General features: G+C 43.1%; 1 protein-coding gene across 1 annotated transcript; it reads left to right on the top strand.

The window, feature by feature from the left end:
* Nucleotides 1–15266: 15266 nt before the first annotated feature.
* On the top strand, nt 15267–36721 carry si:ch211-57n23.4 (immunoglobulin superfamily DCC subclass member 3). Its single transcript, XM_038971549.1, has 14 exons — nt 15267–15294; nt 16053–16364; nt 18989–19133; nt 19920–20050; nt 20456–20593; nt 22726–22884; nt 30685–30850; nt 31860–32110; nt 32362–32526; nt 33301–33489; nt 34975–35085; nt 35338–35467; nt 35734–35857; nt 36617–36721. The coding sequence occupies exons 1-14, from the start codon at nt 15267–15269 to the stop codon at nt 36719–36721; spliced, it is 2154 nt and encodes a 717-aa protein (XP_038827477.1).
* The last annotated feature ends 24227 nt before the right edge of the window (nt 36722–60948 follow it).

Here is a 60948-nt window from a genome sequence, read left to right as displayed (position 1 = left end):
CAACCTCCTTTACCCTGTCGTCTCTCTCTTCCCTCATTCAACCTCCTTTACCCTGTCGTCTCTCTCTTCTCTCATTCAACCTCCTTTACCCTGTCGTCTCTCTCTTCTCTCATTCAACCTCCTTTACCCTGTCGTCTCTCTCTTCTCTCATTCAACCTCCTTTACCCTGTCGTCTCTCTCTTCTCTCATTCAACCTCCTTTACCCTGTCGTCTCTCTCTTCTCTCATTCAACCTCCTTTACCCTGTCGTCTCTCTCTTCTCTCATTCAACCTCCTTTACCCTGTCGTCTCTCTCTTCTCTCATTCAACCTCCTTTACCCTGTCGTCTCTCTCTTCTCTCATTCAACCTCCTTTACCCTGTCGTCTCTCTCTTCTCTCATTCAACCTCCTTTACCCTGTCGTCTCTCTCTTCTCTCATTCAACCTCCTTTACCCTGTCGTCTCTCTCTTCTCTCATTCAACCTCCTTTACCCTGTCGTCTCTCTCTTCTCTCATTCAACCTCCTTTACCCTGTCGTCTCTCTCTTCTCTCATTCAACCTCCTTTACCCTGTCGTCTCTCTCTTCCCTCATTCAAGCTCCTTTACCCTGTCGTCTCTCTCTTCTCTCATTCAACCTCCTTTACCCTGTCGTCTCTCTCTTCTCTCATTCAACCTCCTTTACCCTGTCGTCTCTCTCTTCCCTCATTCAACCTCCTTTACCCTGTCGTCTCTCTCTTCTCTCATTCAACCTCCTTTACCCTGTCGTCTCTCTCTTCTCTCATTCAACCTCCTTTACCCTGTCGTCTCTCTCTTCTCTCATTCAACCTCCTTTACCCTGTCGTCTCTCTCTTCCCTCATTCAACCTCCTTTACCCTGTCGTCTCTCTCTTCCCTCATTCAACCTCCTTTACCCTGTCGTCTCTCTCTTCTCTCATTCAACCTCCTTTACCCTGTCGTCTCTCTCTTCTCTCATTCAACCTCCTTTACCCTGTCGTCTCTCTCTTCTCTCATTCAACCTCCTTTACCCTGTCGTCTCTCTCTTCTCTCATTCAACCTCCTTTACCCTGTCGTCTCTCTCTTCTCTCATTCAACCTCCTTTACCCTGTCGTCTCTCTCTTCTCTCATTCAACCTCCTTTACCCTGTCGTCTCTCTCTTCTCTCATTCAACCTCCTTTACCCTGTCGTCTCTCTCTTCTCTCATTCAACCTCCTTTACCCTGTCGTCTCTCTCTTCTCTCATTCAACCTCCTTTACCCTGTCGTCTCTCTCTTCCCTCATTCAACCTCCTTTACCCTGTCGTCTCTCTCTTCCCTCATTCAACCTCCTTTACCCTGTCGTCTCTCTCTTCCCTCATTCAACCTCCTTTACCCTGTCGTCTCTCTCTTCCCTCATTCAACCTCCTTTACCCTGTCGTCTCTCTCTTCCCTCATTCAACCTCCTTTACCCTGTCGTCTCTCTCTTCTCTCATTCAACCTCCTTTACCCTGTCGTCTCTCTCTTCCCTCATTCAACCTCCTTTACCCTGTCGTCTCTCTCTTCTCTCATTCAACCTCCTTTACCCTGTCGTCTCTCTCTTCTCTCATTCAACCTCCTTTACCCTGTCGTCTCTCTCTTCTCTCATTCAACCTCCTTTACCCTGTCGTCTCTCTCTTCTCTCATTCAACCTCCTTTACCCTGTCGTCTCTCTCTTCTCTCATTCAACCTCCTTTACCCTGTCGTCTCTCTCTTCTCTCATTCAACCTCCTTTACCCTGTCGTCTCTCTCTTCTCTCATTCAACCTCCTTTACCCTGTCGTCTCTCTCTTCTCTCATTCAACCTCCTTTACCCTGTCGTCTCTCTCTTCTCTCATTCAACCTCCTTTACCCTGTCGTCTCTCTCTTCTCTCATTCAACCTCCTTTACCCTGTCGTCTCTCTCTTCTCTCATTCAACCTCCTTTACCCTGTCGTCTCTCTCTTCTCTCATTCAACCTCCTTTACCCTGTCGTCTCTTTGCTTCCCCTTTTACAGTTGTGTGCCTCTCTCCCCTCCTGGGCTTTTATGGTGGCCCGGGCTCCCTTCTTCTCTCTTCCTTCCCACAATGCACCTTCTTTCTCTTCTTGCTCACCTACACTCCCTTTTTCCTTCTTTCTCTTCCCCCTCTCTCTTTCTTTTTGCCTGTGTATAATGGAGTCAACAGCTTGTGAAAGTGATAGTGTGAAATGCGCGTGGGGGCCTGAATGCGAGCACAGATTAGAGCGCTGTGATCGTTAAATCAAATCAAATCACATTATATTGGTCGCATACATATATTTACAGATATTATTGTGGGTGTAGCGAAATGCTTGTGTTCCTAGCTCCAACAGTGCAGTAATATCTAACAATTTACAACAATACACACAAATCTAAAAGTAAAAGAATGGAATTAAGAAATATATAAATATTAGGACGAGCAATGTCGGAGGGGCATTGACTAGAATACAGTAGAATACAGTATATACATATGAAATTAGTAAAACAGTATGTAAACATTATTAAAGTGACCAGTGATTCCATGTCTATGTACATAGGGCAGCAGCATCTAAGGTGCCGGATTGAGTAACCTGCTGGTAACCGGCTAGTGACAGTGACTAAGTTCCGGGCAGGGTACCCAGCTAGAAATGGCTATTTAACAGTCTGATGGCCTTGAGATAGAAGCTGTTTTTCAGTCTCTCTGTCCCAGCGTTGATGCACCTGCACTGACCTCGCCTTCTGGATGATAGCGGTGTGAACAGGCCGTTGATGGTTGGTTGATGGTTGATGTCCATGGGTAACCAGACGGCCATTATGGAGCTAATGGGAGAAGGGGAACCGGGGGCTCGTTTGGCGACGGCCATGGCCAAGGGCTTTTAATGCAGCCTCCCCTCACTGCAAGGGAACCTATAAACAGCTCCCTTACCACTAGCTCACAGCCAACTCCAACCCCTATTGAGAGGTCCTCTCTACTGTCCTCAGTGCTTCTGTAGCGGAGGTAGTTTGGAATCACGCTCTTGTGATGAGGTAGCCTTGTTTAAGACCAAATGTCACCCTCAGACATTGAGGATTTACTCTGTCTAATGGTTAACAGGTTGGGTTGGCGTCTTTTCTTTATTACTTTAACAGACTGATGTGGAGAGAGAGAGAGCTGTAACGAGGGCTCGATCCATGGATCCTGCGGTGCAGAGGCAACTCACATACACCATTCTACAGTACTACTCCCTACACACCATCTAAGCCCAGGCCAGGCCTCAGATGGATGCAGTAGTACTCTCACATACACCATGCTGCATTACTTTTTGCTTAGTGCAGGGACTCTGACCTTCGCTGAATCATGTACTGTACTAGTTGAATCTATCAGCATGAAGAATCATAAATGAAAGGTCAAGGCAACCAGTGCCCTGAATCTTTTCCTTGACATTTTCACCAACAGTCTAAGGGATTTTCATGAGGAGATCCCTATCTACTGAGGACAATGGCCTAAATTGATTCCATAAAATGTATCATTATGTTCTGTATATTGATTCTTGATCATCGTTAGCTCTCTGACAAAGTGCCACTCAGATTGACAGGTAGTTTTCACTGTAGTGCCTTGTCACTTGTTTTGGAACAGACATGTTTTGAATAATCAAAAACTTTGTTGCTTTGCATTTTCTATGTAGGCTTAAATGTGTAACCTTCACGCTCAAGTTTAACATAGTGTGCTATAACTTGAGTGGTAAAACCGCCAACCTCAGAAAACACATATTTGTAAGACCAGGGTTCAGTTGGCATTTCTCCTCCCTAACAGAAATACTTCTCAGTTTCATCAGCTGTCCGGGTGGCTGGTCTCAGACAAAGACAGATGTGGAAGATGTGGAGGTCCTGGGCTGGCGTGGTTACACGTGGTCTGCGGTTGTGAGGCCGGTTGGACATACTGCCAAATTCTCAAAATGTATGTTGGAGGCGGCTTATAGTAGAGAAATGAACATTCAATTCTATGGCAACAGTCAGCATACCAATTGCAGGCTCCTTCAAAATGTGAGTCATCTGTGATATTATGCTTTGTGACAAAACTGCACATTTTAGAGTGGCTTTTATTGTCCCCAGCACAAGGTGCACCTGTGTAATGAGCCGCTTTTTGTTATGCCACACCTGTCAGGTGGATGGATTATCTTGGCAAAGGAGAAGTGCTCACTAACAGGGATGTAAACAAATTGGTGCACAAATATGAGAGAAATAAGCTTTTCATACATATGGAACATTTCTGGGATGTTTTATTTCAGCTCATGAAACATGGGACCAACACTTTACACGTTGCGTTTATATTTTTGTTCAGTGTATTAGACTGCACTGTGTTCATCTCACCTTTCATTACATAACACACAGTCATGGGATTTCTTGCCATAGGACATATATCAGGATAAGGATCTGTATAACTATTATGTCACAGGATCTGCTCAGAGAAGGACTTGGTTGAGGTCATATGTTATGATGGCAATGGACAAAATTAAAGGGGTTATGTGAAAGGGCTCAATAAATATGCATCCTGCTGATATTGTTTTTCACAAATTAAAATAAACTTATGAGCTTCACCTTATTACATATTACAATATAGTCATATTATAAGTCTTACAATGCATTATAACCACATCATTAATGCATATTTGCAGGCTGAAAATATTGTCAAAAGACGTGTGCCACCAATATCTCCTGAGGAAAACAGAGCGCATGACACCTCACTGCTCTCCAGGTTGGCCACAGCTGTCGGTGGTGATTCTGTTATGTGACATCAAGACAGAGCAGCGGAGCGGAGAAGTGGCCAGGCCTCCATTCAAATGAATATCAATCATGCAAAACGCCCCTCCCCTCGAACGCCCCGCGGTCTGTGATTGGTTCAGTGGGGACCAACCTGCCAGCGCCGGCGAAAGCTGTTGTATCAATGTCCATTCACTGACTGTAGGTGTCAGCGGGGACAACAATAACGCTACATACCTAATGTCCGCTGTCCCTTCCGTGGCTCCTGAATAGACAAAATACTATTCTGAAAGTAGCTTTGGACGTGACCAGTAGCCAGCTCCGGCCAATATGCTGGACAAGGGATTTTAAAGAACAGTAGAAATGTTTTAATAAAAGTGAATCCAATTTCTTGCAAGCTCTCCAAAGACGATATCTCAGCAAAAGCTTTGAAAGAAGACACATCTCAGCAATTGGAATATATATATTTTTGATTTGGGGGGGCCAGAAGACATTTCAGCAAGACCAAAATACTTGTTTTTTTTATTAAAAAATGAATCAGCCAGGGATGCTGCTCGCCTGTTTGGCGGCTTATATCTGTTTGAGTAAGTATGCTTTTTATTATAATATGTATGCGGTTATATGGGTTTGTTGTTTTTGCACTACAACTTTGATGGAGTTGGGGACTGGGGACCTATTGATAGCCTACAATGGTTCAGCGGTTCATTCTTCTGTCTATGTGTTTAAGAAATTAGGGTGTAACAGTTGGCCTATAATTCATGGAAACGGCATAATTTCGAATCGAAATAATTTTTTGTTCGTTGTTTAGTTTGTGTCATTGAACAACATCTGGTTATGCTGTTTCAAAAGCCGTGTGTATGCATATGCATTTTCTTTATGTCGGCTCTACATTTCGTTAGACACAGTATTTTCTCTCTTGATTTAAAATGCGATGCTGTTACACGTAGATATAAACATGATCTATTCATGTATGGTTAATCCTGTTACAACAATGTTGCTCTTTGCAGGATAAAATGTAAGATGTTCCTTTTCAGAGAACATTGAATACACACGTGTGTGCTCCTTATTTTGGAGCTAAGGTAGGCCTATGTGATAATATGACAACTTTTTCGATACAACCTTTCCCTCTTAGTTATAGGCCTACAAAATAATTTGATCGCTTCCCCTTCCATCCATTGCTGACGTAGAGTTCATCTTCCAACTCAAACTTAAAAAGAAGAGGCTATTTTGTGCTACCTTTTTTCAAGTCAATCGATAAATATCGAGACCAAATCTGGTCATATCAAATGTGTTGAAGAGGCTAAGGGTAGTTTGATTAGGCCCATAAATAATTTGCCTAACACGTACACCACATTGGAATTACAGATAGGAACCCTAAAATGTGATGATCAAATCAAAGTCAAGTTCATTTCAGCTCCTTTTAGAACAGTACCAAAAAATCACCTGTCTCTTAAAAATGTCCCCCCAAGTTTGTAACAAACAAACACATTATAGGCCTAACAACTCATATAAAGACTTTATATAAAGAAACTAAGATATATCATTTCATATGATTTAGAAAGTTAAGGCCTAACTTAAAAAAGGCCCTAGGTCCAGTGTGTTGGGGACCTTTGTATTGTAATCAAATCCGGCAACATATAGTATCCAGTCTAAACAACAACTCAGTGAAGGAGCGGAACAGAAGGTGTGTGGGAGAGTTGGACTAGAGAAAGGGGTTTAGGGAGGGACCTATGACCTTTTAGGGAGAAAGAGGGGGCTGTTGTGACCTAGGGTGGTGGGGTAGGGTGGGGGACTTAACCTTTGGGGTCCCCTTCTGGTCAATGGAGTGGTTGGTAATGGGGGAACAAGAAAAGCCAGGGAGACAATGGCCAGGCGCCTCACCCCACCCCAGTAGTGACCTGACCCTCACACACCCTCATCTCCATAACACTGGCCCCACTCCCTCTCTGTGAGTCTGGCCCAGAGACCTTATTAAAAAGGCTGTGTGTGTGTGTGTGTGTGTGTGTGTGTCCGTCAAGCGTAATACTCCCACAGCTGCCTGTGACCATGTCCACATCACTTCCCCACCACGCACGCACGCATGCATACACACACACACACACACACACACACACACACACACACACACACCCCATCCAGAGGTACCTAGATATAGGGATAGGACCATAGGACCCCTCCAAGTCCAACAAGACACCCCATTGGTATAATCCACACAGGGACAATAGCCCTGTGCTGGGCCACTGCTCAATCCCTCCATCCAGCATTAAAGGAGGGAAACATCTCTATCCTCTTTGGGCTTATGGTAATACATGGCAGATCTCCCCTGCTGAAGATACAATTATGGGGGCCAACGTGACAGGCCTATCGCAGCACGGATCTGACAGAGCTAATCCCACCCCATAACCCATGCATGCAGGGCGACTCGTGGGAAACCTGACACAGAGACACTGATAGCGTGCTGATGACATGGTGTGTGGGTTTTTTACCACTGTGTTGTGTAAAGCAGATGTAGAACCAGTGTCATTCATCTCTTAAAGGGATGTTCCGCTCAAAATACAACCTAGTGTTATTTTTAAGATCAATTCGGAATGGAAGTGGATGATATTAGCATATCGCAATCCCTAAATATGTAGGATCTTAATTTGAGCCATTTTGCTATAGCAGGAAAAGAATCCTGCAGCAACAGGACATGTAGATTATAATCAATGGACATTGTTGTAGGGGTTGATACATTTTTCATTAGGGAAAATCAAGTCTGAAATTTCTAAATGGAAATCACAAACTTCAGAAACCTTTTTAAACCTTCAAATAAACTACAAGTTTTAAATGTCCTGAATTGCAGGAAGGTTTTCCTGCAACAGGGTGATCAAATCAATATCCTACATCTCTAGGTGCTTAAATAGTGTGAGTGTTTAATAGTGTGAGTTCACCTAGGCTACTAGGTCCTCAAACCTCCTCAGACATTCACTCTACTCTTCCTGTGTAGCAGAGCGGCTACCATTCATTGGCTGCTGCATGAGCCTACTATAGTCTTCCCTATCACTGACACTCACTGATGGGATGATGGGGACAGAGGTCCTATGGAGACCCTGTCATGATCTGCTCAAATGTGCACTGCTCTTTCTAATTACACAAGCAGTAAGCACCCTTGGGACATGCACTTCCCATGCCGTTCAATGCTATTGTTATTCTTAAAGTTTTGCCATCCAAACCATCATCTGACGAGAGTTATATGTTGTACCATTTGCTATTGGTGTGCAATTAATGAGACCAAAACAGGCACTCTATACAGAACTACAGCAGATATGAGACAAACAGTCAGTTGAAGTTGGTGACAAACACAGAACACTGTCTGACACACTACAATGTTCCAGTTCAGCTTCCGTGTGTGTCTATCATCAAGGGCACCTGGGACATTAGACATCGCTCTTTGCCTGGGTTTTTATCAATAGACCGCCAGACAATTAGCGGCCTGATCGAGCACCTGGTTAGTTAATTCTCTCTGGTATTAATGCCCAATGTTATTATTATTTTTTGGTACTTTTTACCTCTTTTTTCTCCACAATTTCATGATATCTAATTGGTAGTTACAGTCTTGTCCCATCGCTGCAACTCCCGTACGGACTCGGGAGAGGCGAAGGTCGAGAGCCGTGCGTCCTCCGAAACACACTGCTCGCTTAACCCGGAAACCAGCCACACCAATGTGTCTTAGGAAACACCGTACAGCTGGCGTCCGAAGTCAGCGTGCATGCGCCCGGCCGCCACAAGGAGTCGCTAGACCGCAATGGGACAAGGACATCCCAGCCGGCCAAATCCTCCCCTAACCCGGACGACGCTGGGCCAATTGTGCGCCGCCTCATGGGTCTCCCGGTCAAACCCAGATCTACAGATCAAACCCGAACCTGGATAGCAGTGTGATGCAGTGCCTTAGACCCCTGCGCCACTCGAGAGGCCAATGCTCAATGTTTAACCCGAGCACCATTGTATAGTACACACATCCGTTATTTTAATCAAAACACCCCGAGTGTGAGGTAACCTTTACAGAGGAGCTGGTGTTTTGAATTAAAAGGCTGCATCATTGTAGGTTTTCATTAAGTCCCAACCCTTCGTGTAGGTAAATAAAGCACAGACTTGTCAATGACATTTACAACGGTACCAACATGGTACCTTGCTTGGTGCCATTTTCTGAAGCCATATCCAGTGGCCGTGACTGTGGTATCAAATTAAAAAAGGAAGACTATGTACTCAAAATGACCATAGAGGTTCTAGATACTTTAGCCAGTGTTATATTCAAACAGACATTCAGACATGGAAAAGGTTTATAGAAGCATTAATGACCCTATCAATGAGCAGACAATAGTTTGCTAACTCTGGGCCGAACTTTCAGGGACTATCTGAACTTGTCCAGTAAGAAACGCTTGTTTTTGTTTTCCGTTGCAAAGTGTTTTGCTACAGTGTGCCCTACTGAACACCACCCAGGTACTGCAGATATACCAGTAGATCGATTTATTGAAAGCCCTCAGGCCCAGTGTGGTAGGACATTACAAGATAGCGCCCTCTGTGTAGATTATTATGTTATGTCCTAGGAGGACCCACCATGGCCCACAATGCCTTTCTCTGTTTAATGAGATTTCCTTGATACTAGGAATAAGCTGTGTCCCCTTCTGCTGGCCCACACCCCAGTGATTAAAAACGGGAGGGCAAGCAGTGAGGTCTCCTCCCTATAGCATTGGAGATTATTGTTTATTGATCCAACGAGGGGTCCAGAGTAGGCCGAAATTTGTCCAGGCCCTTTTAAAACCGGTGTGTTTGTCCATCCCCATCAGAAACAATCCAATCTCCAAATGCAGATGGTCATTTCTGCTGTTTGTCCTCTGGGGACCTTCTCTGGTGATATATAATAAGAACTGAGAGGATCAATAGTTTAAAAAAAGAGACAGTTCTGATTTCATGGCTCTTTGAGTTGAGGTGGAGTGGAGATGTTTCAAATTGGGCCTGGATTATGTAGTTGATCCAAACACGCAAATAGCCTGAAATATAAGGCTGTCAATTAAATGTGTTAATGTCTCCAGGCATGAAAACAAACCCACAGCTAAGAAAGCCAAGCTCTAAATTAGCTGATTCATAGTTTTTTTCTCCCAATGAATGGATAATATGTGTCCATTACAATCAAAATCAGTGCAGTAATTTGCATGCAGTGTTAGTTAATTGCCCCCCATTTACATCTGTGAGGGAGGAGTCCAAACATGGGTGGCACATGCTTAGCTTCCTCCTCAACATCGGAAACAGTGGTGTCGTGTTTACTCCACTTTGAACTTGGCATATGCCAGCTAATGACGATCCTCAAACAAAACACTTGGGCAATTTGGGTGCCCCCGCCTCGCAAGCCGGTAGACCGCTACAATAGCATGTTTGCATAACCACTAAAAGGAGATGGGGATACGGAGCGAGAGAGAGAGTTTAACTCCCATTAGCGAGACAAAGGGGCTTGCCGCTGGGTACTGAGTCTCACACCTCCCAGCAATTCCCATTTTCCACACGCCGTTCCTTCAGGATTTCTCCTCCTAGCTCCATAGCTCCCTAGCTCTGCATTCAGGCATTGTTTACGCCGGCTCCCCCACTGCTGTAATGGATCTAATGGGGAGAGAAGAGGGGAGGGGAGGAATTTTTCAAGGTGCATAGAATACATTTGTAATCCCACACAAAAGCCCGGGTTTACTTTTTGGATAGGAAGGAAAGGGGGATAGTTTCAATAGCTTTTCTCCCTTTTTCCCATCCTTTTTTGGCCACAGAAATTGAAATGATAATCAGTTGTGGAGGATGAACAAAGTGGCCAAAGAAAGTGGTCACCATTCAGTCCTCGAAAATATATATACAGTATATTTTGTTATACTTTTCCCCCCATAAGATATACCCGTGTGGCTCAGTTGGTAGAGCATGGCGCTTGCAACGCCAGGGTTGTGGGTTCATTTCCCACGGGGGGACCAGGATGAATATGTATGAACTTTCCAATTTGTAAGTCGCTCTGGATAAGAGCGTCTGCTAAATGACTTAAATGTAAATGTAATATTGCAAGACTTATTATCAGACATTATAAAAGCTCACAACAAGTTATATCAAGTTATAAAGCATTATGCCTGCAGGCCTAAAAATTCTACTTTGAGACATTTTCAGCACAAGTGCAGCCTACATTTCATGCACTACTGATTATAAAACTAAGGCCAATAGTGTCAGTGGATTTTTTAAATCAAATATGCCACCTGATTACGAATGTGAGACCAAATTTTCTCTCCCTGCCTAAAAACTTCATTGCACTGTAACAGACCTATAAAGAGTGAGTTTCTCAGGCAACCCCTCCATCCAAGTCCATTCAATAGAATGTTTATTGCCTTATTAAAGCCTATAGTACTTTGTGTGGAAGGTTGGTCCAGGGCCCAGTTTTAATATACTGGTTCTTCAGTCATAGTCTAGCCATAGCTGGCTGCCACTCAAACAGAGATATAGAGAGAGACAGGGAAGGCAATGCTAGAGGAAGGCATAACACAATCAATGAGGGGATTTGCGTATGTTTGCCTTATCCCGGCGCTCAGGACCCCCTTTCACTCTCTCTCCCTCTCTTTTTTGGGTGTGGGTGGCTGGCTAAGAAGATCACTGGTCCACGTCACAATAGCCTGTAAAGTTCAGGGCCAGCGGCCCAGGAGACATTGGTTACCGAGTGAGGGGGGGGGGGGGGGGGGGTGAATGTGACAGACCTGGTGGCCGGATCCAAGTGTCCCCTCTATCCCTCCATCCCCCCCTCCCCCCTTCCATCAACTCTCTCATGACCCCTGAAGGATTAGGGTCACAGCCTCTAGGGTGAGGACAGGGTGGGGGATCCCTGCTGCTCAGGAAAAAAAAAAAAAAACTATTTTCGGACCCTCCACCTCTGAAATTGAATTAATCCTCTAATTTGAGCACTCCATCACACATCCATATAAGAAAAGACCACATGGTAATAATGGATAATTAGCATAGTTGGGTCAACTTTTGACTGTTTTAGAGAGAGAGAGCACATGTGAGCTAACTTCAAAGGCCTTAATCTAGCACCCAATTTCTTGTCGCTAGCTAGCAATATGTAGCAGCGGTGGCCATAGTGATTGCATTGCTGCATTGAAGGCATCACATCACCCAGATTAGAGCCTTGTGAATACGTTTATCCAGACACAAAAGAAGGGGACCCTTGATCAATCTCTTTGTCGATGCGTCAAGAAGCAATGGCTAATGCAGAAAGGCTATAGAGATGCATATTATTATGGTGGCTATTCAGTGCAAAGTTGGGCTGTGGCCTAGCAATTTGAACTGGGTTTAGAAAGCCATATATCTAAAATATGTTGGTCCATTATACTGACACAGTGCCTTCAGAAAATATTCATTACCCTTCACTTAATCCACATTTCTTTGTGTTACACCCTGAAATAACAATCGATTAGATATTTTTTTTTCACCACCATCTACACACAATATCCCATAATGACATTGTGAAAACATGTTTTTTGAAATGTTTGAAAATGTATTGAAAATGAAATACAGAATTATCAAATTTACATAAGCATTCACACCTCTGAGTAAATACATGTTAGAATCACCTTTGGCAGCAATTACAGCTGTGAGTCTTTCTGGGTAAGTGTCTAAGAGCTTTGTACAATATTTAAACATTATTATTTTTTAAATTCTTCAAGCTTTGTCAAGTTGGTTGTTGATCATTGTTGGACAGCCATTTTCAAGTCTTGCCATAGATTTTCTAGCCGATTTAAGTAAAAACTGTAACTAGGCCACTCAGGTGTTATCTTGGTAAACAACTCCAGTGTATATTTGGTCTTGTGTTATAGGTTATTGTCCTGCTAAATGGTGAATTTGTCTCCCAGTGTGTGGTGGAAAGCTGACTGAACCAGGTTTTCCTCTAGGATTTTGCCTGTGCTTAGCTCTATTCTGTTTCTTTTTGTCCTAAATAAAATCTACCATGCCGATGACAAGTATACCCATAACATGATGCAGCCACCACCATGCTTTAAAATATGAAGAATGGTACTCAGTGATGTGTTGTGTTGGATTTGCCACAAACATAACGCTTTGTATTCAGGACATAAAGGTAATTTCTTGCAGTTTTACTTTAGTGCCTTGTTACAAACATAATGCAGGTTTGGAAATAATTTGGTGGTCCCGTGTGGCTTTTGTGGTCCCGTGTGGCTCAGTTGGTAGAGCATGGCGCTTGCAACGCCAGGGTTGTGGGTTCGATTCCCATGGGGGACCAGTACAAAAAAAGTATGAATGTATGTACTTGTAAGTCGCTCTGGGTAAGAGCGTCTGCTAAATGACTTAAATGTAAAATGTAAATGTAATTTATTATATACAGACTTCCTTCTTTTCACTCAGTAATTTCTGTAGGTTAGTATTGTGGAGTAGCTACAATGTTGTTGATCCATCCTCAGTTTTCTCCTATCACAGCCATTAAACTCTGTAACTGTTGTAAAGTTACTATTGGCCTCATTGTGAAATCCCTGAGCGGGTTCCTTCTTCTTCGGCAACTGAGTTAGGAAGGACGCCTGTATCTTTGTAGTGACTGGGTGTATTGATACACCACCGAAAGTGTAATTAATAACTTCACCATGCTCAAACGGATATTCAATGTCTGCTGTTTTTACATTTACCCATCTACCAATAGGTTCCCTTCTTTGCGAGGCATTGGAAAACCTCCCTGGCCTTTGTGGTTGAATTTGTGTTTGAAATTCTCTACTCGACTGAAGGACCTTACAGATAATTGTATGTGTGGGGTACAGATATGAGGTAGTCATTCAAAAATCATGTTAAACACTATTATTGCACATAGTGAGTCCATGCAACTTATTATGTGACTTGTTAAGCACATTTCTACTCCTGAACTTATTTAGGCTTGCCATAACAAAGGGGTTGAATACTTGTTGACTCAAGACATTTCAGCTTTTAATTTTTAAATCATTTGTAAACATTTCTAAAAACATAATTCCACCTTGATATTATGGGGTATTGTGTGTAGGCCAGTGACACATCTCAATTTAGTCCATTTTAAATTCATGCGGTAGCACAAAAAAAGTGGGGAAAGTGGGAATACCATATATGTTGTATTTATTTTAATTTTATTTAACCTTTAACTACGCAAGTCAGTTAAGAACAAATTCTCATTTACAATGACGGCCTACCCCGGCCACACCCGGACGATGCTGGGCCAATTGTGCGCCGCCCTATGGGACTCCCAATCATGGCCAGATGTGATGCAGCCTGGATGTGATATATTATGTTGTTCTGAGCTGAACTTGGAACCTGACCTTACCACTTTGGGCCTGTAGAAGCTTAAATGGAAAATCCACTCAAAAACTATATTTTGAGGGCCTCCCGTGGTCTAGAGATTCTGGGTTCAAGTCCAGGCTCTGTCGCAGCTGGCCGCGACCGGGAGGCCCATGGGGCGGCGCACAATTGGCCCAGCGTCATCCGGGTTAGGGGAGGGTTTGGCCGGTAGGGATATCCTTGTCTCATCGCGCACTAGCGACTCCTGTGGCGGGCGGGGCACAGTGCACGCTGATACGGTCGCCAGGTGTACGGTGTTTCCTCTGACACATTGGTGTGGCTGGCTTCCGGGTTGGATGGGCATTGTGTCAAGAAGTAGTGCGGCTTGGTTGGGTTGTGTTTTGGAGGACGCATGGACCTTCGCCTCTCCCGAGTCCGTACGGGAGTTGCAGCGATGAGACAAGACTGTAACTACTACCAATTGGATACCATGAAATTGGGGAGAAAAAAGGGGTGAAAATACAACAACAAAAAATAAATATATATTTTGGTATTTGTTTCATTAGTTATCTGTTGATACAGTCCCAAAAGGTTTTGCATGAAGCAACGTGTCACCGGCTACATCTTCATGATGATGCAAAATGAAAAACTTGACAGCTGGCGTAAAAAAAAATTGTTTGGCTCTATCAACAGTGGACTAATGAAAAGTGTTTTTTCTTTAAGGCTTGGCAAGGTACCCTTAGAAAACAGGTGTCCTTCCTGTGCAAAGTAGCGAGGGCTACACTCCTGTTCAACAGTTTGGGGTCACTTATAAATGTCCTTGTTTTTGAAAGAAAAGCCTTTTTTTGTCCTTTAAAATAACACCAAATTGATCAGAAATACAGTGTAGACAGTTTAATGTTGTAAATGACTATTCAGTTCAGATAAACAGATGCAAAAGTTCTCCATTATTTTGATGGTACGTCTTATCATGCAAGTTCAAGAGCAGGGGGCATTGAGGCTTTTCGGGTGTGTCACTCTCTGACTCCCTTTCCCTCCCCCACCTCAACAGCTGGGAGAAAGGGACCGGCCATCTTGAGGGGTCAGGGCGGGACAGCGGTTTTTGGGTGGTTGGTGGGGTCAACTTCAAGAGGCAAATGGGGTGATCCAGTGGCATGGGAAAGTCACCCCGGAGCCTTGGTGAAAGGGAGGCAGGGATGCAGGGGGGGCATAAGAGGGGCAGATGGCCCCCATAGGGGGTGGGTGGGGGTGTAGGTTTATGGTGATGGGACTTTCTAGGGTGTTGTCGGAAGGTAGGGTAAGAACAAGTGTGAGTGTCGTCACTGCGCCATTGTTGCCGGTCTGCGCTTGGTTCAATAGAGGTTCTCCTAACTTGACCCCACTAACCCTCTCTCGTCTTCTGCCTCCATCTCAGCCATTGTTCCTTCCCTCTTTGGCTCAATGACTCCCCGGCATTCAGCCCTATTATTGTGGCCGGTTTCAGTAAAAGTGTTTTGGACGCGGAACTAACACAGCCATCAATCAGTTGGCCGGTGTAGAGTGTCAAGTGCAGTTTTTGGGGTTGGAAGAGTTCGTCCCCGGGCGAACGTGGCTGTCCATCTCTATTCCGGTCCCCTTCTGTGTTGTTGCGTCTCAGACTTTGCTTGTTAACACAGATACATAGGGAATGGGATAGGAATCTTGGTGTATGAATGGATTAGAGACAGGCAAGGCTCCCGCCATGGCATGCTCAATGCCCCAGTACAAAGTTCTGTGAGGTATAGTTTACAAATTCAGTTTGAAGTTTTTCCTTTAATGGATTGTCCCATAGGGTCAGAGTATCAATCTCCCTTACTGGTCCTCTTACCTGATCTTAAAGTGATTGGGTGAACAGGTACTGTATGGGTAAACTACTATATATAGCCAACATTGAGTTCCTTTGTGAATTCACCCATAGTGGGTGATTAGACACATGCAATAGCATCACCCCCACTGTACTGGTCTACAAAATGAACCAACACTGATGTTCTCAACCTTAACAGCCAATGAACTTCTTCACGCCCCTTTCTAGATGTATGTGGTGCCAAGGAGCTGGCGATCCTATTGGAGCCCAGTGACGTCATCGCTGTGCGGGATCGGCCGCTGATGCTGGACTGCCGGGTAGAGGGCGAGGGTCCCATCTCGATCACGTGGCGCAAGAACGGGGTGCCCGTAGTTGTGGGGGAGCGTGTACAGGTGCTGCCCAATGGGACCCTCTTCATCCAGAGCTTCCAGAAACGACTAGACAGAGTCGGAAGTGAGACGGATGTTGGAGATTACGACTGCGCCGCTCAGAACCGCTTTGGCATGCTGGTCAGCCGCAAGGCCCGTGTTCAGCTGGCATGTGAGTTCACCTGCCTTACGTACTGTTTTATGGTTCACTAGTGTTATTTATGTAATGGTGACCTACGTACCAGTCACTTATGTAGAGGGAATATCTAACACTCAATACACATACAGTACAATACACAGAAAACACTTCACCTATCTATCTATACACAACACAAGACACAATAGTATTGAGTATTAAAGGAAATGGTTAATTTACTCTTTCTGCCATGGTTGCTCTCCACCAGCCAATCACTACTTGTGCTAATTTCACTGAGAAATACGGTAGCTAAATAACTCATTTTAAAGACTGTATCAATACAAAGAGTACCTATCTTAAGTCAGACCCTTTGCTATGAGACTCGAAATTGAGCTCAGGTGCATCCTGTTTCCATTGATCATCCTTGAGATGTTTCTACAACTTGATTGGAGTCCACCTGTGGTAAATTCAATTGATTGGACATGATTTGGAAGGCACACACCTGTATATAAAAAGGTCCCACAGTTGACAGTGCATGTCAGAGCAAAAACCAAGCCATGACGTCAAAGGAATTGTCCGTAGAGCTCCGAGACAGGATTGTGGGGAAGGGTACCAAAAAATGTCTGCAGCATTGAAGGTCCCCAAGAACACAGTGACCGCCATCATTCTTCCATTTAAGAATGATGGCGGTCACTGTGTTCTTGGGGACCTTCAATGCTGCAGACTCTTCCTAGAGTTGGCCGCCCGGCCTAACTGAGCAACCGGGGGAGAATGGCCTTTGTCAGGGAAGTGACCAAGAACCCTATGGTCACTCTGACAGAGCTCCAGAATTCCTCTGTGGAGATGGGAGAACCTTCCAGAAGGACAACCATCTCTGCAGCACTCCACCAATCAGGCCTTTATGGTAGAGTGGCCAGACGGAAACCACTCCTCAGTAAAAAGCACATGACAGCCTGCTTGGAGTTTGCCAAAAGGCACCTAAAGCACTCTCAGACCAATGAGAAACAAGATTCTCTGGTCTGATGAAACCAAGATTGAACTCTTTGGCCTGAATGCCAAGTGTCATGTCTGGAAGAAACCTGGCACCATCCCTACAGTGAAACATGGTGGTGGGAGCATCATGCTGTGGTGATGTTTTCAGCGGCAGGGCACGCAGAGACTAGTCAAGGGAAAGATGAACGGAACAAAGTACAGAGATCCTTGATGAAAACCTGCTCCAGAGCACTCAGGACCTCACTGTAGCTAGCGACCTCCACCTAATAATTATAATTAAAAAAAATATAATTACAATCACAATAAACTTAAACGGGAGGCAACAGTCATATAATATAATGGGTAATTGTTTATAAGTTTCGAAGCTATCCCAGAAAGACATCAACGAAAACCAAATATTTTCACCTTCTGCTGTGGTTTGGTAACTTTCTGTTCTTCAACGGACTCTGGCTGGATTGAAGACGAAGCAAAGTTTTGAAAATGTCAAAGTATGCGGCGTCTCTCTCGCAACGGAGCCTTCAAACGCAAGGGGGCGTTTCATTTTCCCTCCGTTGTGGACGTCCCCATTGAAATGCATGACATTCGTAACGGAGTGCTTATGGGTAATGTGAACAAGGCTTTACAATGAGTAATATGTTCAATGTGTAGCCTGGCTACACAAACACACGATTAGTCAATAATATTCCCTTCTGAATGTGATTTAGGAGAGAACAAGCAGTGAATGTTACCAGGTCCTCCCATTCACTGTAATGCTACAGTCATTTCACCAGACATTATTTATATGTCCCTGCTTTACTCAGAAGTCATAAAAACAGTGGAGGCCAAACAATGGCTTTTGTCTTATCTATAGGAGATCACTACTTGTATTCCCCTTTCTGTCAAAACAGGAGAGTCTGTTCTGTTCTCCATACTGCGAACACAATTGTCACATACCTGGCAACCCAAAACCCCATCGGAATCTATAGACTGTTATACATGATGCTCCACGCTGAGAACACCTTAGTTGCATATCTGGCAACCCGAGGCCACCTCAGACTTTTTCATCTCTTCTTTGTGACATTGTGGGTGATGAATGGTACACCCCAGTAAGTGTACTGACACTTGGACACACACAAAACACACACACACACACAAAGCATTGTGTTCAGACAAGATTTAAGATAAACACGTGCATTCTGTATAGACACAAACTGTCCTGCGCATACTGTTCAACACCCAAATCCCGTAGCCCCCCATCTCTCTCGCTCTCTCACTCCCTCTCTCTCTCTCTCCCTTCGCTCTCTCTCACACTCACACACAGACACACAGACACACAGACACACAGACACACAGACACACAGACACACAGACACACAGACACACAGACACAGACACAGACACAGACACACACACACACACACACACACACACACACACACACACACACACACACACACACACACACACACACACACACACACGTGACCGAATGAACAACTTTCATATGTTGTGCATGTGCATATTAAGTATATGTACATCTTATATATATATTTGTATAATATTGTTGGCTCTGCTGCTCATCTTGAACCAGGTCTCCTCTTGCAAAAGAGAGATTTTCTCTCAGTGAGACTATCCCGTGTCAATAAATGTTAAATGGAGATCTAACTTTTGTTGTTTTTCTTCCTCAGCCCTCCCTAAGTTCCACATACACCCAGAGTCCATGTCAGTGGACGATGGCGGTGTGGCTCGCTTCAAGTGCCAGGTCAATAGTGTACCCGAGGCAAACATCACTTGGGAAAGGGACAGAACCCCACTCAGTACTACCGACAACAGGTAACATCATCATAATACACCGAATGTATTAAACATTTGCGAACACCTTTCCATGACATAGACTGACCAGGTGCATCCACGGTAAAGCTATGGCCCGCTAGATGAAGGGGAGGAGACAGGTTAAAGAAGGATTTTTAAGCCTTGAGACAATTGAGACATGGATTGTGTGTGTGCCATTCAGCGGGTGAATGGGCAAGACAAAAGATTTACGTGCCTTTGAGTAGGGTATGGCAGTAGGTGCCAGGTGCACTGGGTTGAGTGTGTCAAGAACTGCAACGCTGCTGGGTTTTTCACGCTCAACAGTTTCCCTTGTGTATCAAGAATGGTCCACCACCCAAAGAACATCCAGCCAACTTGACACAACTGTTGGAAGCTTCGGAGTCAACATGTGCCAGCATTCCTGTGGAATGCTTTCAACACATTGTAGAGTCTAAACCTGACAAATTGATGCTGTTCTGAGAGCAAAAGGGGCTACAACTCAAAATTAGGAAGGGGTTTCTTATGTTTTGGACACTCAGTGTATATAGGCCTATACACTCCTACGCACGCACACACACACGCACACAGACACACACGTTTCATAATGTTATTATTTTGGGATGATTGCTAATGAACTTGGCGCTTGGTGTCACCCTGCAAGATAGTTTGCTACATTAGCGATGTAGCTACCATGCTGCAGACAGAGATTTTGAAAAAGTAGCTAACTTTTAAATTCTCAGCAGAACTATATGTCACATCTATGTGTGCACTCACACCTCTCTAAACCCCTCCGCTTCCCTTGTCCAGGTACACTCTCCTGCCAATGGGTATCCTCCAGGTGACTGGTGTGAGGCGGATTGACGCCGGGGTGTACCGTTGTATGGCCTCCAACATCGCCAACACACGTTTCAGCCATGAGGCTGTGCTCAATGTAACCGGTGAGTGGTACTGACCCCACTCACATTAAGCCTTGTCCTGGACTAAAAAGCATGCTCAATGGCTACTCTCCATTGATAGCGCATCTTATTTCAGGACTAGTCTTAATCTGTTCCTGGGAAACCAGCCCTTACAGTATAGATCATATAATTAGAGGGACCTGTCAATAGTGGACTTTCAATGGGTTTGTTCATGTAGCTTTTCAATCTATAATTTAGTTGTTTTGGACACTATAAAGAATATTAAACTGACCACGTTTATGCTAATCACATAAATGTTGATAAAATCCCTATAGGCTAAAGCCAAAGTCCGAACATGGTCTGGTTCAGCCCGAGGAACCTGTCTAACAGTAGTGTCTTATCTTCTCTCTCTTTGTGTGTGTTCGTGTCCTTTTTCTCTCTCTACAGGTGAGGCTTCCAGGATCTACAAGGAGCCAGTTATCCTCTCTGGGCCCCAGAACCTGACCATCACCGTCCACCAGACAGCCATTTTGGAGTGCATTGCCACAGGGAACCCCCGGCCCATTGTGTCCTGGAGCAGGCTGGGTAACAACTGTTCTCATGCAATCAGAATGGCATACAATAGCCTTAATTTATACCACACTGAGTTAATGATAGTACAGTCGTGGCCACATTTTTTAGAATGACACAAATATTAATTTCCACAAAGTTTGCTGCCTCAGTGTCTTTAGATATTTTTGTCAGATGTGAATATGGAATACTGAAGTATAATTACAAGCATTTCACAAGTGTCAAAGGATTTTATTGACAATTACATGAAGTTGATGCAAAGAGTCAATATTTGCAGTGTTGACCCTTCTTTTTCAAGACCTCTGCAATCCAACCTGGCATGCTGTCAATTAACTTCTGGGCCACATCCTGACTGATGGCAACCCATTCTTGCATAATAAATGCTTGGAGTTTGTCAGAATTTGTGGGTTTTTGTTTGTCCACCCGCCTCTTGAGGATTGACCACAAGTTCTCAATGGGATTAAGGTCTGGGGAGTTTCCTGGCCATGGACCCAAAATATCGATGTTTTGTTCCCCGAGCCACTTAGTTATCACTTTTGCCTTATGGCAAGGTGCTCCATCATGCTGGAAAAGGCATTGTTCGTCACCAAACTGTTCCTGGATGGTTGGGAGAAGATGCTCTCAGAGGATGTGTTGGTACCATTCTATATTCATGGCTGTATTCTTAGGCAAAATTGTGAGTGAGCCCACTCCCTTGGCTGAGAAGCAACCCCACACATGAATGGTCTCAGGATGCCTTACTGTTGGCATGGCACAGGACTGATGGTAGCGCTCACCTTGTCTTCTCCGGACAAGCTTTTTTCCAGATGCCCCAGTCCAATCCCTGTACCTTTTGAAGAATATCAGTCTGTCCCTGATGTTTTTCGTAGAGAGAAGTGGCTTCTTTGCTACCCTTCTTGACACCAGGCCATCCTCCAAAAGTCTTCGCCTCACTGTGCGTGCAGATGCACTCACACCTGCCTGCTGCCATTCCTGAGCAAGCTCTGTACTGGTGGTGCCCCGATCCCACAGCTGAATCAACTTTAGGAGACGGTCCTGGCGCTTGCTGGACTTTCTTGGGCACCCTGAAGCCTTCTTCACAACAATTGAACCGCTCTCCTTGAAATTCTTGATGATCCGATAAATGGTTGATTTAGGTGCAGTCTTACTGGCAGCAATATCCTTGCCTGTGAAGCCCTTTTTGTGCAAAGCAATGATGACGGCATGTGTTTCCTTGCAGGTAACCATGCTTGACAGAGGAAGAACAATGATTCCAAGCACCACCCTCCTTTTGCAGTTATTCGAACTCAATCAGCATGACAGAGTGATCTCCAGCCTTGTCCTTGTCAACACTCACACCTGTGTTAACGAGAGAATCACTGACATGATGTCAGCTGGTCCTTTTGTGGCATGTTTTTTGTGGATTCAGTTCATTTGCATGACAAAGAGGGACTTTGCAATTAATTGTAATTCATCTGATCACTCTTCATAACATTCTGTAGTATATGCAAATTGCCATCATACAAACTGAGGCAGCAGACTTTGTGAAAAATCATATTTGTGTCATTCTCAAAACTTTTGGCCACGACTGTAGCTAAACAATGAGTTGATCTCTGTATCAGCTATTCTGCGTATTATGCACTATGTTGCTCTATAGATGAGTGAGTTGAGAACATCACGAAAATAATGTGCCCCTTCGATGGGGCAGAAGGCTGTTGTTGTTGTGATTGTGGATGGCCAGATAGCTAGCAACAATGACAATAAACTGCCGTGTGGGGAATCGTAAGTGGCTCATTTTAGTTAGTTTTATCTTCTTCTTGATACCATAACTTGTTTTGAGGTGTTTTGACTGATGTCACATCTGTGCTAACATGGCAAGAATGTGCTAGCTAGCTAACCAACAATTGCAATGATGTATTTGAGAGACATCATTGTACAACTTTGTTTTTAATAAACATTGGAGATGAAATATACTGTAGTTTACATGTTGTCAACAATGTAAGCCAAACCTGTTTTGCCCTATAGTTGTGCACGTGTTGATTTTGTTGCTAAACAACCAACCCTCCTATAAGCTTAAGGTTTCAAACTTGATTTTCATTAAACCCTGTGTTTTTTTTGTATTATGTTGGCCTATGTCTTATTCCTTTGTGTGTGTGTGCTCTCTCCAGATGGGCGCTCCATCGGGGTGGAGGGCATCCAGGTGTTGGGCACTGGAAACCTGATGATCTCGGACGTGTCGCTGCAGCACTCGGGGGTGTACGTGTGCGCCGCCAACCGCCCCGGGACCAGGATGAGGCGTACTGCACTGGGAAGACTGGTGGTGCAAGGTGAGCTCCCTCCTAACACTTATACCCTTTTCACACTACTATGCCGAAGTAACCGGAGCCAAGTTGTACTGAGCTGGCCTAGTTTCGCATCCAACAATGTTGCTGGCACTGTGCTGAACATGACAATGTGAAAATTAAATATCAGAGCCAGGAGAGTACAGTTAAGGTCAACACAATAGTCTGCAAACGGTAATACTGTACCTGCCTCACCTCACTAAGAGGCAGAGCCTGAGTCAAAGTAAAGTTTAAATGATTAATTAAGCATTTATACAGTAAGTGATATCCTCCAAGAATAGCTTTACATGTCACAGAGTGAGCCTCAGCCAATGGTTCTATCGTTTCAACCCAGTGCTGCTGATCACATTGATAAAGCTTTATCCTGGGTCAGTAACTGACCATCAACTGATCATGACACTGACAGATACACATGATCACGGGAGCAGGATAGGGGATGGGGGGGGGTCAATGTCCAGAAAGTGTGGTGGTGGTGGTGGTGGGGGTGTGTGGGTGTAGGGTTTGGGCTTTGGGCTATTGGGACTTGCTGATCCCATCACATGAACCTGTATTGGATTTGGCCATGATTTCTGCCAGGGAAGGGAAGGAAAAGGGGTGAGTTTGGGAGAGAGGAGTCGATACCCAAGCTCCACCCTTTCACCCCACCTTTGGCCCCCTTAGAGCTTTGAAGGGAGGGGTTAGGTACCGGGGTGGATGGGGGTTGGTCGTTTTTGGTGATACTATTGGCGGGAGAGAGACCCCGAGTTCCCACTTGTAATTAAGCATTGACACTGGTCTCCAGCTGGACTTGTGTGTGTGTGTGTGTGTGTGTGTGTCCACTGCTACCAATACCTCATCCATCAGGCCCATCCATCACCCAGGAACTGTCCATATGTTCACCCTCCTCATATTTCACCCTCCCCCATTTTAATTGGCTATCCTAAGGGTTGACCAATATACTAAGGACCATCTCTGGGTAATGTGAGTGACCAACAACATAATAGGAAAAAAATTGCCCTACCATAAACAACTATGGATAGGATTACAGAGCATTTGGAAAGTATTCAGACCCCTTGACTTTTTTCACATTTTGTGACATTACAGCCTTATTATAAAATTGATTGAAATGGATTCTCATTAATCTGCACATAATACCCCATAATGACAAGTGGAAAGTTTTTTTGTCATTTTTGCAAATGTATTGAAATAGCTTATTTACATAAGTATTCAGACCCTTTACTATGAGACTCGAAATTGAGCTCAGGTGCATCCTGTATCCATTGATCATCCTTGAGATGTTTCTACAACTTGATAGGAGTCCACCTGTGGTAAATTCAATTGATTGGACATGATTTGGAAAGACACACACCTGTCTATATAAGGTCCCACAGTTGACAGTGCATGTCAGAGCAAAAACCAAGCCATGAAGGAATTGTCCATAGAGCTCAGAGACTGCCAAAAGTGCTTCAACAAAGTACTGAGTAAAGGGTCTGAATACTTACATAAATGTGATATTTCATTTGTTCATTTTTAATACATTTGCAAAGACGTAAAAAAAAAACTGTTTTTGCTTTGTCATTATGGGGTATTGTGTGTAGATTTATCAGAGGAAAAAAACAATTTAATCCATTTTAGAATAAGGCTGTAACGTAACAAAATCTGGAAAAAGTCAAGGGATCTGAATACTTTCCGAATGCACTGTATATCAGCATCATGTGTTTGCTCCCCTGCCTCTCTAGAAGCGATAATTGCCACTGACTATGTAACTGATACTGTATATGCAATATATTGATGTTGATGTAATATATCTAATATTGCATTTGCACTTTCAAAGTCAATCAGTATATTACAATGTCTTTAGCTTTTCCTTAATGATCTAGCCAAATATAGTTGTTTTGAAGGACTTATTACAATACGTAGTTACAATACCTGTGATAGGCTAGCGTCCTGCCCAGGGGGTGTACTTGTACATAAAGCTGCCTCAAGCTACAGGAACAGGAGATAGGCTCCTGCCCTTATGGGCGTTCTGGTTTCGACAAGGCTTGCTTGCTTAGTTACAATAGCAAGTAGTAAGCAAACTGTTACAATCCCTAGCTACCAACACCTTACATAATACCTAACAAAATGTAACCTATAGCTAGCAAAATGTTACCTGATACCAAGCTAGCAAAATGTTACCTAGAAAGTAAAAAACTAAAAGAAGGTAGGCCTACATCTTAGTCATGTAACCTAGATATCCATATATCCCTTCACCCCCGTATTCCATTTAAATCACTCTACTTTGCACCCAGCTGTTAAGGCTCTCCCATATCCATGTTGTGTCAGCCTCTTTGACCTGGTCAATCAATAGTTCTCCCTATCAGTCTTTCACAAGTGGATTGGCCCTGGACGAGGTGGTCTTTAATGTATTAATTAATTGATTTATTTCTCTATTTGTTAAAGAAAAAAGAACAAAGACCTTTTTAGGATGGTGGTCACATGACATGGGTGAAATTATTGGTTCATGGACATTGTCAATGTCAAATGGAGGCCCAAAGTGACCTAAAATCTTAGTCCCTTTCAAAGTGTGATACTCGGGGTATATTAAGCTAGGATGTCCTCTCAATATTTTCTATGATACTTTATACTTTGGCTACAATCCACCACCATAGTATGGACTTAAAATTGCCATGCTGCACCCAATAATAATGATACAAAGGTATTGGTTAGGCACAAATCATATAGAATAGCAATGACCATGAGACTAATTCATTCACCTATTTTTAGCTCTCACATGTTCCCTATTCCTGCCAATAAGGCAAGTCTGATAATATAGAATAATATGAAATACCCTGAGATATCATGCTGTTATTATGATGTCAGACTCCACACAAGTTGAAAGTCCTACTTTAAAGTTGGAGACCCTTAGCCATATGCACTGCGTAAAGGAGGTTATTGGAGGGCATAGAGGTCTGCTCTTTCACACACACTGTCCTCATGACAGACTGTCCAATTCCCTCTCCCTTCTGCTCTTGAACCAGTCATGGTCATGGACAGGACAGGAGGACAGCCAGGATAGGACAGGACAGATGCAAGGCCAGAGATTTGAACAATGGGAGAGAGGAGAGAAAGAACGAGGGAGAAAAAAGAAGGAGCAGAAGGTGAAGATGGTCATTGTGTGTGGGAGGGGAGGGATCACCTCTCATCCCTTACTCCTGTCTCTGTCCTGGAGGGCCTGCTATAGGAAAATCGTCGAAGTCAGGGAGGAGAGAGGACGGGACACCGTACCGGACAGATATGGAAGGAGAGAGAGAAGGGGGTGGGGTTGGAGGTGGAGGAGGGTAAGATAAATGCATCCCCAAAGAGGGAGGAAGGTGACCACTCCCCCAGTCCCCACCCCCTGTCGTTCATTACTACGGTGTTTGGGTGGGGGGGGGGGGGGGGGGGGGGGGGGGGGCGGGGGGCGGCGGCAGTTGTTCTCGTCACAGCTGGTGGTCAGGCGGTGGGGGACAGAGTTCAGGGGGACACACCGAGTGAGGGGGGACACAAAGGGTGCCAGGCCATTGTGTGATGACTGCTTTCTCTGAATGGAGCGCCAGTTATAACCATCCCCTCATCCATAGACTTTTTTGGGGTAGAACATTTTCATATGAAAAATGTGGAGAAGGTTGGAATCGTTGAAATGCTTTAAAATGCATATCCCACAGCTGTCGGCTTACTGAGGGGGACTTGCTCTTGTTAGATATGAGTGTCAGAACCAAACGGCATATATGTCAGAAAGTAGAACATACATATTTGGAAATAGGGTATTATTTCATGAATGTGTCACTTAAGTGACAGAACACACCACATGGATTAGAAAACATAAATATCCGAATGTAGAAACTTAAAAACATCACCGTCATACTTTGTAAGCGGACTATAAAACACATTTTAGAAACATACCAAATTGTGTCTATTATGTAAATATGTAAAACATATTCCAAAACTCGATATACAAAATAAATTGTGTTAGATCTAAATCAGTTACTTTTTGATAAATATACTTCACACAATGTATATGAAGTAACTGAGATGAGGGCCATATTCAAGTCATACTGTATAAGGATCTCTATATAGCTCTGATTCACACTATCTAGGAAATTATAACTAGTAACAACATAATCTACGTGATATATATTTCAAAATATACTCCTACCACAAAAGACAAAAAGCTAAACAAAGGAAGGAAAGTGATGAGGAATGACCCTGGTGATGAAACTCAAGGTCAGGTCTAAGACTCTGCTAAAAGACTAATTGATCAATACGTGCTATGGATTGGCCTGTATGGACACTGAAGCTGACAGATCTCAGCTGGAGAGACACAGTTGACTAGCTGAAGGGATGGACAGCAATTCTCTCCTTGGCTCCACCTCTATTGGGTGTAAAGACCATGTAATAAAACCAGTGAGAAAATGAGTTTTTCTACGTTCCACTTAAACCAAAAAACTTAGCTGAAGTGTGAAGTGTACCTGGAGTCATGGTGAGAGAAGGCTATTTGGGTGTAGATTGATGACACACTTACACACACATGCACACACATGTGACACACACACACACAAAACACCCCCCTTGTGCTTCAGACATCCATTCCAGTCGCCCCTCCCAACAATCTGCCCAATATTTATCCCTCACTAGTCCCCCCCGCCACTGTCATCATCTCTCCTAACCCTAACACAAACGCAACTTATTCACAGAACAGCAGCAGGCTGGGTGTATGAAAGCAGTGCATGCTATCATCACCAATAATTAAATGACACATCATCAGGCTCGTGACATGATATAGTCACTCTCAATTTCAAGTTATTGTACATCATCCATTAGAGCTCTGTGAGAATTCGGTGTGAAATATAATGGAAAAAACATAGTGTAGACATATTTGAAGGCCATTAACCTAAACGCTACAATGCTCAGTGCCACAGCTGGCAATGCCTTAGATTTAATGACATACTCAAACAGGCAGCTACAAGACAGGCTGAAGTGAACTTCAGATTAACTCCACGAGTTCTCTTGCAATTCAATTTATTTTCATGTCTCTCTATGTCCTCACATCTCCCTCAACATTCCTCTTACCGATTAAACAAACAAGCAAAAGACAAAAGACACTTTGACGGCCATTGCTCAACAACAACTCCCTCCAAGCCTTTTATAGATCCTGGGGATCTGTATTGGTGTCCATATGTTTAAAGAAATTGGGGCCCATCAGAGGGAAAGCAGTTTGGGGAATATAAAATCTATGCTTCCATTGATTAATGGTCTTCTATTTTAATGGGTGTCTCTATGACCCTTGACCCCCCCCCCCCCCCCCCCCCCCCACACACACACACACACACACACACACACACACACACACACACATCCTCCAGTACTCACAACCTCATCTCTCCATCCCTCTCCCTTTCTTTCTTTCTCCATCTCTCTCGCTCCCTTTCTCTATATCTCTCTCTGTCTTCTCTCATACTCTCCCTCTCTACCTCCCCCTGGACCCTGTTTCTCTCTCTTCCCAGGCCCAATCTCTCTGGATCTCAGCCAGGGAGGGGTGAGGGCAGGGGCTCAGGGGGTGTCAGTGTCAATAGATCAATTAGATGCTTAGGGGCAAAGGGGCTGGGGGTCTCTACATATATGCATGTCCCATTGTGTGCTATTGAGCCTGGTGTCAGGCGGGACGACGAACCCTACATCTGTCCCGGGGACACCGGAGGGCCAGACAGGGTCAGAGGGGGATAGAGAAGTGGGGACTGGGGTTAGGGTTAGATTAGGCTAGGCTGTCCTCTGGAAGTCTAGGCTCTCCATATGTTAAGTTCAAGCTCCGGGAAGAGGAGAGGAGGGGAAATCATTGGGAATGTTTTTATCGATCTGTTGTGGTACATGTAGGGATGTTTGTATGTATTGATACACATTGAGGTATATGTAATGTGGGTAGTATGCTATAGGCTACTATAACTAAGGACAAAGTGTTTCCTGGTCAGGTCACATGGTCAGGACAAACTCAGGGGCCTACTGTGTATTTAGATAGTTAGACCTGAGAGCTATGTTTCTACCAAGTTAGAGGAAACTGTATAAAACTATAGGGTCTAGAGATATGATCAAATCACATTCACTTCTCAAGGTCCTTACTATAAGGACTGCAATGATCATAACCACCTTCATATGATAGTACAGCTGCCGAAAAACATGATCAGTACTGCCCTCTATAGTTCATTATAAGACTGGCAGCACATAGAACTCAATGCTCTCCCCCAAAAGGCCTTGTCATTCTAATCAATGCCTTCTTCCTATCTTTTCTCCAAACAACCTTTTTATTGCTCCACATCACTAACCTGCTTACTCTCCTTTCTTCTCCTCTCCCCTCTTCTCTTCTCCTATTGGCCTCCTTCCATTTTCCTCATATCCTCCACCTCCCCTCTTGACTTTTTGAAAGTGCTAGTCCTATATTTTACTTTCATGCAAAGTTACATAGTATCACAAGCAAATGCAATTGATACAAAGATGAATCAATACACTTACAACAAATAAACTCAGCAAAAAAAGAAACGTCCCTTTTTCAGGAACCTGTCTTTCAAAGATAATTCGTAAAAATCCAAACAACTTTACAGATCTTCATTGTAAAGGGTTTAACACTGTTTCCCATGCTTGTTCAATGAACCATAAACAATTAATGAACATGGACCTGTGGAACGGTCGTTAAGACACTAACAGCTTACAGATGGTAGGCAATTAAGGTCACAGTTATGAAAACTTAGGACACTAAAGAGGCCTTTCTACTGACTCTGAAAAACACCAAAAGAAAGATGCAGGATGGCAACAACAACTACCCGAGTTACACCAGGAACACACAATCCCTCCATCAATGCTCAGACTGTCCGCAATAGGCTGAGAGAGGCTGGACTGAGGGCTTGTAGGCTTGTTGTAAGGCAGGTCCTCACCAGACATCACCGGCAACAACATCGCCTATGGGCACAAACCCACCGTTGCTGGACTAGACAGGACTGGCAAAAAGTGCTCTTCACTAACGAGTCGCGGTTTTGTCTCACCAGGGGTGATGGTCGGATTCGCGTTTATTGTCGAAGGAATGAGCGTTACACCGAGGCCTGTACTCTGGAGTGGGATCGATTTGGAGGTGGAGGGTCCGTCATGGTCTGGGGCGGTGTGTCACAGCATCATCGGACTGAGCTTGTTGTCATTGCAGGAAATCTCAACGCTATGCGTTACAAAGAAGACATCCTCCTCCCTCCTGCAGGCTCATCCTGACATGACCCTCCAGCATGACAATGCCACCAGCCATACTGCTCGTTCTGTGCGTGATTTCCTGCAAGACAGGAATGTCAGTGTTCTGCCATGGCCAGCGAAGAGCCCAGATCTCAATCCCATTGAGCACGTCTGGAACATGTTGAATCAGAGGGTGAGGGCTAGGGCCATTCGCCCCAGAAATGTCAGGGAACTTGCAGGTGCCTTGGTGGAAGAGTGGGGTAACATCTCACAGCAAGAACTGGCAAATCTGGTGCAGTCCATGAGGAGATGCACTGCAGTGCTTAATTCATCTGGTGGCCACACCAGATACTGACTGTTACTTTTCATTTTGACCCCCTGCCCCTTTGTTCAGGGACACATTATTCCATTTCTGTTAGTCACATGTCTGTGGAACTTGTTCAGTTTATGTCTCAGTTGTTGAATCTTGTTAAGTTCATACAAATATTTACACATGTTAAGTTTGCTGAAAATAAACACAGTTGACAGTGAGAGGACGTTTCTTTTTTTGCTGAATTTACATCATTCTCTTCCCACCAGCTCCCCCTGAGTTCATGCAGTGGCCGCAGTCTGTCTCAAAACCAGCGGGAGGCAGTGCTGTGTTCACCTGTGTGGCCCAGGGCGTCCCCGAGCCTCACCTCATCTGGCTGAAGAATGGCAAGATCCTGATGCCCGGTGACAATGTCAAGCTCACCAACAACAACAGGTACTGTACACCAGAGGTGTATTCATTCCGCCGATTCTGTTGCAAAACATTTCTTAAACGGAAGCAAACTGAATGAAATGGGAAGGGACCTCCCTGAATTTGTCCAATAGAAACTCTTGTTTTGTTGTGTTTGCTTCCGTTTGGTTGTTAAACGGTAAGCAGGTTATATAATGAATACACCCCTGGGTTTACATGTACGTTTTTTTGTCATTTAGTCTTATCTATAGTGAATTAGGCCTACAGTCAGTGCATTCAGCTTAAGTATGTAAAACAAACACATCAAAATCATTGCAAGTAAAACGTTCGTCGACAATAGACGCTAAATCTGTAAAATCAGACCCCCAAATCAACATCCTGATTCTCTGGAACCAAGGTTGTCCACTGAAAGCAGAAACTAACTACTAAAGTTGGGCAGCAATAGAGATTATTTTGTTATTCTCACATACTAGCAGTTGATTTAGGCTAAAGTCCATGAACAGAAATGGTGAAATATGTGTAAAATCTATTTTGAAATTATGCTGATCTTTCCATTATCCTGTGTTTAATGTTTTTGCCTTGACATATCCGAGACATTATTTATGAATGACCAATTTAACTGAATGATGTGTACGCTTTGGGACCATGGTCCCATCCTCTCAAGTGATATAAATCAGTTAGTGCTGGTATGATATCATTCTCATCAAGACTGGTCAGACCTACAGAAGAGCAGTTCATATATTCCACCTCAAGGTAGCACTGTTCGACAGTGGCTGACATCTCTCTCTGTTAAGTAGGCTGAAGTTCTGCATTTGCACTGAACACGAGAGGGTGGGATTCATTAGCTGCCTGATTATGTTTTGAATCACAAATAATTCCATTGTATATCTGAATATTTGCTTGAATGCATATTCATACAACCAACCCATCTGTTAGAAATTAACCCTTGTTGTTTACCCAATATATCAATGTTTTAATATGTCCTAACTCAAATAAATGATTAAAAAAATCATCTTTAATCTACATCCTCCAGCACCCTGGCCGTGACGCGCATCACCTCGGAGGACGAGGCCATCTACCAGTGCATCGCTGAGAACATGGCCGGCACCAACCAGGCTAGCGCCCGTCTGGCCGTGTCCCTGGCTAAGGATCTGCCCGACTCCCCCCAGGGCCTCACGGCCACCGCCCTCTCCCCCAGCGCCCTGCAGCTCGCTTGGATCCAGCCGCCCGTAGAGATCACCGACGGCATCATCGGCTATGTGCTCCACATCCGCAAGATCAGCGGTGAGTGAGAGTCTTTGTGTGATAATCTGTCAGCGTTCAAAGCAGAGCTAGCCTCTTCTCCTCCATTGTGCTGATGTAAAAGAACTGGCCAGGTGAAAGCCAGCCTAATGATATGTTTATTAAGGACAGATTTTTTAAGAAATTGAGATAATCTTTTCTTTTCTTTTAAATACTTTAGCTGCACTTGACTGAGTGTGCCTGCTGCAATGGAACCTAACGCTAATTATAACACTGCTTGTTGTTCCCCCCAGAGCCAGACAGTAGAGAGCTGCAGGAGGCAGTCAGTAAAACTACCTTCCAGCATGACTTCACCAACCTGGAGCCAGCCACCACCTACTCCATCTACCTCAAGGCCTACTCCCCACTGGGCGCCAGCCAGCAGTCCAGCACTGTGGTCGCCACAACACTAGGGGGCGGTAAGTCACCAGGAACATGCTATTGCTACGATCACTTACACTCTATAATTACTTTCAACAATAACCATTTATAAACTGTGTATGATTATACCTATAGTGTACATATACTATTCATAAATGAGTATTTTATTATTTGTAAACATTTAAAAACATGTACTCCCATTTATAAGCATTCCTAAACATAGATACTGTAAATGTAACCAAATAAATGGGTTCTATTATATTATGGGAGAAAATGTCAAACTGTACTTCCCCCTACCCCAAATACAGTAGCTCCATGTATATTGCACAAAGTGGACAGCAGAGTGCTTAGGATGATGTAGCTAGACTAGTATAAGATTTAGAATATGGCTGGTGTAAGATTGAGATTTTTTATTTACAACCTGTGATCGATCAAAGGTGTTTATCGCCTCTTCCCTCTCTTTATGTAATTTCATCAATTTTACATCTCACATCCCACTTTTCTCATCTGTTCTCTCCATGTCTGTGCACTTATTTCATTTCCCATATACTATTCCAACCATCTACTGTCACTGATAAACACTCCCTTGTTTTTCCTCCCTGTCTTACTATCTCTTTGAGTTTTATCATCATTCCATCCTCACCCCTCTCTTTTTCTCTCTCTCCATATGAATTGAATTACTACACAATCTCTCATTCATACTGCTTCTCTAACCATCTATAGTCTTTCTATCTTTCCGCTGACCTTTTCAATCATTGATTCATTTCTATTTTTTACATCCAATGTTCTAATCTTCATCTGTCCTCCTGTAGTGCCCTCTCCCCCTACCTTCTTCACCAAGGTGGTGAACTCCACTGCAGTCCAGGTGCTATGGGAGCTCCCCAGCAAGCCTGGCAAGGCAGAGGGCTTCAGGCTCACCTACCGCAGGGTCCCCCATGCCGACTTCCAGGGGCCAGTTCAGTTCCCTTGCCACGTCAATGCCCACACCATCTCCCGCCTTGGTGAGAGAGAGAGAGAGAGAGAGAGAGAGAGAGAGAGAGAGAGAGAGAGAGAGAGAGAGAGAGAGAGAGAGAGAGAGAGAGAGAGAGAGAGAGAGAGAGAGAGAGAGAGAGAGAGAGAGAGAGAGAGAGAGAGAGAGAGAGAGAGAGAGAGAGAGAGAGAGAGAGAGAGAGAGAGAGAGAGAGAGAGAGAGAGAGAGAGAGAGAGAGAGAGAGCATTATGCAAGGACAGACTCATACCACCTCCAGCAGCAGAGACTGTGTATTATTAGTTTGGTTTTATTTGTCTCTTAGACACTGGAAATAATTAGTCATTGTAACACTAATGATATAAGGCTGGCATAATAAGAGTGTGAGGAAATAACTATAAATAGGCCCAGAAAAAAAAACTTGTAGAAAAAACAGGCATGTAATTAGAGGGTTTGAAAGTCTTTATTACATGAGCATGCCAAGGACTTTAAAATCAACTTGATATTGGTGTTTAAATTTGTTTTTATTTTATCTAAAGTTATTATTATATTCTTATTAAGATTACATTTATTATATTTGATGGTATAAAATAATAATATATTAAATTATAAAAAAGTATTATAATAAAAAATTATTTTTAAAGACTTTGCCATCATTCAAATAAGTTGAATTTACCCCTGGTGAAAGACAGCAGTTTTAATTGCTTTCCCCTCATAGCAGTCTTCTTAACCACCCACCTGGGGTTCAAGCTTTCATGTGTGGACCTTGAATCACTCCTATACTCCTGCACTGCCACCACATGTTTCTTTCCTATAACTGAATGTCAGAAAATTCTGAAGAAGATGTAACGTATGAAATGTGATATTGATTTTCCAACGAGGTTAGCTTCAAGCCAGAGCTGGATTTAAAAGGTTGTAGCGGTGCAGAGAATAACAATTACCCCATATTTGAATGATCATGTGACAGCGAGTTAATTACCATGTGCATGGAAGATAAACGTAATATCCCTCTGGAGCACAGAAATGTGAAAGGGAGATCTTCAAATGTTCCTTTAGTAATCTTTTTCTGACATGTTTTGCTGTATCTGTAAAAAAAAAAATGTTAAATGTAAAGCCACCTAGTGGAAAATTACTGGGTTGGTGTCAGCTACTGATTGGCATCATTGCATTCAGAGCATAAGCTTGCTCATACTGTAGCAATGACTAAATCTATATTGAAAGATTAAAAGAGGGAGACATGGGAGGATGTTGGAGATATCAAGATAGAGATGACAGAGTGAGAGGAACGACAGTTGTAAGTGGGTTAGGGAGGGAGGCATTAGGGGAAAGGAACAGTCCATGGAAGAGTGAAAAATGACATGCTCCCAAAATTTAATCTCTTTCAATCGCCCAATCAATAGCTTGGCTTATATCGCGCAAGCAGTCAATAAAACTTGTTCAATGTCTCCCCATTTAAAAAATATGACCTTCGAAATTGTCGAAGGGATTTTATAATGTGGCGCTGTCGCCTTTCTTGCAGAAACCGGCGCGGTGTATGAAGTCAAACTAGTGGCCTATAATGGGAACGGCGAGAGCGACTGCTCCAAGAGGCTGGTGTCACTGGCAGAAGAAGGCACCAGTTCCAAAACCAGTGGTGAGTGTCCAATAAATATTAGAGTCGAGTCAGTACTGCATAATAAACACTATTTCTAGACAAGTATTATTTATTTGGTAATCTTCTGTCCTTTTTGCTTCAAGTTTATTTTGGCGTGAATCTATTAGTTAGACTTGTGTTTGGCATTGCCATAATGATAGAATATGTTTTCTGATAATGGTTCTGACTCTGTATTTGTGCGGGCTAATGAATGTATGGATGTACTCATCATTTGTTTCTTGGTTGCAGGTGGGGAGAACCAGTGTACCTGTAGACAGGAGAGCGAGGGCTCGATGGGTGGTATAGTGGTGGGCATTCATATCGGCATGGCCTGCATCATCTTCTGTGTACTCTTCCTCATGTTTGGATACCGTCACAGGTAAGGAGGTTCTACCTGTTGGGAACCACTAGCTGTTGCTTTGCTTCTAGTACTGTACTTTCATTATCAGATTGGGTTTTTAAGGCCAGGTAAACTTGAGATATATCCTGATCACCTATGATTTATCTTGTCAGTGTGAGATAGTGAACATCAACTTTGGTATATTACATGTTAGTTGTATTTATGAAGCTGTGTGTGTCGTTTTTAGAGTGGACTTGTATGCATGTAATATTGAAATATATTAATGTCCCCAGTTTGTTCTGCAGTAAAGGGACTCAGTACAGCTGGTCTGTTCCAAGAGGGGAGGACCGGGGACAGCTGGGACAAAACGGGATCCCCAAAGAGGGGGTCACTCGTCCTGTAGAAGTCACCCTGGAGTTAGTGCCTCAGGTAGGAGGGCCGGTGCGCTGAGACATTGGCATACTGACTCATTCACTACACAGCAAACACTAAGCTAACCTCTCATGCAATGTGGCCATTCGTTTTGTTCTCCCACGGTTCTATTGGCTATTTTCATCCCTGTAACAGACAGGAGGTGGCTAAATAGATGTCGCAGTCTTATAATTGAATCATCGATGACATCAGAGCTGCAGGATATGGGTTGCCAGGACACATGCATTGACGTCACAGTAGTTTGGCCTCCAGTTGTAACTCAGTTTCTAAAACAAAGTTGACACCTTCAGGACATCTGATATCTCAGGATGAAGTGATCTATCATGCTCGCACTCCCATCTCTCTGTTGTCACAAGCTCATCCAACTATTCGATCTGAGATCTAGATCTCATCCGTCTGTGATTTCTGACCCCATGATAGATTACAAGCCTCAGAGCTCTAGTCAATCAAACCTGGATTTCTCACAACTGAACGAAACATTGTTACCATGTCAAGCAAAAAGGATATTACTTCAAGGTGTTCTAGAGACTAGAGTGTGTTATTCAAACGCTTTGGAGCTAACGTGGCACTTCATTTTTTTATTTGATTGAATTGGATCCCCAGAGCTGTGTTGAACAATATCGATGTTACTAAGTCCAGGAGTAGAAATTGTGAACAAGATGATTGGTCAACAACAATGCAGAAGCAATCACCAGTGGACAAAAGGAGGAATAAATTATAGACTGACACTGTCTTTTGTCTTTCTTTCTTTTCCAGAGTCATGACTCTACCTTTCATGGAGGGGCTCCGGTGCGTCCGGCCCAATGCCAGGTCCTCATCGAGCAGCACTCGTTTGGTCTGCCTGGCATGGGCACAGGCTAACATTGGCCAATAACCCCCCAAACCCTTCTTTACCAACCCTTACCTACCCTCCATCCCAACGGTTTGCCTCTTGATGGATACTCCACCTCGCCTGCCCAACCAAATCCCCATCCACACGCCACCCTAGTGTACTGTGATGCCAGGGGTCCGCCATAGTTCTATCCATCCCCCAAAAACCTGCTGCTGCAAACATAAAAAGGCTCCATGTTTCCACTGTACTCTCTCGCCTTCCCTTCTCTTAAACCAAAGTCTGTTCTGTGTACATGCACATGTGAATTCAGAACGCTAGCCTTGAGAAATGCCTCCTCCTACAGATGCCGTCCTATTATGTTGGGCTTTCTTATCTTGCCAAGGGGAGCAGATATAACCAAAATGTTCTGTTTCAATGACGTCCCCTTGGTAACAGTACATGCATTCGCACTGTGCTTATAAGGCCCCAGCTGATGCCAAATATAATGACTTACTGGGGCCTTTTAGGATCTCTATATACGTTCCGGTCCACTTAGGAAATCTTTGCACTAAGTGTACTAAACTCCACTGAGAATTCCTGCTAACTTCTTGTCAGAGGGAACATTCAATTTTTGTTTGCCTTTAATTAGCCTTAGCTCTGCAATACTTAACAGACACAAATGACGACGCGGCCTTGCTAATAGCCTTATTGAGTTGATCGTCTTTATCACCATACTAGCCTCAATGTCCGGAGGAACCATAAAAGGCAACCACAACCCTCCCCCACCTTTACCCAAACCACTCTAACCAAAATCTACCTCCAAAGATAGCTACCTCAGTCTGATGTGACTGTCCGAGTAACAGTTGAGGCTAACATTAGCCTGCTGGATGCTGCTTGAGCAAGACTACCTCAGAACCCCAAAATAAATCCTATACCCTTGATCCCCCCTTCCCCCTCACTTTTTGTGCCAATGCCAGAGTCCCGTGCCAGCCACCGTCACCACCCCGCATCAGGGTGCCCACCTGGATGACTGCCATGGAGAGCCAAACTGTGGCAGTGTCTGAGCGTTACCATCCCCACACCCTGTCCACTTGCCTTAGCCAAACCCACTCCATCCTTTGTCAGGAGCACAAGCCTTTGTCCTTACCAGGGACCTCCCGAGACAGAACTCCGTCCGGTTCGAAGCCTGAGGGGGTCCAACAGGTTTGGTAATTTTACGTCAATTTCCTTCAAGATGCAGGCATGCCTTCTTAATTGTTTGGTGATCATACCTGCGACAACACCTCCTATGTTGTGCGAATGTCCATCTCCAAAGATGTATTTGTGATTGGTTGGTACCTTATGGAAAACATGGACCTGAAAGAATGTATCTACGATCCTTTGCCCCGTTATGAAAGGAAATTAGATATGCTCTGGCCTTTTTCATAGAGTCCTCCAAAAAAACAAGAGGTGGTCATCCTTAAAAAAGGGTAAAGTCACTTGCTTGTTTTGTCCACACAAACCCGATGGAATTTCGAAAGGTCTCCGACCCAAAGCCAAACCGGTGATTGTTCTAGGCCATACTGATTGGTTGGCTCTCCAGATGCCAAATCGGTTGCCATGGGAACTTGTGGGTGCTTTGAGCCGACGGCTGAAAATGTTGTTTCCAGGGAGTTTAACGGAGATACTGACCTGGAACGCATGGACATGGCACTAGTTTCCACTGTAGAACACCTCGTCAGCCTATCCCAAAAAGTTTTTATATGAAAACCAAGCTGAATGATGTCCAAAGATGTACAATTTGTAATGGTTTCGTTTTTTCCCTTCATAACCTTCTTTTAAGAGATAAACTACGCCATTGTTTTCAGATTTTTGTTGTTCCTGTATTAAGGGGTAGCCAGTATGAAGAGTGCTTTAACTGAACCTAAGCCAAAAACATTATTTTTGATTTAATTGCCATTATAGGATACGTGAGTTAGCCTTGTTTAATAGAAGCAAGTCCTTTTGTATGGATTTCTTGGCTTGCCCCTTTTGACATGGAACTATCACATTTTGTTGAATATAACTTTTAACCTTTAAAGAGTAACCAAATGAAAATGGGATATATTTTCAAGGAGATGTTCTATGTTGATACAAAAAGGAGTACTTACTTTCTCTTTCTAATAGTAGAGTTGAAATTGCCAAATAACTAGCTGTCTTATGAAAAATACTATTGTGACCAAATACCTTTTACATATTTTAACATTCATAGTCTTTACCTTTGATGACATTTACTCATGACCAAAGCACAGGACCATCCGTGTATGTATGACAGTATGTATGTATATGTGTGTACTCTGTGACAGTTCGTGAACCTTGAGGGCAAAATATGCCAACAGGAATCATCTAAAACAGCTTTAAATTGTTAACAGAAGATAACGGGATAAACCAAAGAACATAACTATTTTAGGTCTAAGTATCAGACAAGTGCTTGTTACTCGCACTTGGTTGACATGTAACTGAACTGTTATTAAAGTCTTTACCAGGGTATATTGGTACAAAATAAAAACTGTTGTATAGGCCCACAGTGGCTCCCATATTCCAAGGAAAAGGACCAAAAGAGGTGGTTTCCTAATAAAGCTCTACAGTCCTCAAGGTTCATGTCAAACCCCTAATGAGTGTTAAAGGTTTAGCAAAGACACTGCAGTATAAAAGTCTGACAAAGACTTTGACTCCCGGTCTCGTTTCTTATTTTATCATTGAAAGGGGTGAAACAAATGTGATATCAAAAGAAAAAAAAGTGTTGTGATCTGGGAGATGTTTTTAACTATTTTTCTTTTTAGTTTGAAGCCATTTAGCGGCAGAACTAGATTTCTCATTAATACAAATCTTTGCTGGTTCTTCTTTTAAAAATGTATTTATCCTCAACATTTTGTTCTTACTGCTGTAGACAGGAAAAGTTACCAATTCCATTTTTTGGTTTGTAGAAATGTAAGGATGATGTAAAACAATTTGTTAGAAATTAGAGAAAAACATGGACACGTGTTGGGTTTTGGGCAAGAAGGTGGGATTTTGGTGAGAAAACATAATACTTTAAGATAACGTGTACCCTAACAGAGCATTTAAACAAATTCAAGTTTTTCTTGGCATCAAAGCCTTACAAAGTGATACTCATCTGCCCACAAGGCCCATCAGATAGAAACAAATTAAAACAAATGTAGAGAACTAGAAACTGATTGCTAGGACCAATGAGAAAAAACAATGCTTTAAAGTTTATTTATTTTGCTTTCTGAAACCATACCTCTGGTGAGTGTATAATATGAAACTGTAATATGACACTGTTTAGAGACGAGGATGTGTCCTTGTCTCAGGGCCAAAAAAGAAAGCAAGTGACTAACATAATGTGTTTGAAAGCTGTAGCCATAGACGGAGACCAAGCTGTCTGATTTTCTGCATGTGCTTGTATTGATAATTTCACAGGCCGTGTGGTACAAAAAGCAACCTTCATTACAGATGTATTTAATTATTTCCCGACACAGAATTACATAAATTAACTCAAGAATGCCGTGCTTCTGTCACCATATTCACACAGACGTTTAATTAATTGAGCTGTCTGGCTCATTATCTCTTAACCTTGTAAAATAGAACAAGTCGGCCATCTTGGTGACACAATGTTTTCTTGAGACTATTTAGTGCATAACACTCAAGAAAAAACCCATACACAAGTTTCACACACTATTGTACTCACTCAGGCACTCTTACAGTGCTGCTGCTTTACCCTCATTGGTATTCTGGTCATCCATGGTGGTGTCCAGGAGCTCAATTGCCCGATACATTTTAAGAGACATAAGAGTGTCAACTCTTGCTCATTCATTCTAAGGCTGCTGTCTACTCGCACACATAGTTGAAATATGAAAGCTCCTATTTTTCCTCCTCTTCCCCCTGGTAGGTTACAACTGAATAGAAGTCTTGCTAGATTCTATTTTCTCAGGGTTAAACTCATACATTTCTATACAAACCTTTGGAATTATCACATGGGATAATACAGCTTAGTCTCTACATATGGTGATGTATTTGTTTAAAAGGCTTTTAATATGTCTGTACCTCTACTCTTTTCTTCCATGCTCAGATTCCAATGCCTAAACCAAATAAACCTATTTGTGTCCTTCAGTCATTTTCTTTGTCTTTTTCACGTGGATGCAATTTTCTTTTAATTCTATATATTTTTTTATCATAACATCAGTCATGCTGACTCATACTGACATTAACATTAACTTGCCCCCGCTTCCCATATTATAGGCTAGTACAGGGAAGGGCAACTTTGATGGAGGTGTCCGACTTTGATGCGGAAGGTCGACACAGGCGGATGTGGTGGATTGAGACACAGCCCTTGCAAAAAAACATATCTCTAGCTTAAACTCACAGATTTTGATGTGGATTTTTGTATTATGTTACTTAGACTACACACCGGTGTATCAATAGTGAGACTGACTAACAAAATCAATGGGGGCCCTCTGGCCGATAATTCGACCATGATAACAAGTTTAGATAGCTGGCTGCTAAACTAACTTAGCAATAAAGATAAATTAGCTGACATGGGCTAATTGACTGACTACCAGTGACTGACAGAGTAAAACTGCTTATGCAAAACCAAATTTTGAAATTGCACCGTGTATTCTATTATTCTAACTCGCAACAGTAAGTTGAGACCCTGACTGGAGTTCCTACATTTTGTATTTACATTTTGGGGAAATTGTTCTGAAGGGGGTGCTAATATAACAAATGTAGCATTGGAACCCCATGCACCATATGAACATAATTATGTTCCAATTTTTGTCACGCCTTGATCTGTTTCACCTGTCCTTGTGCTTGTCTCCACCCCCTCCAGGTGTCGTCCATCTTCCTCACTTATTCTCTGGTTATTTATACCTGTGTTTTCTGTCTGTCTGTGCCAGTTCGTCTTATTTGTCAAGCTTACCAGCGTTTGTCCTGTCAGCGTCTGTATTGTCCCAGCATCTCCTTTTCTTGTCCTACTGGTTTTTGACCCTTGCCTGTCCTGACCCTGTACCCGCCCGCCTGACCACTCTGCCCGTCCCTGAGCCTGCCTGCCATTCTGTACCTTTGCTCCCCCTCTGGATTACTGAACTCTGCCTGTCCCTGCTTGCCATTCTGTACCTTTGCTCCCCCTCTGGATTACTGAACTCTGCCTGTCCCTGCTTGCCATTCTGTACCTTTGCTCCACCTCTGGATTACTGAACTCTGCTTGTCCCTGCTTGCCATTCTGTACCTTTGCTCCACCTCTGGATTACTGAACTCTGCTTGTCCCTGACCTTGAGCCTGCCTGCCATCCTGTACCTTTGCTCCTACTCTGGATTATCGACCCCTGCCTGCCTTGACCTGTCGTTTGCCTGCCCCTGTGGTTACAATAAACATTGTAACTTCACACAGTCTGCACTTGGGTCTTACCTTGATTCCTGATAATTTTCTTATACTGAAAGATTTTTTTGGTTTCAAGCATTTGGTACTTGCAGCCAAGCTTTCCCATATGATTGATTTGATTAATAGCCTTTCAAAATGGGAGCAACCTACCTTGGAATAATACAGATGATGAACTGCTGGTCATGGTCCATTTGATTGTTCATACTGATTGAATGTGCTCAAAAACAATTGTGCTTAAAGGGGGTTCTTAGTGACCCAAAACATCACCCCTTAGGAAAAACAACATCAAAGCTATTTTCATTTTTTTACAAGTTCATTGCCTTTTTTCCTTAGAGGGACCAATGGAGAGCTAGAATGTTGTGTCTAGTCAAACCATCAATGACCTGAAATGACTTTCAAGTTACCCTAATCATACTATGCTACTAATTAAACTGCACAATAAGTAACAGTACTGCAAACAACCTTAGAACTTAATCTATTTCTACTTTTGAAAAAGAAACAAAAGAAAAGCTCTGACAAAGGCCAATAATTCAAATTAATAAAAGGAAGTGATACCTACTAAGAGCAGTGTGCGAGTTTCTATTTTGATATCAATTATTCCCACGCACCTGCAACAGGCCTACTCAGATGTGCAAATTATTTTCCTACTTTGAAAAGTCAAATGTTTTTCAATGCCAGAGTAAAAGTGTTGCGGTTGTTCTCTTTGATCAGCAAACCGTAAATAAAGTTTGCTTAACATACCTGGCACATTTAGCACCCAAATCACTTGCACAAGCCAAGCCCTGGATATGGTTGACATAGGTCTACTCACGGTTGGCAGACGGTTGGATGTTGTTTTTCTCGGTCGGAGACCATGCAGGCCCACTGCCAAATGAAAAAGGATCAAGGTGAAAGCAACATCAGCACGATGGAGAGCCGACGACAAAACCCATCAATTAATGCCTCAGACTAGGCTACTGCCGAGTCAGCGTGGGACCTTAGAGAGCCAGGTGAGCGCAATGCAGGTTCTCTAGTGCCTGCCTGTGTGAGACGTGGAAGTTTGTCTATGAAATAGTGTTATGGTGTTCCACACTGACCTATCCTAAACCATATCCAACACAATCTTCTATGTATCCCATAGGCCCACTGTATCAGCTTTTTTATTATTATATCATTTCAATAAAGCCTATTTGCTCTGAGGGCTTCTAAATACAGACAAATCATTCCACACATTTTAGTGGTATTTTATAAACACCCTAAGTGGAAAATAAAGTGGTGGTCTCTGATTCATGTGAAAATGTTAAGCGATACATTAGCAGCTCCTAATTGCATGAGAAATTGTGTTTTGTGCCAAGAGAAACATTGCGGAGAAGTCATCTCTCTCAGGAGCAGATAGTCACTCTCAAGCTTATTTGAGTAGGGGTGTGTTTGCAAGGGGTTAAGAGGTTATTAAATGATGAGACATTTTAAACACCATGTAAGTAAAAAGGCAGCATTTTTAATGCCAAAGACTAATATCCAATACTTCCTATCTCTCATTGATATTTCATCTTCGGGGGCTGTGTAAATCTATTTTCATTGCACTGGGAAACATGGACCTTGTGTATTCCTTTTAGATTATTAAAAATTTGACTGTGTAAAGTGCAAAGGAAACTTGTAAATAATCACAGACAGCAAGCAATGCGAGAGCAGTACGTTTTATGGATTGGTGTTGCGGTGAGCTAGGGATGTAATTTAATTGGACCAGTCATGTTTGGTTCATTTCCATCCATTCCTTGCTTCCCTCTGAGTGCATATTCCATGGGCTGTGGATCCAGGGGCGTCATTAATAAACGTTTTAGATTTGATTTTGGTTTGTAAAATTTGATCGATTTACAAACCAAGAACTTGATTTGAAAGTTTGCCAATTCGTTTTTGCATTAAATGTTTTATATGCAAAGTGACACCTGTGTAATATATACAGTGAGGGAAAAAAGCATTTGATCCCCTGCTGATTTTGTACGTTTGCCCACTGACAAAGAAATGATCAGTCTATAATTTTAATGGTAGGTTTATTTGAACAGTGAGAGACAGAATAACAACAAAAAAATCCAGAAAAACACATGTCAAAAATGTTATAAATTGATTTGCATTTTAATGAGGGAAATAAGTATTTGACCCCTCTGCAAAACATGACTTAGTACTTGGTGGCAAAACCCTTGTTGGCAATCACAGAGGTCAGACGTTTCTTGTAGTTGGCCACCAGGTTTGCACACATCTCAGGAGGGATTTTGTCCCACTCCTCTTTGCAGATCTTCTCCAAGTCATTAAGGTTGAGGCTGACGTTTGGCAACTCGAACCTTCAGCTCCCTCCACAGATTTTCAGTAGGGGATCAAATACTTTTTTCCCTCACTGTACATCTTTCTTCATGTCCATAGACATTTTAGATATTGTGCTTCCTCAAACCTTATCGTACACATTAATTTAGTGTACAAACAAGTCAACTTTGTTTCAGCTCACAGCCTACATCCCCAGCGCTCCCCATAATCAAAGGTGCTAGCCAACAGGAGTTTAATTTCCTTTCCTGGTAAAAATCTGTGAGACCAGAAAAGTGAGATTACTTCCTACCAGTGACACGTATACAGCCACTCTCCACCAGTTGGAATGGTTGGCCCCTGATTTACGTTCAGATCCCAGCTGATAGTTAGCCTATTTGCCAATGTTCTTGCCCGGTAGCTCAATCATACTTGCTCAATCACAGATACCTGGCTAATGTTGTCACCGATACAAAGCAGGTTCTATACTGCACCAGAATACCTGACATTCCAGACCTACATCAGCATGGGGGAGAGTTCCAGTGGTCTGCATTGATCCAGCACCAGATTATAACCTGGCTAAAGGTTAGCTGAAGGACGTTGTTAACAGGTCATTAAGGTTGACAGTAATGAGGGCCTGTGAAGTCTTCCACAGTGAGTCATTGCAGTGTCTCTAGGTGATTCCAATTACAGCTCCTTTGCAAGGCAATAAATATTATTTGGGACCATTCGTTATTAATACGGGGGGCTTAATCGGCGCCGGGGGACTGATAATGACACAAGTGCTCATAGAGAGCCCTTGTAAAAGAGCAGACACACTCAAACATGTCTATCGCTTATAGTGAGTCACTGCAGAGCTGTCAAATACGTATTTCAAAAATTGCCTTTTGGGACTATTCCATTGGCTCTGTGGTGCCGCACAAGCATTTGCATTCTCTCTCTCTCTCTCTCTCTCTCATATACAGGCATTTGCTTGAGACGAGCTTAATCTTTGAACTATATATACGCTTATATGGCTACTTCTTACCTACATGTAATAGAGCATAAAACACACACACACACACACACACACACACACACACACACACACACACACACACACACACACACACACACACACACACACACACACACACACACACACACACACTTACTTAACTCACTCATCCAACACAGTGAACATGCAAACATTACCATGAATTGGACATTGTGTTACTATGGACACAGTGGCCTTTGAGGGGTGTTGACAGAGTAGTCTCCAACTCTGTCTCCCACTGTGACCAGTGGTGGTCCCACAATCAGAAAGGAGTCAGAAAACATGAAGTCTCTAGCAAGGAAAGGAGAAAACGGGCCATCTTCAAACTATCAAGTGCAAGATATTCCTCCAGCTTTCTGCACTTTGCGTCATAAGAGCTTTGAGTGCCTTCAGTGTCAAAAAACCAACAAAACCCCAATTTCAGATATTTAAAAATCGGAGAATCTGATGTTATTTATCTGTGCACTTTTATGTCTCTTTCATGTCCCCTGCCCTTGATTTACATCAATCTGATTCCAGTTTATTCATGGTAGATTTGGAATGTTTTCATATTTCCATTGGTCTTTTATCTTCTGAATCTCTCAGTCCCTTGCCATACTGCTCTATCCATCCTCTGTTCAACCAAACAAAAAGAGGGGTGGATGTATGTATGCTGCCGCAGTGCTGCAGTATGGAGCAGACGCAGCAGCACATCTATTGGCTATGGCAGCAGGAGGTATGAGAACTACAATAGCGCCACATTTCTCCACATGTTCTTTGAATTTGATACTACAGCACTCTCCTTGCCTCATCTTTCCTTCAGCCAAAGCACTGCATACCACTCTTATAGAGACATACAGTTGAAGTCGGAAGTTTACATAAACTAGTTTTAATGACTCCAAACTAAGTGTTTCAACCACTCCACAAATGTCTTGTTAACAAACTATAGTTTTGGCAAGTCGGTTAGGACATCTACTTTGAGCATGACACAAGTCATTTTTCCAACAATTGTTTACAGACAGATTATTTCACTTATAATTCACTGTATCACAATTCCAGTGGGTCAGAAGTTCACATACACTAAGTTGACTGTGCCTTTAAACAGCTTGGAAAATTCCAGAAAATGATGTCATGGCGTTAGAAGCTTCTGATAGGCTAATTGACATCATTTGAATCAATTGGAAGTGTACCTGTGGCTGTATTTCAAGGCCTACCTTCACCAGCAGCATACCACCCTGCATACCACTGCTGGCTTGCTTTTGAAGCTAAGCAGGGTTGGTCCTGGTCAGTCCCTGGATGGGAGACCAGATGCTGCTGGAAGTAGTGTTGGAGGGCCAGTAGGAGGCACTCTTTCCTCTGGTCTAAAAAAAAAAATATCCCAATGCCCCAGGGCAGTGATTGGGATTGACACTGCCCTGTGTAGGGTGCCGTCTTTCGGATGGGATGTTAAACGGGTGTCCTGACTCTCTGAGGTCATTAAAGATCCCATGGCACTTATCGTAAGAGTAGGGGTGTTAACCCTGGTGTCCTGGCTAAATTCCCAATCTGGCCCTCAAACCATCATGGTCACCTAATAATCCCCAGTTTACAATTGGCTCATTCATCCCCCTCCTCTCCCCTGTAACTATTCCCCAGGTCGTTGCTGCAAATGAGAACGTGTTCTCAGTCAACTTACCTGGTAAAATAACGGTTAAATAAAAATGAATAAGAACTCAGTGCCTCTTCGCTTGACATCATGGAAAAATCTAAAGAAATCAGCCAAGACCTCAGAAAAAGATTGTGGACCTCCACAAGTCTGCTTCATCCTTAGGAGAAATGTCCAAACACCTGAAGGTACCACGTTCATCTGTACAAACAATAGTACGCAAGTATAAACACCATGGGATCACGCAGCCGTCATAACATGCATTGACTCCTAGAATTGGCTGCACACTCTTTTCCACGATCACCAGTTGTGATTTGAACTGTTTTCCTTTGTGCTGTAAAGTTACTATGCAGCTTCCTTTGACTGGTACGTTCTCCCCAGTTTAACCAGTAACCTTGATTTTCACTGGGTGTATTTTGCTCTTCACTTTCCGTGTTTTGTAGTCATCCAGCGACAACAGGTTTACCTGAGCTCCAGTATCAAGCTTGAATGGTATTATAGTTTCATTCACAGTCAATGGCACAATCCATTCAGCCTTTACTGCATTGCATATTTCCACAGAATCAACAAATAATTATTCAGTCTCCTCCTTGAGTGTGAACCTTTTTCTTTGTAGCCTCAACTTTGCAGCATTTTGAGAATTTTTCCCACAGTTGCATGATTTGCCATATGCAGGGCATTTTTTTGGCTTTGTGGATTAATCACATGTTTCCACATGTAGTGTTTGGATTTCTCTCTTTTGCTTGTTTTTGTTTTGTAAGGAATTGTGTGTGTTGCTCCTCTCTTTTTATTGCATGTGCTGACGTCATCCCTACGCAGCTCTTTAGCTTGTGCTCTGGTGGTTTTAGCTGCTCAACAAAAATTCACTGCTTTATCCAAAGTTAAATCTTGCTCACACAGCAATCTCTCCTTGAGTCCATTATCAAGTATGCCACAGACTATCCTGTCTTTCACTAGTGAGTCTTTCAGATTTTCATATCCACACGTTTTGCTCAGTGTGTTCATCTCAGCCTGATCAAATACTGGATCAAAACTGACTCCCTGTTTCTGATCTTGAGAGAAACTTGTATCTCTCAAACGTGACATTCTGGCTTGGTACAAAGTACTCCTCAAATTTAGCCATTAGTACAGTCAATGTCACGTTTGCCTCATCTTGCTGAAAGCTATTGTAAATGTCCAATGCATCCTCTCCAATAACACGCAGAAAAATGGAAGCTTTCAATTTGTCATCTCCCCCTGCTCCACTGGCTGCTAGGTAGATATTGAATCTCTGCTTGAAACGTTTCCAATTGTCAGATTGCCTGTTAACTGCATAGGAGGACTAAGCCTATCCATGACGGGAAACGGGTGGTGTCAATTTCTCTTAATACGGTATGTTGCCCGTCAACAGATTCCAATATAGCCTCGTTCTCGCTGCTGTCACTCTAGCTGCTGCGGCTCGTTGCCATCGCTCTTGCAAGCTAGCATCTTCGACTACTCACGTCACTTGACTTGTGGTAGAATGTTCCATTTTCGTCTCGGAAATTTGCGGAGTTACTACTTCCTTTTCTCTGTCGTCATAGCGACTACCAATCGGACAAAATGTTATGTTTGCTCCTATGTATAATGACAAACCGGGGCGTAGGTGTAACTACTTTTAATGAACAGATACTTCAACTATAGAACTCCTTGTTCAGCCATGCAAGACATTCTTCAACCACCTGTCCCCCCGCATAGCCTGCTGGGTAACGTAGTCTTAATTTTATTAACACATAACAACTCAATAACGTTTAAGGTTTTAGCCCCATGTTTCAGGTTACATTATTTATTTATACTTTTTTTTTTTTAGGGGGTGGATAATCTTTAATATTGCAAATAGATTGTGGCTTATTATTTTAAATATATATACACTACCGTTCAAAAGTTTGGGATCACTTAATAATGTCCTTGTTTTTGAAAGAAAAGCAAATGTTTTGTTCAGTAAAATGGCATCATATTGATCAGAAATAGTGTAGACATTGTTAATGTTGTAAATGACTATTGTAGTTGGAAATGGCAACAAAAAAAATATGGAATATCTACATAGGCATGGAGAGGCCCATTATCAGCAACCATCACTCCTGTGTTCCAATGGCACGTTGTGTTAGCTAATCCAAGTTTATAATTTTAAAAGGCTAATTGATCATTCAAAAACCCTTTTGCAATTATGTTCACACAGCTGAAAACTTTTGTGCTGATTAAAGAAGCAATAAAACTGGCCTTCTTTAAAGTAGTTGTGTATCTGGCGCATCAGCATTTGTGGGTTCGATTACAGGCTCAAAATGACCAGAAACAAAGGACTTTCTCTGAAACTCGTCAGTCTATTCTTTTTCTGAGAAATGAAGGCTATTCCATGGGAGAAATTGCCAAGAAACTGAAGAGCTCGTACAACGCTGTGTACTACTCCCTTCACAGAACAGCACAAACTGTCTCTAACCAGAATAGAAAGAGGAGTGGGAGGCCCCGATGCACAACTGAGCAAGAGGACAAGTACATTAGTGTCTAGTTTGAGAAACAGACGCCTCAATTCCTCAACTGGCCATTTAATTAAATAGTACCTGCAAAACGCCAGTCTAAACATCCACAGTGAAGAGGCGACTCCGGGATGCTGGCCTTCTGGTGCTTTGACAAATGAACATCAGCGACAGTGCAACAGGTGTCTGTTTTATTAGCATATGCTTAAAACCAATTAACTTAATCAAGCGCCATTGTTTGTAGAATGTGTCCTTATCGGAGATATTAAAGTGACAAAGATTTTGATTGGGAGGGTGTTTAATCAAAAGAGGTTGGCTAGTCACCTGGGCAAATTAACAGATTACAATGTTAAGGCAGAAAACCGAACAGATGTCAACATAAAGCTTCCTTCATGTCTAGCTTTTATGCCAATAACCTCATAGCAAAAGTGGTGCTTTGTTTATTTTGACAACCCATGAATAACCAATGGATAGTGGCTTAGGTCTGGATTGTTGAGATAAATGACAAACGTAAGCTACAAGGCTTTTAGGAAACGCAAAGAATATGAGTGGTTAACATACAAAAGTACTTTTTTTTGTAAAAACAAATTATTGGGCTTTTTACAGCAGGCAGAGGATGAAAAATTAGTGTGTGTGTGTCACCTTCCTCTGTGTTTTGAGAAACTTACCCCTAACTAAGTCAGTTGTGTGAGAATGAGGAAATTCTAACTTTGTGCACATGTCTCAACTACTAGAAGCCAATCCAAAGTGAGAAACCCTGTATGCAAAAGTAATGCTTCATTTTACAGTGCCTTGAGAACGTATTCACACCCCTTGACTTTTTCAACATTTTGTTGCATTACAGCCTGAATTCAAAATGGATTAAAATGAAATGGTGATGCAATCAAGTAGAAAATGATATGCTATTCTATAATAGAGCCTCAAAAGCATTTCGCTAGACCTGCAATAACATCTGCTAAATATGTGATTGTGTATCACATTTGATTTGATTTCAAATTATACAGTATAGTGTCTTACACAAGTCTGTATACATTAAAATGAATTTAAAAAAGTCAAAGGTATTATATACACTGCTCAAAAAAATAAAGGGAACACTAAAATAACACATCCTAGATCTGAATGAAATATTCTTATTAAATACTTTTTTCTTTACATAGTTGAATGTGCTGACAACAAAATCACACAAAAATTATCAATGGAAATCAAATTTATCAACCCATGGAGGTCTGGATTTGGAGTCACACTCAAAATTAAAGTGGAAAACCACACTACAGGCTGATCCAACTTTGATGTAATGTCCTTAAAACAAGTCAAAATGAGGCTCAGTAGTGTGTGTGGCCTCCACGTGCCTGTATGACCTCCCTACAACGCCTGGGCATGCTCCTGATGAGGTGGCGGATGGTCTCCTGAGGGATCTCCTCCCAGACCTGGACTAAAGCATCCGCCAACTCCTGGACAGTCTGTGGTGCAACGTGGTGTTGGTGGATTGCGCGAGACATGATGTCCCTGATGTGCTCAATTGGATTCAGGTCTGGGGAACGGGCGGGCCAGTCCATAGCATCAATGCCTTCCTCTTGCAGGAACTGCTGACACACTCCAGCCACATGAGGTCTAGCATTGTCTTGCATTAGGAGGAACCCAGGGCCAACCGCACCAGCATATGGTCTCACAGGGGGTCTGAGGATCTCATCTCGGTACCTAATGGCAGTCAGGCTACCTCTGGCGAGCACATGGAGGGCTGTGCGGCCCCCCAAAGAAATGCCACCCCACACCATGACTGACCCACCGCCAAACCGGTCATGCTGGAGGATGTTGCAGGCAGCAGAACGTTCTCCACGGCGTCTCCAGACTCTGTCACGTCTGTCACGTGCTCAGTGTGAACCTGCTTTCATCTGTGAAAAGCACAGGGCGCCAGTGGCGAATTTGCCAATCTTGGTGTTCTCTGGCAAATGCCAAACGTCCTGCACGGTGTTGGGCTGTAAGCACAACCCCCACTTGTGGACGTCGGGCCCTCATACCACCCTCATGGAGTCTGTTTCTGACCGTTTGAGCAGACACATGCACATTTGTGGCCTGCTGGGGGTCATTTTGCAGGGCTCTGGCAATGCTCCTCCTTGCACAAAGGCGGAGGTAGCGGTCCTACTGCTGGGTTGTTGCCCTCCACGTCTCCTGATGTACTGGCCTGTCTCCTGGTAGCGCCTCCATGCTCTGGACACTACGCTGACAGACACAGCAAACCTTCTTGCCACAGCTCGCATTGATGTGCCATCCCGGATGAGCTGCACTACCTGAGCCACTTGTGTGGGTTGTAGACTCCGTCTCATGCTACCACTAGAGTGAAAGCACCGCCAGCATTCAAAAGTGACCAAAACATCAGCCAGGAAGCATAGGAACTGAGAAGTGGTCTGTGGTCACCACCTGCAGAACCACTCCTTTATTGGGGGTGTCTTGCTAATTGCCTATAATTTCCACCTGTTGTCTATTCCATTTGCACAACAGCATGTGAAATTTATTGTCAATCAGTGTTGCTTCCTAAGTGGACAGTTTGATTTCATAGTGTGATTGACTTGGAGTTACATTGTGTTGTTTAAGTGTTCCCTTTATTTTTGAGCAGTGTATTTTAGGTGAAGCGTTAAACAACGATTAACACTCATTCAGTAAGGATGTTTTATATGTGCTAACCTCCCTTTCACTCCATCAAAAAGAAAGGACATATATGCATAGCTAATTGTTATATTTGATCTTAAGACAATGTATACTTCAGGCACTGCTGAGTTTGTCTCGCATCATGGGTTGTCTGGTTGGTTGTTTTGCCTGTCTCCAGATTGTGAAATTAATAAATGAAAATAACAGCCACCCAGTCATGAACTACATTACAGTTTTCTCAATTGTTTGAGCACATTCGTCCAAACAGAGTTCACTTTTTCAAAACAATGAACAATCAGCACTAAACTGAAACGCATTGGCAAAAATTACACATTTCAAATGCAAAATGCATTAACTTATGGCTGCAGGGGCAGTATTGAGTAGCTTGGATGAAAGGTGCCCAGAGGTGCCCATAGTAAACTGCCTGCTCCTCAGTCCCAGTTGCTAATATATGCATATTATTAATATTGGATAGAAAATACTCTGAAGTTTCTTAAACTGTTTGAATGATGTCTGTGAGTGTAACATAACTCATATGGCAGGCAAAAACCTAAGAAATCCAAACAGGAAGTGGGAATTCTGAGGTTGGTCGATTTTCAACCCAGACCCTATTGAATACACAGTGGGATATGGATCTGTTTGCACTTCCTACGGCTTCCACTAGATGTCAACAGTCTGTAGAACCTTGTCTGATGCCTCTACTGTGAAGTGGGGCCGAAGGAGACAGGAATTAGTCAGGTCTACCATGACCTGACCATGCTCTGACCATGCGCATTCACATTAGAGGGAGCTCTGTTCCATCGCACATCTGAAGTCAATGGTATTCTCCGGTTGGAACGTTATTGAAGATTTATGTTAAACAGTCTAAAGATTGATTCAATACATCGTTTGACATGTTTCTACTGACTGTTACGGAACTTTTTGACACTTCGTCTGCTTTTAGTGAATGCGCTTCCTGACTTTGGATTTGTTTACCAAACACGCTAACAAAAATAGCTAGTTGGACATAAATTATGGACATTACCGAACAAAACTAACATTTCTTGTGGGAGTGCATTCCGACAAAGATCAGCAAAGGTAAGTGAAGATTTATAATACTATTTATGAGTTTTGTTGACTGCACAATTTGGCGGGTAACTGTATGGCTTCCTTTTTTGGCTGAACGCTGTTCTCAGATTATTGAATGTTGTGCTTTTGCCGTAAAGCTTTTTGAAATCTGACACAGCGGTTGCATTAACTCTTAAAGCCTTAAATACATGACGTAAAATCAACTACCTCCATCAAAACATATAACTTGTCATGTAATGAACAGTTATTTTAATCAATCGTTATACAATGGCCCAATAAATACTAACTACAACTATCAAGATACCCTAACATCTGGCAGGTCAAGGAGATACCGGATGAGCACTAGAGGGCATCTGCGCCTGCCACTCCCTCTAGTGCTCATCCGGTGTCTCCTTGACCTGCCGCCACTCCCCCAGTGCTCTCTCCCTCTCCGTCTCTGTGTGTGTGATTGTGTGGGCGGAGACAGGTGCGCTGGAGTCAGAGCAGATCCCCCACCAGCTGCAACCTGTTCCATAATCAGACCTCTACAAATTCTCAGTCCTGCCACTTCCACACTGCCAGATCATAATCTCTGCCCAGTCAGTCCATGTTTCTAGCCGTTTATTCTTGTTGTGCCTGTGGTCCCTTGCCTGATGCTGTTTTCCCTCTCCGCTATAGTTCTGCCTGCTCTGACTCTGGTCCCTGTCTCCAGTCCGACTTCCCGTCAGTCCTGCTACTCTGTCCTGGATTCTCACTCTATGCTCCCTTGGATTCCCCTCCGGACCTGCTTACCCTGTCACCACACCTCTCGCCTCAGCCTCCACACCTGGTTTCCAGCAACCCCGAGCTTCCCCTGGCCTGCAGTCAATCTTCCCCCCGTGTTTCAATACTTGGTTACCTCATCCCAGTCTCCTCTTCTGAGTCTGCTCTTGGGTTCACTTGTTGCGCTTAGCGTGACATAACATGGTTAATCCTCTTTTATGTCTGCCATTTGATACTATAATTATAGTATGCACCATAAAAGGCAAGTAAACATATTATCAAAGCATCGGCAGTATTCTTTTTACCTAAATTTTTTTTTTTTAGAGATGATCAATACAGAAATAATGTCACTCGAGCATGCACGTCCAGAAACAAAAGGATTAATTTAAGCAATAAGACCCGAGGGGTTGTGGTATAAGCACGACCCGGAGTTACCAAAGTAAAAAGAGCAGTAAAAATGTTTTGTCATACCTGTGGTATACATTCTGATATACCAACGCTGTCAGCCAGTCAGCATTCTGGGCTTGAACCACCCAATTTGGACCTTTTTCCATTTTGTCCTTTACGAATGAGATGATGCTGTACATTATATACACAGAATAAATATTTAAACACATTAAATGAACAAAGCAATGACAAAGGCTACACAACTACAATGTACACCACATTCAGTTAATTCGTTCTTGTCGATCAGGCCACATGTTTTCATCAACATCATACTGCATGTTGATAACTCTGCAGTGATTGCCAGTCAACTGGCATTCATTGCGTCTAGGAGGAACATCTGGTCATGTGGACTGTAATCATAAACACCTCCACCCATCTGAATCCCTCTTCTTCTATGGGCCCCTCTACCTCTCCTTTGTCCTCGGACTCTTAATTGTTGCAAACAGTAACTCAGAGGTGACATCTTTTATGCATGAATAAGGACTGATTGAACAATTGGGTACATAAGTTTTGCACACATGCAGAAGAGGTTCACATTATGGGACTAATTTGTATTAGTTGTGACCATGTTTTCATTTTGGTTGACATTATTTACTTAACTGAGTTGTGCGTCTTTTGTGGAGAGGAGTTTAATGTTTTGCTAAAATGCACTTAGCCTTTTCATTGTGTATGAAAGCAATGAGAAATGATTTACTGTTCTGCGATGAAATAATACTGTTGCACTCATTGGGTTACGATGGAGATCAAGTGGACCCCAGTTTCATTAAAGGTGTCTAAGCAATTGAGAAGAACTGTAATATAGCGCCCAAAATAGAAATCCGGACACAGTGTTGACACAGGACACACATTTTAATGTTTAAATGCACTGAACCGTGATCGGAATGCGATAGGTACGTCTTATGAAAGCTGCATTTAAATGTTAGGTATAGACAAGCCTTCTTGTGTCCTGTTTCTCCAAACATACTCAACGATATCGCATTGCTTGTACTGAGGCCGTAATTCAATCAAAGGTGTGTTGTCGACAAGTGCACGGCGATGTGCCTTAAAAATACAATTTCCCTGACATTCGCAGAGATCGAAATCATTGTAAGGGCTGCGGAAGTCATCTAAAATGTAAATGACCTTAACAGTCAAGTGCAGTGCGCTTGTCGACAATGCGCCTTGGACTTAATTCCGGCCCAAATCTCTGATATTGAAGCCTGTACTTAAGAGTGCTGCTGCACTGCAAATCTTCTTCTTACTGAATACGTCAATCATAGAAATATATATGACTCATTCAGTTTTCTTTTCTTATGCAATTTTAATAGGGTGCAATAGTGAACAATAGCCATAGCAGACATAAAATATGTTTTAGCAAAATATTGGTTCACTGCAGCTGAAGGACTGAAGGAAATTAGGAGATGGCAATGTACTCGGCCCAGAAGCCCTGAATATGGCATTTGAAGGCCTCAAAGCTGGGAAATTATTGAACTACATCCATGACTTTCCAGTCCTCAAATCCATCAACACGTGGATAAATCATAGGACTACCGCCTTGTCCATTCATCACATTTCTTTGAATCTTCTTAATGTGGCTACAAGGTTGTACTACCTTTGAAATGTTGATGTGCTAATATCAAACTTATTTATGTTGTCCTGTTGAATGTAATGTATGTAGTTTTGGAATCTAATCGCAGCCCTTCTACTTTAGTAACGATGGTTTCTTGCTCTGGGAAATGTATTTATAATTCAGTTTATCTGAATATATGTCACTGATAATATAGATTTGAAATCATGGTTTTCATTCAGTTTGTGTGGCACCACAAAGTATTTTAGTTCCATTTTACACATGCAAACCAAAACTGAACTGCAGAAAATACTGAAATGCCACTACACAACTGTAACAATTTCATAATATATACAGAAGCATTTCTAACCACTAACTGTCAAGCTGTATAAAATTTTCCTTGTTTATGTTTTTCTTAGAACTGGTCCAGCATTGTAACCTAGGGGCATAACGCACTGTCCACCTTATACACCACACCATTGCCTCCCCTGCTTCACAGGTTGAAGTATGTCTTCAATCTCAGTTGTCTTTCTCCTCTGTCAATAATCTGTGGTCTTAAGATAAAACCTGAACTGGAGATAGGATCAAGCCTGAGTCAGAGATCAGGCACAATATTATTGCATCTGGCAGTTATTGTTGACAGTGTGGCCAGGAAAAGAAACACAGCCACAAAGAAAGACAGTGAAGTACACTCTACAATAACCTGCAGTTATTTATGGTGGCTGTGAATTCACTGTGAGACCATTAGGCATCTGTGCACTGACACATTCTGTAGATGAGTTGGCTTCACCACTCCGTCAAGAGAGATACAGAGAGATAGAATGCACCAGTGGTGGAGGGATTGGGGGAGGTTTGCCATCCTCCAGTGTGGGAGCTGTCATACAGTACAGTGAGTTATTCAGTTACAAATCACATCTGCAGGTGTGGATAATAAGCCAGTTTTAACCACTGGATGAAATCATAACAGGGATTGTCAGAGATCACAGGAAGGAAGATCTTAAAAGCGGTCATCACAATCCATTTTGAAATATTTAGCCTTTTTCCTTCATCACAAATCTCATTAACAGCTGAAATAACAGACATGTTATATGGCAATGGGTGGAAATCATGGACAGATTTGTTAACTCTGTGAAGGAATGAGGGCATCATTAATGGTCTTAAGTGTGGAAGGAGGCTATAATAAGAACCTAATGTGATTCTATACTGTTCCAATCAACAGGGGAGTCCTTGCACATCTCCATTTTCCTTGCCTCCATACTTCATTACAGTCCTTCACCTCCTTCCCTCTGTCAATTCCCACTGTATATTTAAATGCTGTTGCAAGTAGAAGACAATCACTCAGATGTGCAGAAGAAGGCGAGGTAGATTGTATGCAGCTTCGGTAAAGTATTGTAATGCAGTCTTGGCCCTTCCTCCCTCCCCTTCTCTGTTTATTGTCCTCTCCTCTCCCTATCCCCACTTCACTCCCAGATCAGTGGCGCATGTCCACAGTGTTCTATAATGAAACTCTGCTATTTAATTACCAACGTTTACACAGGAATTCACCCAGGTATGGCATTCAAGACTATCAATACAATCCTTTTTTCAATAGCTATGTTAGAGCAAGTACACCCACTCCTAATGTTGTTTTCATCTGCCTCCAAGCTAAATTTGTTTTGCCATTTTCCATCATTCATCCGACATAGCAAATTTCTTATGAGTTTATCATCTTTCTCTGTTTGCTAGTTCACTCATTGGCACTACCATCCTTCAACTCTGCCTGGCTTTGACAAAGAGGATTTGGAGATGGCTGTGTCCTGGAAAGAACATGTGTCTCCATTGCCATAGTCAAGGACATTCAGAAGCTGTTTTGAATATCTTTGGTCCTGAGTCATGCAACATTCACAGCACATGGAGGGGAATGACTACTTGCAATTGATGGTGGAAAAATCTATCTGGTCAAAAATGTAAATACAAGGTTTTTCCAGGACACCAACTTTATGCACAATGCTCATTTTAGGAGGAATGTGCTGAAATGGGCATTGTACATAAAGTTGGTGTCCTGGAAAAACCTTGTAGGAAAGCAGAAGGCTATAGGGAAGAAACAGTGCAGATATTTTTAAGATACATTGTTTTTCAACAGAGCTGAAGATGCAATATGGAGGGAGGATAACAAAATTACAGTCATGGCCATTGACAATACTACTCATAGATTTTGACCACAGATCTGCTGTTGATAAACGTTGTATGTAAACATTGCATATGTCATTTGCATTTGATAGCAAAGTTAAAATGTGCCAGAATCATAGCTATTGTCTGTAGCAGTTGCACCTGAGATAAATCAGAGAACCCCAAGGAGTTTAATGGCCTCCTCAAGTGCCAGAATTCACTCCTGAGGCAATGTTGAAAACACCTCCATAGCTTTTGACAGCATTGGACCCCAGGAAGAGTAGCTGCTGCCTTGGCAACAGCCAATGGGGATCCTAATAAAATACACACAAAAAATGCATTGGACAGGGTGTCAGGTGAAGCCGTAAACAAGTTCTTACCAGAGCTACGGAACTTGAGACGCCGGGCTGATCATCTCACAATTATCCATCTGAATAGCTGGTGTCTCACACGTATTCTTCGCCCGCCTGGTCCTTCCCCATATTTTATTTATATGATTTTTTTTGGGAAGCCAGGGGCCTCCCTTGAAGTAATCATATCTGAATTGGTTGGATTGGGGAAGCAATTGGGTGGCAACCTTACATTCACCTATCTAGTCACTTTTGATCTGTGATTACCTCAAGGAAACAAATGTTTAAGCATTCATAGTTTTTTAAAGTATTTGAACAGGACCGTAGTGACCGATGTCCAGCCTTGAAACAAGCTGTCCACTGTAACCCTTTGTAAAGAATCCTTATAACATCTCTCTGATGTTTGAGCGTTCTCCTCAATTCATTTGTCTTTATCAACGTTGTATCAGGTATCAAGGTAAAACCGAGATGCAGACCGTGTCAAGGTAACAATGTTTATTACAGCAACAGGGGCAAAGGTACAGGACGGCAAGCAGGCTTGGGGTCAGGGGCAGGCAGAGTAATCAGGCGGGTGGGTACAGGATCAGGACAGGCAAGGGTCAAAAACCAGGAGGACGAGAAAAGAGAGACTGGGGCAAAGCAGGAGCTGACACTAAAATGCTGGTTGGCTTGACAAACAAGACGAACTGGCAACAGACATACAGAGAACAAAGGTATAAATACACAGGGGATAATGGGGAAGATGGGCGACACCTGGAGGGGGGTGGAGACAATCACAAAGGCAGGTGAAACAGATCAGGGTGTGACAGTACAGTGACAACTAGAAGATACCAACATAAATTTAGTCCAATCAACGTAAGCTAAATATGATGTGGCTGTCCATGGTTCTGATTTCTGTGTGTGTGTGTGTAAGAGAGAGCGTGCGTGCACGTTCGTGCAAGTAGAAAAAACATGTTGACTCACCCTACTTGTAGAGGAACATCAATGCAGAACATCAATGCTTCTCTTTAATAACATCAATGACTCTCACTCTGTCATATAGTACACACTTTTATTTTTTGTTGTCCTAGGCTACCTGGCTAAAATGCTTGCTGGCTAGCCTAACTTCCTTTCATGGGCAGCGTTTGCTAGTTAGCATTAGTCTTCTACATCTAGCTACATATTGAACTTCCATCCTCACAGGCCAGGGGCGCAATGTATGAATTAATGGTTGGATCAGAATCACCATTATAATCATTGGCCAGTACGGAGAATTAAGTAAAAGGAAAGTCCAAATCCCAAGCTTCCCTTAACACTTTTTTTTGTTGGTGAGCCAAGACCATTCACAGTTTAGCACACTCAGTTTAGCTCAATGCTGATTGGCTATGATTTTACACTTTTTTTTATCAAGGGAGGCCAAATGCTTGCTGGCTTCCATTGCGTTCAATGCTACGGATGGCAACGATGTCAAACTCTTTGGGACCAGACAGCATCAGATACAGAGACAGAGGGGCGTGGTTTCGCTCGCTCGGATGCTTTCTCCAGTGAGATACATTCAGCCTCTTGTGAATTGAAGGAAAATTATGAGACACAAAGAGTGTAACGGCAGTCTACTTCGTCCTCCTCCTCAGACGAGGAGAGGCGAGAAGGATCAGAGGACCAATGTGCAGCGTGGTAATTAGACATAATGAAATTTAATAGGACAAAACAAAAACACGATACAAACTGACAAAACACACTAACCGTCACAGTCCTTGCTGGTGCAGACAAAACACAAAGACAGGAAACAACCACCCACAATCCCCAACACAAAACAAGCCACCTATATATGATTCTCAATCAGGGACAACGATTGACAGCTGTCTCTGATTGAGAACCATATCAGGCTGAACATAGAAACAGACGAACTAGACACACAACATAGAATTCCCACCCAGCTCACGTCCTGACCAACACTAAACAAGCAAAACACATAAGAACTCTGGTCAAGACGTTACAGTACCCCCCCCCTGAGGTGCGGACTCCGAACGCACCCCTAAAACTCAAGGGGAGGGTCTGGGTGGGCATCTGTCCGCGGTGGCGGCTCCGGCGGTGGACGAGGACACCACTCCACCACTGTCTTTGTCCCCCTCCTTAGCGTCCTTTGAGTGGCGACCCTCGCCCACGACCTTGGCCTAAGAATCCTCCCCAAGGCCCCCACATGATTTAGGAGGTAGCTCAGGACAGAGAGGTAGCTCAGGACAGAGAGGTAGCTCAGGACAGAGAGGTAGCTCAGGACAGAGAGGTAACTCAGGACAGAGAGGTAGCTCAGGACAGAGAGGTAGCTCAGGACAGAGAGGTAGCTCAGGACAGAGAGGTAGCTCAGGACAGAGAGGCAGCTCCGGACAGAGAGGCAGCTCAGGACGAATGGCAGCTCCGGACTGAATGGCAGCTCCGGACTGAATGGCAGCTCCGGACTGAATGGCAGCTCCGGACTGGGTGGCAGCTCCGGACTGGGTGGCAGCTCCGGACTGGGTGGCAGCTCCGGAC

The sequence above is a fragment of the Salvelinus namaycush genome, chromosome 32 (genome assembly GCF_016432855.1).
Source record: "Salvelinus namaycush isolate Seneca chromosome 32, SaNama_1.0, whole genome shotgun sequence".
Classification (NCBI taxonomy): domain Eukaryota; kingdom Metazoa; phylum Chordata; class Actinopteri; order Salmoniformes; family Salmonidae; genus Salvelinus; species Salvelinus namaycush.
The sequence above is the reverse complement of the archived record's forward strand: the minus strand, read 5'-3'. Positions and strand labels throughout refer to the sequence as shown.

Bases quoted from the DNA above. Each gene is read 5' to 3' on its own strand.
- si:ch211-57n23.4 (XM_038971549.1), top strand. From the start codon at position 15,267: ATGGGACTTTCTAGGGTGTTGTCGGAAG. The intron at 35,086-35,337 runs GTGGTGAGTGTC...TCTTGGTTGCAG, and splicing joins AGGCACCAGTTCCAAAACCA to GTGGGGAGAACCAGTGTACC. The intron at 35,858-36,616 runs GTAGGAGGGCCG...TTTCTTTTCCAG, and splicing joins CCCTGGAGTTAGTGCCTCAG to AGTCATGACTCTACCTTTCA.